General features: G+C 35.0%; 5 protein-coding genes and 1 pseudogene across 7 annotated transcripts; 4 read left to right on the plus strand and 2 right to left on the minus strand.

Moving 5' to 3' along the window:
• The first annotated feature begins 1,097 nt into the window (after positions 1 to 1,097).
• LOC100243437 (nuclear transcription factor Y subunit A-1-like) lies at positions 1,098 to 7,370 on the plus strand (annotated as a pseudogene).
• Positions 7,371 to 10,516: 3,146 nt separating this feature from the next.
• On the minus strand, positions 10,517 to 14,371 carry LOC100241746 (guanylate kinase 2). Of its 2 annotated transcripts, none has more exons than XM_002283577.4 (11): positions 13,920 to 14,371; positions 13,299 to 13,333; positions 13,021 to 13,128; positions 12,860 to 12,930; positions 12,644 to 12,773; positions 12,156 to 12,518; positions 11,736 to 11,857; positions 11,518 to 11,653; positions 11,375 to 11,423; positions 11,143 to 11,248; positions 10,517 to 11,047 (listed from the first exon to the last, which is right to left on the minus strand). In XM_002283577.4, exons 2-11 carry the CDS (start codon positions 13,299 to 13,301, stop codon positions 10,924 to 10,926), a joined length of 1,212 nt encoding a protein of 403 aa, XP_002283613.1. In that variant the 5' UTR covers positions 13,302 to 13,333; positions 13,920 to 14,371; the 3' UTR covers positions 10,517 to 10,923. The 2 variants fall into 2 exon arrangements, with proteins under 2 accessions (XP_002283613.1, XP_003632662.1); XM_003632614.4 differs by having other exon boundaries at positions 13,299 to 13,427.
• Positions 14,372 to 24,221: 9,850 nt separating this feature from the next.
• Positions 24,222 to 29,688, plus strand: LOC100265759 (pentatricopeptide repeat-containing protein At3g14730). The gene has a single exon (XM_002277792.4). It carries the CDS (start codon positions 24,451 to 24,453, stop codon positions 26,818 to 26,820), a length of 2,370 nt encoding a protein of 789 aa, XP_002277828.2. The 5' UTR covers positions 24,222 to 24,450; the 3' UTR covers positions 26,821 to 29,688.
• Positions 27,875 to 29,858, minus strand: LOC104880107 (remorin 4.1). The gene is made up of 2 exons (XM_010655492.3): positions 28,930 to 29,858; positions 27,875 to 28,456 (listed from the first exon to the last, which is right to left on the minus strand). Exons 1-2 carry the CDS (start codon positions 29,551 to 29,553, stop codon positions 28,265 to 28,267), a joined length of 816 nt encoding a protein of 271 aa, XP_010653794.1. The 5' UTR covers positions 29,554 to 29,858; the 3' UTR covers positions 27,875 to 28,264.
• A 1,612-nt stretch (positions 29,859 to 31,470) lies between these two features.
• On the plus strand, positions 31,471 to 43,846 carry LOC100264026 (putative elongation factor TypA-like SVR3, chloroplastic). 2 transcript variants are annotated; one of them, XM_002283516.5, is made up of 14 exons: positions 31,471 to 32,217; positions 32,779 to 32,888; positions 33,106 to 33,309; positions 33,595 to 33,771; positions 34,148 to 34,300; positions 35,097 to 35,186; positions 35,319 to 35,453; positions 35,621 to 35,737; positions 40,585 to 40,736; positions 40,810 to 40,894; positions 41,435 to 41,529; positions 42,431 to 42,596; positions 42,681 to 42,876; positions 43,537 to 43,846. In XM_002283516.5, the coding sequence occupies exons 1-14, from the start codon at positions 32,004 to 32,006 to the stop codon at positions 43,668 to 43,670; spliced, it is 2,028 nt and encodes a 675-aa protein (XP_002283552.1). In that variant the 5' UTR covers positions 31,471 to 32,003; the 3' UTR covers positions 43,671 to 43,846. The 2 variants fall into 2 exon arrangements, with proteins under 2 accessions (XP_002283552.1, XP_059595309.1); XM_059739326.1 differs by lacking the exon at positions 43,537 to 43,846 and having other exon boundaries at positions 42,681 to 43,097.
• Positions 43,847 to 47,432: 3,586 nt separating this feature from the next.
• LOC100258857 (calcium-dependent protein kinase 32) lies at positions 47,433 to 52,971 on the plus strand. The gene is made up of 8 exons (XM_002283513.5): positions 47,433 to 48,474; positions 49,572 to 49,695; positions 49,808 to 49,951; positions 50,810 to 50,962; positions 51,092 to 51,207; positions 51,377 to 51,544; positions 51,840 to 52,070; positions 52,486 to 52,971. Exons 1-8 carry the CDS (start codon positions 47,977 to 47,979, stop codon positions 52,630 to 52,632), a joined length of 1,581 nt encoding a protein of 526 aa, XP_002283549.2. The 5' UTR covers positions 47,433 to 47,976; the 3' UTR covers positions 52,633 to 52,971.
• The last annotated feature ends 227 nt before the right edge of the window (positions 52,972 to 53,198 follow it).

Genomic DNA, 53,198 nt, shown 5'->3' on the forward strand with positions numbered 1-53,198 from the left:
GGAGCCCATAAAAACCGAGGCATGGGGCCAGCCCAAATTACAATCCTCTACTAAAAATGTTATCCGTATGCTTCTCAAAATCAATGAAACTCCATATTAGATAAATTAAAATTTAATCCATGAATAATTTTTTTTAAATTTGATTGAAATTATTTTAAAATTTTCTAGAACTATTAGCCATGCCCATATCCATGGGTGAGTGGTGTGGTTCACGCAGGAGTGAGCTGTCCGTGCCTTCCCGAAGCACCTATGATATTCCACGTGGCGGAAAGTCGGTGGCGGAGTAGGCGGCCGATATGAATGCCTCGGGGAGTGTGACAGGTGACGATCGCCGTCAGGAGATGTCCGCGTGTCCAGGGAGACGGGGATGGGAAGATCGGGGCTGCTACCTAATGCCACGACAAGTTAACGGCGGATAGGCGTGGAGTGGGCGTTAACTCACCAACTGCGAGAGGCGTTGAGACCACGTGGCGTATTGGTGAGAGTGGTGGGGCCCGTGAGTCCTTATTGAATGTGGGTGGTGGACACGTTGTGGTGTCAAATCCAGTGTCAGTGCATGCAAGCTCCGCTTTTAAATATAAATTAAAGAGGAAATAGAAAAGGAAAAAGGATTAGGAGATTATCTTTGCTCGGCTAGTCCCAGTCAATTGCGTCAACATCTTTTTGGACGACTTTGCCCCTCTGAACCGCCCGTCGACATCTTTTTGTACAGTTTTAGGAAGTAAATTTTAGGTATCATTTGGTTATTTTTATAAAATGTTTTTAGTAGTAGTTCAAAACAAGAAAAATATTTTAAAAATAATTACATAATATTTGAGTTTTTAAATAAAATTTTATTTAAACATAAATAAATTACATTATGATATCTAAATTATGGAAATTTGTGGAATAAATTTTAAAAAAACCATTTTTGACGGAAAAAAATTGTGTATCATGAGGCAGGGCATTATCGTCATCACACTAGAAAACAAGGCTGATGATGTAAATTCACGTTGAAGTTTATCTCATCACCAAAATAAATATATATTAAAAAAAAAATGTTTTAGCGGGAGAAAGAAAATGACATCCGCGTGACCCACTATAAAATATCCTAATCTCAATCTTTAATTTAGTTCAAAATCTACTTTCGTCGCTCTAATCATCCACTACAGTTCTCATTTGAAAATCCGTAGACCGAACCATGGACTTCGTATCCATCATTCTTCTCTCTCCATAGCTCCTCAATTCTAGGGTTTCTCTCACTCTTCTTCCTCTCTGAGTAAGTGTTCTGCGCTTCTCCTTCGGAAAATTGAGGTGTTTCTGTGAATTCACGTTTTTTTTTTTTGTGGTTTAATTTTGGAATTTTTTTTTTTTTTGATGCTGTGATTTGTGTTTCTGGTGTTGATTTCGAGTTTTCTAGATTAGTGATTAGGACTTGTGATTTGTTGAGATTTCATTTGCTTTTGGTTTGGATGGCGAGAAAGCAGAGGGAGAGGAGTATTTTGAGTTGGTTAGTGGACTGGAGCGTTTTGTTTTCACGGGAAAAGTTTAGAGATTCGGAATTTGAGTTTGTTTCTCTATTTTCCGGCATTTTCTCGGCAACCAAACACTGGATTGGTTTGATTTTTGTTCATGTCTTTTTTCTTCTTTTTTTTTTGAGTGAATCTTTCTACGGTCTGCGTGATGATGACATCATTGTTTTTGGATTTATGTGCTGAATTTCATTTTTGGTCACAATTATACGAGGTATTGGAGGGCATGAATATTGTAGGTGTATCTTTTTAGTAGTTGCGCTGCTTTGATTTCTGTGTTTCTTTTTTCTTTTTCTTTTTCTTTTTACTTGGAATTACTTTTGTGTATCAGTGATATTGCTAATATCTAGAATTCTTCAATTCTACTGGAAGAGCAACAATATGCATCAAGATATTGCTAATATTATTCCATTAATCTTAAAAATTTGTTGCCATATCCATCATAATGGGAAACAATTCAAGGATGGCATTGTGGATTTCTGGGAAGGATTAGCATCCCTCTTCATATGATTGAATAGACATGTCTGTCAGTTGCTTTGCTTAGCATGGGTGGGGATAATTTCGTTTTATCTATATAGAATGCTTGTATTTTTTTTGAGCGATTCTTTGTTCACCATATGAATTGACTAGGAATAGCTTTGTTGATATATGTAGGCAGTGGCTAGGGGATTATAGATTTCAGAGTAAGGAAGCATGCACAAACAAACTGAAAGAAAAAACCAACCAGAATCTAAAGCAGATAGCAACAATCCATACTCGATCTGCTCTCAACCTTGGTGGCGTGGGCTTGGGAATGATGTCATCTCTCCAGATGTTTTAGGTGAAAGTTCACCAAATTCAGCTTCAGCAGAACACCCAAATGGTGGTGTAGGAACTATAGCCATCAAGTCGCGAGCCAAAGTTGTGACGGATAATGGAAATGATCCTGAAAAAGAAATGAAAATTACTTTAGCCTCGCAATCAGGTACTTAAATTATCTTGCTTGTACAAGATCTGTCATATTGGATGGGTTTTTGTTGCTGGGGCATCATTAGAGATTTAAACATGGTCACGATTACTCACGAGTTATCATGGAAATGAAAAGGAAAAGAGAGAATGGATGGCTCACATAATTATTTTGTTTGTGACGCGTCTATAGAAATATAATGTTGGGAAGCTTTCCTACAGCCTCGTTTGGGATAATTTCCTGTTTTTGGCTTTAGGTGGAAGTTAAAGCCAAAATTTACAAATTTTAAAAGGCAATATAGGTATTGTAAAAGTATTATTAAATATGAAAGAACTTCTTACGTATGTCAAAATAGAGTCCCTACAATAAGCAACATTTTCTTGACTTCCATATCAAGTTCTTTTTTAGAACTTAAGTTCTTTGAACAAAATTAGCCAAATAGGTATGTACGCTCTAATTGGGCTTAATTAAGTCAATCCAAACAAGGCCTACAATTATAATCAGATGGGATTCTAGTAGATGCATCAGATCTAAACTTTATATGAATGTTTGGTATCATCAGCCGAGTATTTGCCTCAGCAGATCCATGCCATACTCATGCATTGGCTATTAATATTCATCCAAGTAGTTGTCATATTTTTTTGTATTCAGGTTGTGCATTCTTATGAAATTCATCCCATGATGTGCATTCTTTTGAAGAGGTATGTTACAAGTCGCTGATTCATTGGCATATTAGATTTGTTTGTAACTTGAGATAAGTGACTGAAACAATAAGGAGGTCATTTTTGTTTTCTGTTTTGGTGTAGAATGGTAGTGACTTCTAAGGCACATAACAGCAAACCCACGTACCAAAGTGGCTAAATGTAATTAGAATTGTTCATTCTATTCTAGCACATGTTTCCTATTTGTCTCAATAATTAATCTTTGTTTTCAGGGGTCCTGTCTTCCTTTCATTATTGATGGTTACTTGTGCTTTCTATGTGAAATTGTTTTGTTCATTAAAGCTTGTGAAATTGCAAAAGAAGTTCTACATGTTTCTTTACACTGCCTCATACTACTTTATTCTTGCTTGAGAAAACATATGATGTTAATGAAGACTTTCATGAGCAGATGGAAGCTGTGGACAAGAACAAAAGCATCCTCAGCAAGCTGTATCAATGATGCCTATGACTATGGCTGAATACCACCTTGCACCACCTTCCCAGCTGGAACTTGTTGGCCACTCAATTGTAAGCTCCTCCCTCTCTCTCTCTCTCTCTCTCACACACACACAAATGCGCACACTGTTTCTTATCCAATTGTGTTGGTAATTTTTGTGTATAATTGCGGATTTATGAAAATATGGTCTCCCTTTATTGTTAACATTTAGAACTTCACATTCTTTTCTTTAGATATTTCTGTTCTTTTTTGCTATAGAGCAACACGGATGGAGTTACAAGTAAAACACTTTTGCAGGCGTGTGCATCATATCCATATTCTGAACCTTATTACACGGGAGTCATTCCTGCTTATGGACCTCAGGGTTTGGTATGTAACCTATAGCAGCTTGTTCATTCCTGCTTGCTTACTTTTTTTATTTGTATTTTATTGACCAATTAATTTTCTAATGGCCATGATAGAGTAGCAAAGAAATTTTATTCATGCAGCAGTTCCTTTTTAGAAAATTTATCTTTTGTGCTGCATTTGTTGTGATTTCTGCTGTCATTTATTTCTTGTTGCATCAATTTTTTAAGCTACATATGCATTATGGTTTTAAATGTAAACTATGGGAGTGTGTTTTTCTTAGCAAAGCATCAATCCACAGTCAAGTTCAATTTTCAAACATTTTATTTTAGTTTTTTCTTACATACTGCTTATTTTTCTTGTATCTCTGATTTTGATTTTGCTAGTTATCAGCTATTCAATAGGTTTGGTTATTTAATTCAATAGAAACATAACCCTGTCAGCTTTTGTCAAATAACATATTTAACAGTCTAAAATGTAAAATCAAAAGCAAATTAATACTCATTTGCAATATTCCCATACTTTTTCGAGTGGAAGTTGTTTCATTTAATTTTTTTGGGTGTCACTTTCTGTGGCTGGTTTTACATATATTTTGCAACACTAGCATGTGCAAGAGGGAAAATGTTTGATATACAGATTCATCAGGACCTGAGATGTGTGTAAAAATGATTGAAATTGTGTTAGGTACAATCTCAATTTCTTGGTGTGAATGTGGCTAGAATGGCTTTGCCTATTGAAATGGCAGAGGAACCTGTTTATGTGAATGCAAAACAGTATCATGGGATTCTGAGGCGAAGACAATCACGGGCGAAGGCCGAGCTGGAAAAAAAACTGATAAAAGTTAGGAAGGTAAACTTTTTGCTAATGTTTGTTTATTTTTCTTGCACGGATGTCTTGGATCTATTCATAATTTCGACATATTTCAGTTGCTCGTTGCTTTGTCTAATTTCTTTTATGCTTATTTGTGATACTGGGTCAGTTTGTAGTTATTAAGCTCTGCTGAAGAGTTTGTATATATGATCTCGATAAATTTTGTTGACAGGACTGTGAGTGGCAGGCTTGCATTTGATAATTTTGCATGGAGGAAATATCTTGTATATTTGGATTTGAACAAGGGAATATAAATTGAAAGAAATTGGCCTAACTGTTTCAATAATGTGGATATAACTAAAGGGGTTCCAAAAACCACACATTAGGGTCTCACCCATGAGGTATGCTCAAGTGGTCAGGAGCTGAGGTGGGATATTAGAGATTCCAGGTTCCATTCCCAGGGGGAAAAACATGTTGCATAACACCCTACCCCTTGTCATTCTTATTCTTTACACAGCTGTGGAATGGCCAGGGCACATTAGAGGTTAGATTTTCCTTATCCTCTTCTTTACGAAGGCATGATACCAATCATGGAATGGTGAGTGGATCTTCCTTCTCCTAAAACAGAACTTAGATGTCCAGATGATGTTTTCAAGCTTGCAAAGGTTTTTTGAAGGCTTTGGTGGTAGTCATGTAAGTTGTCTAATAAAGACTAGCATGAAGCTGAGAAACACCTAAGTTCAGCCTAGAAGCAGATGGCCACCTAATATGGCTAAGATAAGCATGGCTCAAAAAACAGAAATGGTTCTTACATATGGTAAGTTCCATGTTTTCCAAGTTAGAAGCTTGAAATGTTCTATTCACTTGTTGCCAAAGTGCTGTCAGAACTTCATTGTTTGCTACTTGTATGCAATCTACTTTTGATACCTATTGGGGAAGTAATTAGGTGAACTATTGTGATTTTGGAAAAATGTAAATTTGGATTGTAGTTTTTAGCAAAATGTAATGTGAATGGTTATGCATGGCTAGTCTCTGTGAGTGGCAATTTGAGCCAATAATTCCTTGCTGTGAATTCCTAGTCAATTCCTCTTGCATTTGTTTTTTCCTTTTAAGTGGCACAAACAAATCAAATCCCTAGGGTAGATGGGGACCATTCTAGCAGTGATTAGAACAATATGACCTGGAGAGATCATTATTTATTTGATTAAACGGGCTAATGTTGGCATCATAGAATTTTGTGGAAATGGCCGCATCAGGGATTCGTAACTGTTATAGTTAAACTCATGAAGCATTTTTCAATTTGGACTCTGAATTTCAAGAAAGATGGATAAGAATAAATTCAAAATGTGAACACTTAATGAGTAAGTGAGTGGGATTTTGAAGAGTTAATACCTTATGTACATGAACTACTTTTTGTGTGAAACAGAGAATGATATTTAGAGTAGGTTTTCTAAACCTCTTTTAGGCAAAGATTGTGTCCCATGTATTTTGTATTCAAGCTCATTCAAGAGATGCATGATTTCTATTTTCATGTTATACAGCCATATCTTCATGAATCAAGGCACCAGCATGCTATGAGAAGGGCAAGAGGATGTGGAGGCCGTTTTCTCAACACAAAGAAGCTTGATTCTAATGCATCGTATGACATGCCTGACAAGGGCTCTGATCCAGATGTAAACCTTTCAACACGACCCATCAGCTCATCAGTCTCTGAATCTCTGCCCTCCAATTCTTCCCGAAATGAGGATTCCCCCACCAGTCATCTAGATGCAAGAGGTCCCTCTGTGCAGGAATTGCACAATAGGCAAATAGCCTCCCATGGAAATGGCAACAGCTGTTATCCACACAACCAGGGATTTCAGTTGTCGACATACCATTCCCTTAAAGATGATCGCGTGGAAGAAGGAGACCACGCAGGGCGGCAGCATGAGAGAATTCTGGTGAATAGGGCCCCCCACAGGGCCCTAACCATCAAATGAAACCTTCGTTGCTAAGGGATGAAGGGTCTTTCCAGCATTGCTCTGATCTATTGCAGATGGCATCAGCTTCCATGTGGGCTTGAGGGTGTCACAGAAGTGGGCTACTTCAAATACAAAAATAAGTGAGGAGTAAGTATTCTTCTCCTCATTGATTTGCTGTTATGCTCCCCATTTCAACTGCCCTGGGCTTCTCTAATACTTGCATACCGCTCTAGGCATCCTTCTGTGACTTCTACTCAAGTATCTGGTAACGGATCCGGATGGCAGCATTGCAGGGCAAAGCTGGAAGCATTACCCCAACCAATCAGAGGGGGGAGAGACCCCTGGCCTATGTGTTGTATTTTCAGGCAAATCATTCTTGGCTTGTATTTTTCATATTCCTGTGTTTGTTGGACCGGAGGAGAAAGACAGAGAGATAGAGAATCGTCTAATTTCACTCATTTACCTTTTTCTATTGTACAAATTGATGAATGAATTATAGTCCTTGTGTGGGAGGATGGTGACGAGAGAAACCTTCAAAACCTTTTCTCATTTTCAAATATGGAATTTTGGGATTCCACCATGACTAATAACTGTATAATTTCACCGCCCTCGTATGTGAAAACCTCCTTTTTGTTGTCATGATGTTTTGTGGCGTTTTTCTTGTAATGCTGAGTGGTTGGTGAACAGGCATTAGTGTTGCTTGAACAACCTCAATCGATCTTATCAGTCTCGGTGCTGGTCAAATCAAGTTGCATCAGGTAGGTAATCATTCACTTTCCTTTAATTCAATCACATTTAGTTGAAAGAAAATCTTTTGATATCTTATTTGGATAAGTAATGTCTTTTCTTCTGCAATACAAGTTGAATTTTAGGGAAAGGATTTGCTAGTTGGAACACATACAATATCACTAGGTTGAGTACCTTGGTTGGATGTGGACCCTACCAACACTTTTTTTTTTTTTTCTTTTTTGGTGTGGGTATGGCTGCTTATTTTGGACCAGAAACATAATATATGATAGTCTTTGAATATGTGGAAAATACCAAGGAATAATATATGGTATCTGAAATTTGAATCCTAGTCTATTTAAAGTATATAATAAAATTTAAGTGATTGTATGTGGGTATAGATTATTATGATATGAATACATAAATTTAAAAAGACAAGTTACAAAGAAATCAGAAGAATACATAATATGATGTGAGATTATATATAATTTGATAAGCTAAACCCAAATACAAATTTTTTTTTTTTTTAAAAAAAAACACAAAAAAACAAAAACAAAACAAAAGACCGTTCATCACCAGTGGAGAATCTCCGCTGTGATGGTTCAGTGAAGAACATGGGGGGCCCAAGCTTAATTTGTTCATGTCTACCTCTGGACCTAACACGACTAGCTGCTGGGTTGAGGGCAGCTTTCGGAAGATGCCTCTCTCCGACCTTATTCCGAAATATTGGGACTCCCTAGATGGTCTGTTTGGTAAATGGGAAAATTCGAACCTTGCGCAAGGTTGTCAAATTGGCCCAACTCCCAAACAATGGTCTAAATTCGCAGTACCTTGAGTGCAATGCATTCCTTCGAATACGACTTTTTCCCACTTACCAATCTTGAAATGCATTTCTGACATTTTGAAAATAAAAAAATATTTATACAATTACTAATTTCCAAAATTATTCTTTCAAAGAGAAAAGTGAAAACAAACAACATTATCAAATTAGATTTTCTCTATTCCCTATGTCTTCCAGGGTTTTTTCTGTGGTAAAATGGAGGAGGCACTTTGGTTACATTTGAGAAATAACAGGTTGCATGTGATGTTTGAAAGAGTTTCTTTGCCACAAAAGGTTGGTACTTGAGCATGAGAAAAAAGAAATTGCTCTGCTTCCCTTTCATGCTTGCAGAGGAAGATTGTATTTGATAAAAAAGCTAATCAAGGGTCTCACCCCACTTCAAGAAATGTTTGATAACACAAATTTTAAATCAGTTAAAAAAATAAATAAATAAATGATGTATAAAAATCATCAAGTAAAAGATTTAAGGTTTATTTGGATGGGTTTAAGAAGTTAAAAGCCTTTCTGTAATCTCAAATTTAATTTTATTATTTTATTCAAAGAGTTTATGATCTAAAAAAGAGTTAGGCATAAAAATTAAGAAAATGCTACGACTTTAGTTTCTACTAAAGTGTGTAACATTAGAATATCATATGATAATTGCAAGGTTAAAAATGAAGCCTTCAATTGTTTTTATTATCCAATACTTAAATTAAATTTAGCACTTAAAGCAATGTTTTTTGTTTCTATTAAAGTGGTGTTTGTTTTTATACTTAATTCTAAATAGAACCTTAAAACTTAATAGTATTAAATATTAGGTTGTTTATTTTTGTAATATTTTATTTTTATTAAGTATTAAAAAATAAAAAAAATTAATATATTATTTTTTCTATTTTAAAAAAACTATATATTTTGATTTTTTTTATTTAGTAAAAAGTTTATAATAAGTTATAAAAAGTAGGAAAACAAACTATTTAAGTTCTAAAAACAAATTGTTTTTAGCAAAAAACTAAAGAAACAAACACCACCTAATTGTACTAATAATACCTTTCAATAAATGTCCCAACATCATCCCCATTGAGTTGGATGGTGCTTTAGAGTTCTAACCGAAAAAATAACTGAACCTGAGTCATATCTGGTCCAAGGGCTAAAAAATGGAGACAGCCCACCATCTGATTTCTATTCTAGAAAGCCCAGAAAGATGCGGGGGTGGGATTCCAAAGACAAATAGAGCAATGGAGGCTGAAGACTCAGCAACATCTTGAAAGAGACAGGAGCCCACCACCACACACGCCTTCCCCCACCGGGCCCACCCCCCACTTGCAATATCATCACTCAGCTCTCTGGCTTTGGGGTCCCACCACTTTGTGGAAAATCAGGCAGCAGCAGCGGCAGCCCACATTTGAATTGCCAGTGAGGTCTGACTTCTGACTCCTGAGGAATCAGGAATTAGGATCCTCAAATCAAGCTCTCCAACTTGGTCCTTTCACACACACTGACCCTCACGTCTCTTGAAAAACCAGCACTGCAGCAGTGCAGACCTCCCACTTCAGTGCCCTTTTTCAAAAAGGGCTGTGCCAAGTTGTATCCTTTTTGTAACAGAAACCAACAGCAACTTGTCTCATATACCCCACCACCTTGCCAGCCGCTAGGGTTTTCATGTTTAGGTTCGATGCAATTTCCCCCCACTGCCTCTTGGTTCTTGGTAGCAGTCACTTGTGAGAAGAAATTAGGGCTTAGGACTCCCCTAAACCCAACCTCATCCATTAATAAATTCGGTTAGAATATTGTCATAGTTAAACAAGGTGGGTGGATGGGTCTTGAATATATACCTTGGCAACTGAAACCACCATGTTGGCATATCCAATATTCATTTTATATCATATAATTAAAACCAAATCCGGCATTCAAGCTTGCCCAATCACTTGCCCTTTGTTCCTTCGTCTAATTCAATCATTCCGAGGAGAATCTTATCCTAAACTTCCTTATTTTATTACCACCCACCAAGACCACTCCCTCCCATTTGTTTTTAGTGGGTATTTGTTTAACTAGAATTGGTTCAGGTACCCTGTTTTTAGGTCCATCAGCTTCTTTCCTCACTCTAAATAGTATTGGGTTTTTCTGTATTTTTTTCAAGAGGAATCTGTTATCCAAATGCCCAAACAGTGTAATACTCTGCAGATTTAATGAGAAAAAAAATATATAAAAAAATAAAAAATAAAAAGTGCCCATTAAAGAATTCAATGATAAATCCAACCATTCCACTAGAGCTGAATGATTATAAAAATGTGGCATTAACCAATGACAATATCCATACCCTGTTTTGGCCTTTGCTTCTGTTTTCTCTCTTCAAACCAAAAAAATAATAGCAAATGGGGATAACAAATATTCCACACTGGTTTCCTTTTTGCCGCACAATTCTTAAATCTTCTCTCATCGCCCACAAAGGACAAATAATAATAACAACAATAATAATAATCTTCCAACACCATATCTCTTGGGTTCTAAATCAAGCAAAGAATTGTGGAGAAAATCCAAGAATATAATTCCCTGCCTTCCAAGTTAATACTGGAAAAGAAGTAGAAGACTTGAAACTGATAAATGAGTTAGTATTTGATGGGCATGTGGCATGGGGGATTATCGTCCTTAGCTATGTGTTAGCTGATTGATCCCATTCACGACATCTGAAAATGAGTCCATAGCTCTCATTTTTAGCCCTCTTGTCCGTCCTGGTGCCCCTCCTTTGAGTGAAGATACATCCAATACAATCCTGCTCAACCCATGAAAAAAAGCCTACCAAGTTGAGAATCTGAGTACTGGGTTTTTTTCTTATCAAACAGCTAAAAATATGAATAGGGAACTCACAAGTTCTTTGAAGCTTTTTCTAGTTCCTGAGTTCTACAGCTTATCACGACTTTTTCATTGATTTTCAACACTGAATGGCCTATGGGCAGCTCAACTGGTTTTGGTGCTGTAGATGAGATATGAAACTCTTAAATTTCATCTTCAAGGGCATAAAGCAAAAATAAATAAATAAATAAAAAGAAAAAAGAAATGACTAGTGTCATTAAAATGAGGCATTGGAGGAACTTCTTACAAGGTTTGGAGAAAGTATCAGCAACATTTCCGTCTAGGTCCAACAATTTCTACATCAAATGGGGAGTCATATTATCAGATTAAGCATTCCCAAAAACAAATTATTGGGTTGGCAAGAGAAAGGGATGAATGTCAGATGATCACCTTGAGATTCTCATAGCACTTGTCGAGGTCATCGTTGACTAAGATATGATCAAAGAGACCAGATGATTGTCCTTGTTCAAGCTCTGCTTCTGCATTCCGGAGTCGTTTTTGGATCTGTTCCTCTGTTTCTGTTCCCCTGTTGACAAAATTCAAATTGGAACCAGAATGGAAGAATTTGTGAGAATGAGAAAAAACTAGATGGGCAGCTTTTAACTCACCTTGCACGAAGGCGCTTCTCAAGCTCCTCAAATGAGGGTGGACAGATAAAGATGAAAATGGCTTCAAGAGAACTAGCCCTCACGGACCTTGCCCCTTGAACATCAATGTCAAGAATGCATCTCTACATCGAAGCCAAATCAAGCATTTCAAATTTTTCGAAAATCAAAAGAATTTCAATTTCAGTAATGAACATTTTGCTTGGAAAAGCGAGAAGGATTTTTTGGGTGCAACGTTCAATAGACACAATAGTTGCAGTTTGGTTTTTGGGCATGGTATTTTGCAAAAGAAATGGACTCAATCAAGAGGTGATTAAATAGAGTAGCTTGGAACGACTAAAACATGATTCTCGGACATTTAAATTCATTTTTTTTAAAAGAAAATATAGATTAATCATATAGATAAAACGCTGAGATATCCACCTTTCCAGCATCTGCAACCACTTCAACAGCTTCAATACTGGTTCCATAGAGATTCCCATGAACATTAGCAAACTCGAGGAACTTCACATCTTTTATCTCTTTCTCCATAACACTCCGCTCCGTGAAATGGTAATGAACCCCATTGATTTCCTTGTCTCTTGGAGCCCGGGTTGTGTGGCTCACAGAGAACCCAAACATGGATGGAAATTCCTTCATCAGTTTGGATATTAATGTACCCTTACCCACTCCAGAAGGACCACTAATAACAATTGGCTTATTGGCATCACCAATAACTCCCCTACTCCAAGCAACTACCTCAGTACCCAAAGTTTTTTTCTGCTCCCTTACAAATTCGGTATCCACCTACCAAGATTAAACAACAAATCTTAAATATACCAACATAATTGAGTTTATTCCAAAAATACTTCATTCTGCTTATTGCTATGGAGACAAAGGAATCGGTCTGTTTAATCGTTCAAGATACTAACCTCAAGAAACCAAATGCAGTCATCAGGGGTGGAACCCCTCTTGATGATCAATATCCGATCCTCATTTACAAGCACAGCCGAATGGCCCTTACCTGCTTCGGGTTTTGTTCCCAACACGGCAGGGATCACCCTGCAAATACGACCAGAAATCAGTGATCCCAGCTTAAAACCGAACACCCAAATGCAGCAACTCCATATCTAGAGCTTAAAACTCACCATTCGCCTGTAGAATTGTCAAATATCCGAGTCGATAATGCCAACCCCTCATGTGCCTCACCAATCGCATACTGATGAAAAACAGAAACATATGATCACTAAGAACAAAAAGGGGCTCTAGAGGACAAGATCAAATCGGCGTATTGAATGAATGATCATACTATTTTGTCCCCCACAGTGGTTTCCGACTCAGAGACTTTGGGTTTTGGATCAAACCCATTTGAAAAAACCTGCTGCAGATCATCAACAAAGAAAGCTGGAGCTTCTCCCTGATCATCACAACCCAATAAAGATTAGAAAACAACAAAGCAATCATTGCCACCATGTTTTTCCATTTAAACAAGCTGCATTCCTGATCACAGTATCACATATTTTCTGATTCATTACATTCAAAACGGAAACAGAATATATGAACACTGAAAGAGAGACATGAACTCACCATAGAGAAATTGTTACGCCGATTCAAGATTGACCCTGGTCAATACACATGGCAAGCAGAGAGATCAGAACAGAAGTTGCATATATTTTCTGGATCTTGCATCATAAAGCAAAGTTAAAGCTTGAAGGCCTATAAAGAGCACGGATTACATTAAAATAATAAAAAGGCCATGAAATTTACCATAAAAAAATCAAAGGCACAAATCTAAAACTTTGAAAAGCATGAACATCAAATATACCGCAAAAACCAAAACATAAATATCGAATAGCCCCCAAAAAAAATCTTCAAAATCCAAAGAGAGACACTCAATGATAAATTTACATTGCCTTTTCCATAAATCACTCCCAAAACCATGTTTAAAACCCAATATACCACTAAAAAACAAAGAGCAATGAAGAGAGAGACCTCCACAAAAATCCCAGTTCAAGAACAAAACAGAAACAAACCCAACCTCAGCTTATAGCTCAAACTTTTGGATCAAACCATTGATTGAAGCCAAATCAATGAATCAAAATCCAACTATTGAGGCCAACGTCAATACAAAAAATGGCACCAAACAAAAAAGGAAAAAAAAAAATCTAAAACCAAAACAAAAACCTAATCGGATTGAGACCCAGATACCTGAAGCAGAATCAGAGAATTTCCCAGAAAGAAGCTGTCTTCTTCCTTGTTTTCTTTTTTATATGATCCCAGGGGCGGTATTCAAGAAAGAGTCAATAAAATCAGACTTTGAAGAGTTCAAATCAGAACGAAACTGGCATTGAAAATATCATAAAAGAAGAAGAAGAAGTTGTTGCAAGAAAATTTGAGATGCATTCCCATATTTGTAGGAGAGAGAACTAGAGAGAGAAAGTTGAGAGAGATAGAGAGAGGGGGAGGGAGAGGTAGCTTTTTGGTCTCATTCAATTCACGAAACTCGTAAAACCTTTTTTTTTTTCTACAAGAAAATTAAAAAATAAAAAATAAAATTTCTTGTGCGGTGGGCCGTGCGAAGGAAGCTTCTCTCCAGTCTCCACAACTTGGGTCTTCAAGGCCAAGAAATCTAGAGAGAGAAAGCAGCCGAATTTTGGATGGTTGCAATTTAGGGTTTCATTTGAGAGGAAGGCTCTAGTAACCGATGAGAGCACCGAGTTCTGATTCTATTTTGGTGAGAGTGTGACACGTGTATGTGGGTATCTTTTCTTCTAGAGACCGAATATTAAAAGGATTAGGCTTTTTAAGAAAGGTGTTTAAATTGGAAATTTTCCAAAATTAGAAATGAAAACTGAAAACAATAAATTCTATATTTAATATTTTAGAAAAATAAATAAATGGAAATCAAGAAATTTAAATTTTTTAATTAAAATATTCCAATTTATATTCAAATTAAACATAATTATTTTTTCTAATTATCCAACCTTACTATTTTTATAAGTGATAACTATATGTATATTAAAATCTCTAATTGAAAATTTAGAGGCTGAAATTATAATTACTATATTTAATAAACAATTTATTTGACTTGAATAGCTTTGATTTTTTATTATACACTAATGTTGGAATTATGATCACATGAAGTTAATTCTCACATTCTAAGCTTACATTCCGTTCCTAAAAATTTGGAAGGAAAGAAAATAAAATGAAAATAAAAAATATAAGTAAATTTAATAATTTATTTTTTGCTTATTATTTTAATTATATTAAACTTTGTGTATCAAATTTTTTTCACCATAATTTTTTTTTATATGTTTTTTTTCTATTCATAACACTTCTCTAGAACCAAACATAACTTGGCATGAAATAGGATTAAAAAATAAAATATTACATTTTATTTCATGTTTAGATAGTCATATGATAAAATAAGTTGTATTATCAATTATTATATTTTATATTTAACTAAATATTATCTTATCTTATATTTAATCAAACTAGAAGATAAAATAAATGATAGATATATTATTCATATTCCTTTTTTAATTTTTTTCTACATAAAACATATTAATCCTAATCTAAGATATAGAATATATCTAATTTATTTTTTGTATTACTTATTTTATAAAATAATTTTTTTTAAGTATAAAACCTAAAAATATTTATAAAATATATTGTAAAATAATATCAATATATATATATATAAATTATTTATATTTAAATATTATAAATATTATAAACGTTTTCTAAAATTAATATCCAGCAAATTCTTAATATTGTAAACAATCTATCTAAAGTAATTTTAACATAATATCACAAGGTGGGTTTTGTAAATTTATTTTGATTCAGACGAGAATTTATGACATTTATTTATTTGGTTTTCTAACCTTTAATAGGCACAAAAATCGAGAAAATGATGAAAGTAAATCATAATATCTTAATTTAGATAAAAATATATTTTCATTTTAATAAAATTGATTTTTTTTTTCATTTGGGATGTCTATTTTACTTTAGAACTTAATAAAACAATGCAACTTAATTTAAATATTTATAAACTATATAGTTTATACATTTTTTGTTAATAGTGCTTTCATTAAATTTTGTAAAAAGTGATTTTTAAAATCATTTTAAATACTTGAAAAGAAAAGGTTGCCTCTTCAAATTTAAGAGGCTATTTGAAAACGATTTTTAGAAAAGCTAAAAACTTTTTTTGTACATTTTAAAAATGCAAAAAATCATTCAAATAATTACCACATAATTAATCAATAGATGATTTTTTTGTTCAAAAATTATTTTTTAGTGCACGATATTATAAAAAATACCATCAAAATTATTTTAAAATTTTATATTAAAATATTAAGTGTTTTTTTTTTATTTTTTATTTTTATTTAAGTTTCCAACAAAAACACTACTAATAAAAATGAAAAACCGTTGTCTATGTATGATAGGGAGGTGAATGGGAGAAAATAAAAAATTATAATTTCAAAAGTTGAATTTGTTTACCTAATTTAACTCATGACATGAATTTAAATGATTTTAAATCAGTGGAATCATTTATAATAAATAAAATAAAATAAAATAGTCAATGCAAATATAATCACACAAGAGATAAACTAATTTTAGGTAAACAAAAAAATCTTACATTACTCGTGAAGATAAAAAAAACCACAACCTCTAATCTAATAATCAAGTATATAAGATCAATATATATAAATTTATTTAACAATTTTACTTTAAAGACTTAGGCGGTGTTTATTTTTTTGGTTTTTTGTTAAAAATAATTTGTTTTCAGAATTTAAATCATTTGTTTTTTTATTTTTTCATAACTTATTATAAATTTTTTACTAAACAGAAAAAATTAAAATATATAGTTTTTTTTAAATATAAAAAATAACATATTGGTTTTTTTTTTTACTTTTTAATAATTAATATAAATAAAATACTACAAAAACAAACAACCTAATATTTAACACTATAAAACATCAAGTTTCTATCTAGAATTAAATAAAAAAACAAACACTATCTCACACTCTAATACTTATTTCTTGACCGAGGAATATGATACAACACCTCCAATACTCCTTCAATGCTCTATTGAATTCACTCAAATGCTTCGATGAATTCACTGCAACCTTTTCGGGTTTAGGATTACCTTATTAAAAAAATTAACTTTCCATTTGCAGATTTGTATAAGATGGGTGGGCCAAATTACGATAAATAAAAACAAAATTGGGAGTATAATTAAAAAAGAAAATTGTCTTTGTCAATACAATTTTCAATTTTAAACAATGCCCATTAATGCCATGCCGACATGGTGTCGGACCAATTTATCCTTTTTATTATTATTGTTATTTTATAATGGTAGGAGGTTGAATCATTATCCTATAAATCCAATATCCACTACACATTTTGACCAGCCAACCGACTCGATCAATTGGTAATTGTAGTTGGAATCTATATGCACGTGTTACAAAGCTGGACCTATTGCATCAAAATTTCATGCACTTTGGTCTCTCCCCTTCCATTATTTTTCTTCTTTTTTTCAACCCAATTAATTTCTGTTGACTTGGAAGAAATAGAATTTCTAGAAGAAATGAAATTTAATGCTTTCACACCGATTTTCTTTTTCAGTTCATTTTTTTTTAATTAAATTATCCCAGCAAATATATTTTTTTTTTACTAAATTTAAAATACAATTGGTCATTTCTTAGATATCGGTTTGAAAATGAACTTTACTTATAGTTATTTTTAAAAAATTAATGATAATTTTTAATTTTATAAATATACAGGACTGGTTTGGACGTGTTTTTTGAAAATAATATTTAAAAATAATTTTATGATTTTAAAAATAATTTTTTTTTTAAATCACATGATAAAATGAGATTGTATTATTTAAAAAAATATATATTATTATTTAAATATAAACAAAACTAAAATGGGTTTTACAGTAATTTTTTTGTATTAAAATATACAACAAAATATGATTTTGAAAGCATTACCCATCAAATTCAAATATAAAAATTATCCAAGTGGCATTTAAGCTTTTTTTAAAAAACGTTTACGAAAAAAGATGTTATCGATTTTTTAAAATAAAATTTTATTTGAAATTTTGAATATGAGAAATAAATTTTTCAATTTATTTTTTGTAAAAGTTTTAAATCTATTTTCTATACCTTCCATAGTTTCTCAAAGTATTCTATAAAAATAATCCAAGAACACAAATGATATTTACTAAAGAAAAAAACTTATGGAATACAAAAAAGGCCCTCATATAATACATATAAATTCATTTTCAATTTTTGTTTGGTGGAAAAATGTCCAAGTCAATGGGGCCATGTGCCAAACCACATACATTTACGTGACCAAAAAGCAAAAATTTGGGGAACTAGCAATGAGGACTAGACTAAAGTATGATATTAATTTAAAAATGATAGATTCCACGTGGATGTTTAATAAAAAGTATCTTGTGAAACAATTCTATACATTTTTCTTGTACAAAGCATAAAGCCAAAAGATGCGGATCTATATTAAAAATATTAATTTATTTTTATTTTTTTATGTAAAGAGGAAGCTAGTCCTCCATGGCCAATGAGCCTAATTGGCTCCTTGTATTCAAAGTCTTCTATCGAATTCTCGATGGTCTTATGTTGCTATGATGAGTTTGATTAATGAAATAAAATACCGACAACAAGACAACATTTATCAAATCACCGAGCACTACTGCAATTTGTTATTAAAAATTGTTTTATATTTTTTAATTTAAAAGACATTATGATTTTTTTCTCGTTGGTTTGAATAATAATCGAAAATATGAGAAGTATTTTTGGTTGTATTTGATTTTAAAGGAAATTAAAATATATGAAAAAACATCAATACAAATTATTTAATTTTAAATATATTTTTAATCTTAAAATTTATATTTTAATTTTAGTTTCTTAAATAAATATAAATGATTAGTGGTTAAAATAATATAATCCCCACTTCTTATACATGAACCTTATCTTAGACCAATAATACAAATTATATATATATATTTAATGTGATTTACTTATATTTTTATTTAAAAATATTATAATTATCTTTATTTTTTTATTATTTTTTTAAATATGGTCATGAATCACCAATTTTTTTGTTTATTTTAATGGTAGGAGGTTGAATCATCCTCACTAAGTCAGTTGACTAGGTTTAGGTGGAGCTGGAGTCTATCCACGTGTCACATAACTGACTCTTATTGGATAAAAATTTCATGCACTTTTGGTCCATCCCAAATTTCCCCTACCATTATTTGTCCTTCTCTTTCAACCCCAATTAATTTTGGTTTTCGCTTCCAATTAATCATTATATAATTTCCCATATAAAAATAATTTATATAGAATATATATATATATAATTTTAATGAGAGTTTTAGGGCTCTGGCCATAGTCTTCTAAACTTGTTTTTAATTTTTTTTTTCTTGAACAAGAGTTTTATTTCTTAAACTTATTAAAAAATAAATTTCAAAAAAATAATCGAACATATCATATATTTATATAAAATCAATAAAAATAATTATTCATAATTTCACTTTGTTTTGAAAAATTATTTTAATTAAACAATGATTAAATGGTATTAAAAAATTTTAAAAATAATTTTTTAGTTTTAAATCACATAATGAAACAGACTTTTAAGTTTTATTAAAAATAAAAAAAATCACAAAAATTTTTTAAAAGGAATTATACACATTTAATAAAAATTTTACTACACTATATAGTATAAGCTTGGGAATTGTAATTGTAAATTCTAATTTTATTTTTTAATAAAAGTAAAAAAAAAAAAAAACCTATTCTAAATACAATTTGTTGGAATTGACAAAGATAAGTACACTAATTCCATTTTTTTTTTCTTAGTGAACAGGAATAAAGTCTTTCTAAAATTCTTCAAATATTCACGCAAAATGCCAACAAAATGTCCCTAATATTCTACACGCGTGGAAGTCCAATTCCATATTCTCCACGGTTTCCTCCTATTTAGAACATAGGACCACTTTGCAACATGAGTCATGACCAATCCACAATTCAAATCCCCCAAGTTGCGTCTAGTAGGTGCATTTTCGCATCTACTTCACACCTACTCTTTGCATACACTTTATTTAACCAGTTACTTCCTGCAACTTGGAAGAGTCGTGTAGGAGTCATACGCATTTTGGTGTATGCTTCAAAATAATTTTAGTTCTAGAAAACGTTTTATGAGTGACTTTTAACACCTCGTGTTCTTCCTTAAATATTCCACGTATTCATCCATTGATTAACCATTTGAAATTAGTCTTATTTATATAAATAGAATAATTTATGATGCAAATGGTAATTTTAAATTATTTTAATTAATAATATTAATTTGAATTTCCAAAAAAAACTATTTGATTACTATTCATGTTAAAAACTTTTAGTAATAAAATTTTAAAGGTTCATCAAATTTAGAATTTTAAATGGGATTCTAAAAAAAGTTATAGTCTGTTTGACCACATGATTTAAAAATAATTTTTTTTGTTTTTAATTACATAAAATTGTTTTTAAAAATTTATAATATTATTTTATCTTTTTAAATAAGGTGAAATGGAGAATAAGTCAAAAGAGTATCCGAAGTGGAGGTGGAGGTGGAGGACAAATGAATTATGATCGATTACCCAAAAATTTATCGATAGCGTGGGGGCCGGGCGAGTAGGTGGGTGATGTGTTCGTAAGTGGAAAAGTCAAAGAGGCCACATTCCTAACCAATTACATTTACGTGGCCTAAAGACAAAAATGGAGGGAGGGGAGGAAGCACTATTATTAACTTGAAAATAATAGATTCGATGTAGATGTGTACAAAGCCAAAAGACGCGGATCTATATTATTCTGGATATGAAGGAGTTTAGGCTTTAGCTCATGGGCGCATTATTGGTCCATTGTACTCAAATTCTGAATGCCCATTGCCCAATAATCATTATGATGAGTTTGGTTTTGGAAATAAAGTAATCTTGACTAATCACGTATAAGAATCATTTAGGGGAGCTTATTAAATGTTAAGAAAAAGCAATAGAAAGATTTAAAATTCTCATTAAATATAATGACCAAAAAAATCTTTATTTAATTAACAATTTTAAAATACTATGATGATTTTTAAAAAATTTTAAATTGACTTTTAAGGATATTTGGTAAGAATGATGGGTTTATTTAAGAATTACAATATATGTACATAAGAGTTGAATACATTTTTTTTTATTAATAAGTTCTATATAAAATATAGGAACTCTTGCATAAAAAAGGTATGAACTTACCTAGAATTTATTATTAATTTCTATTTCTAAAAAAATATCATAAAAATTATTTTTATTTTCAATTATGATATTTTTTTAACCGTTATTAATTTATTTTCTCAAAGAGCTAAATATGCTGTTAAAATTAACCAAAATTCACATCTCATTGGATTAGTAATTTTGTTCCATTGAATTCAAGTTTAATATCACAATCTACTCAAAATGACCCTCACCATGAAGTTTTCAAAACCCTTTAAGACATCTACATTATGGAAGAGTGTAAAGAATTTTAGAAAGGCTTAGAGAAGCCTATGCATCAAATTCAAGTTTAATGTCACAACTCAAGAGGAGTCTCACTTGAGCCTTTAAAGGAGAGCATAAAGTTTCCAAAACCTCTAGAGACATCTATACTAGTGGAGGACGGTAGAAAATTCTAGAAAGAGTTTAGAGAAATCCATGCATTTCTACACAAGGGAAATCTATGAAGAAATTTTGAGGGTTCTAGAAAACTTTTTATACATAACTTTTATTGGATTAAAATATTGAAATATATAGTTGAAATATTATGTATCGACGAGCTTCAAAACGATATATCCATGGATATATTGATGGGTCAACACGATCAAAGCTAAAAAATGAGCTATTTTTCTAATGTTGTTGAGGGATTCGAAATAACACCATTGGGACAAGTTTGCTCCTTGATAAATTGTGTGCACCAAATATATATATATTAAACGTTATCATAGATTCATATAAACAAAATATTAAAATAACACTTTAAAGAACAAATTAATTATAATTAAATGAAAACATTTCATTTAATTGATTAGCAAAAATATAAAAATTATCATGATAATTTTCTTCATAGTGTTTTTAATATTATTAATATATTAATTAAATATTAAAAAATTATACATTTGTCATTATTTATTTATATCATTTAATACAATTGAATTAAATATATCATAATAATATTTAATGTAATTTAATAATCAATGTATACTTATCAAATTTATATTTTTTATTAACATATGTAATATTATTATCAAATATTATAAATTATATTATATACATACATATATATATATATACATATATATATATATATATATATATATTTACATTTTTATAAATTTTGATCTATTTAGGACTATCGATATTTTGTGTCAAAATATCGATTGATATATCTATGATATGATCAAAGTATCGATATATTCATAATTATCAATATTTTCATCATTGGCTTTTATATGGTTCATTCTAAAAAATTATAGAAATGCTTTTGCATGTAGTATTTTGAAAAATTCTAGTAATGTCAAGTGGCTAAAGACCGACAGCATATCATTTTCAAGTGGCTTGATACTAACTTACAACTCATATGGCTTAAGAGTGACTTAACAATGTCAAGTCGATTAAGTTGTATAAGCATTTCTTGTGAACTTAAGCAGTGCAAGTGTCGCTAAGCCCATAATCATCCATCATTTCACAACTGATAAACTGTTGACCCCCAACAATCTATACATCAGATATCAATGCTCCACAAAATACTTGATCAATATAATAATGACTATTCCGGGACATCACCCAAGGGCAAGTTATACCCTATGTCTTTTGGGACTCATACCCAAGGGTAGGACCAACCCTGTGTCTTTAGGGACTAAAACCTAAGGGTAGGACCAACCTCATACACCCACATTGGAGTGTCTTCCTCGAGGGCTTTAGGGACTTTCATGCAAGGACCCATGGTCCTACATAAACAATATATCGAATGATAATGCTTGTAACATCACATAAACGCTTTCCACCAATCAATTCTCTGAATATCATCTGTGAGAATTCCAATCCTTTTTGCAATGCAACCACACCATGAACCATTTTGACAACACAAAACCATGAATCTTCATACCAATATACGTTCCAATATCATGGTAATATTTCAATGCAAATAAACCGAGATGCAATGACACATTAAAACATTTTATGAAATCATAGAAATAATGTGAAATTCCAACAAATGATTCAAGGAAAGAAATCAGATACAACATATAATAGCATAAAATTCCCTATCTTACACTAGTTTCTTTTTTGTATTTCTTCTACATAGGTGATCTTTGCCTATTATGAGGAACTGAAATGAAACAACATAATTTAGGTTTCCTAATCATGAAAATTTATACAGTTTACTATTGCTAATTTTTAATTCTCATATTCTCTAATCTATATACCTTTAGGTTTTCAAATCAAATTTGAATTGAATTAAACAATATTTACAATGCATATTAATTTCCCTCATTAATTATCAAACACTAACTGTTTTGATTTTCTTAAAGCCTAATCCATTAACAAATCCTACCCGCTACCTCGGATTGATGACTTATTTGACCAGTTATGTGGGGCTTGCTATTTTTCAAAGATTGATTTAAGATCTGGTTATCATCAGTTGAGGATACGAGAATAAGATATTCCAAAGATTGCATTTCGTACAAGGTATGAGCATTATGAATTTGTGGTCATGCCGTTTGGGTTAACTGATGCTCCAATTGCATTCATGGACATGATGAATCGTATTTATCGGTCTTATTTGGATCATTTTGTAGTGGTATTTGTGGATGATATTTTGATATATTCTAAGAGTAGAGAAGAGCACGGTCATCATTTGCATATGGCACTTCAAACACTTAGAGAACACAAGTTATATGCCAAATTGGAGAAATGTGACTTTTGGTTCTAGGAAATTCAATTTTTGGGGCACAAGGTTTCTCAAGAGGGTATCTTAGTGGATCCAACAAAAGTGGAAGCTGTGACAAAGTGGGAAAGACCCAATAATGTTTTTGAAGTACGTAGTTTCCTTGGACTAGCTGGGTACTACAGAAGGTTTTTTGAAAACTTTTCTCGAATTGCTTGCCCAATGACTAGACTGACACGCAAGGGAGGGAACTTTGATTGCTATGATAGGTGTGAAGAATCCTTTCAAGAGCTAAAAAGGAGACTAACAACAACACCAATGCTAATTACTCCTATTAGTGGTGAAAGATATACAATTTATTGTGATGCTTCAAGAAATGGCTTGGGATGTGTTTTGATGCAAAGAGGAAGAGTGGTTGCATATGCTTCTAGGCAATTGAAGAACCATGAGCAGAAATATCTTGCCATAGTCTTTGCTTTAAAGTTATGGAGACATTACTTATATGTGTAAATTTTGAAGTGTTTTCAGATCACAAAAGTTTAAAGTACATTTTCTCTAAAAAAAGATCTGAATGCAAGGCAAAGGAGATGGATGGAAACCTTGAAGGACTAAAGTGCAAAATATAGAAATTGGAGTAAGTGGAATGCCACCTCCTACTTGGGTGGATTGGTGGCAGCCATGTGGGGTGGCGTTCTCATTCCTAAATTGATTCTGAGGTTTATAACTTTCTAACATGAGCCGTGACTGGAGGCCCAATGTTTCAAAATTTTGATTGAAATTCCATGTTTACCCTTGCTCTCACAGCCTCTACACCCGGAACCGGCACCGGCATGGCGACCGGCTCCGTGATTTTGGTTCCACGTGCTTATGCCTTTTCTCCATTTGAAGCGAAGCCACACAGTACTGAAATCTTGAACTCCCCTGCCTTTTCTCCATTGAAAGCAAGGCCAGCCAATACGGGTTTCAACTCCTACCCAGGGCACAATGCTCAAGACCCAAATTCCAAGACCACCCACTCTTCCATGGTTTATTGCAATTCAGATTCTGACCAAAACCCTCTCTTCAATGACTGGCCTCAGCTGCTCCAGATCTCAATTGGGTCTGGAGATCTCATGTTGGGTCAGGCTATTCATGCGTTTTTAGCCAAACTGGGTTATCAGAATGATGCATTTCGAGGCAATAATCTCGTGAACTTGTATGGGAAATTTAATAAATTGGGTGATGCACAAAGTGTGTTTGATGAAATGCTTGTAAGAAACACAATCACATGGACTACTTTAATTAAGGGGCATTTGCAGGTTAATGATGTTGAATCTGTATTTCGGATTGCACGGGAGATGTATTGGGTTGGGGAGGAGTTCAATGAGCATACTTGTTCGGTGATTTTGCAGGCGTGTGATTCATTGGAGAATTTGGTTCGAGGGGAGCAAATCCATGGTTTTGTTATAAAAAGGGGGTTTGATGAGGATGTTTTTGTTGGTACTTCTTTAATATCCATGTATTCGAGATGTGGAGACTTGGGTGCTGCAGAAAAAGTGTATAGTAATCTAGCTTACAAAGATGTTAGGTGTTTGAATTTCATGATTTCAGAATATGGAAAGGCGGGATGTGGAGAGAAAGCAATTGGGGTTTTTCTTCATTTGTTGGGTTCTGGTTTGGAACCAAATGACTATACATTTACTAATGTAATTAGTGCTTGCAATGGTGATATAGATGTGGAGGTTCTTAGAGTATTACATGGAATGTGTATTAAGTGTGGCTGTGGGGATGAGATCTCGGTTGGAAATGCAATAGTTTCAGTCTATGTAAAACATGGAATGCTTGAAGAAGCTGAGAAATCGTTTTGTGGAATGGGTGAGAGGAATTTGGTTTCTTGGACTGCACTTTTATCAGGATATGTGAAAAATGGTAATGGTAAGAAGGCTCTTGAGGGTTTCTCACAAATTCTTGAGCTTGGTGTTGGTTTTGATTCTTGTTGTTTTGCTACTCTGCTTGATGGTTGCTCAGAGTGCAAGAATTTGGGATTGGGTCTTCAAATCCATGGTTTTGTTGTAAAGCTTGGTTACGTCCATGATGTAAGTGTTGGAACTGCTTTGATAGATTTATATGCCAAATGTAGGAAACTTCGGTCTGCAAGACTGGTTTTTCATAGTCTCTTGGATAAAAATATTGTTTCTTTCAATGCAATTCTATCTGGATATATTGGAGCTGATGAAGAAGATGCTATGGCTTTGTTTAGTCAACTGAGATTAGCTGATATAAAACCAGATTCGGTAACTTTTGCACGGCTTCTTAGTTTATCAGCTGATCAAGCTTGCTTGGTTAAAGGGAAATGTCTTCATGCCTACATCATTAAAACAGGATTTGAAGCCAATCCTAGTGTTGGTAATGCTGTCATCACTATGTACGCAAAATGTGGAAGCATTGGAGATGCTTGCCAACTTTTTTATTCTATGAATTACCTTGATTCTATATCCTGGAATGCTGTAATTTCTGCATATGCGCTTCATGGGCAAGGTCGAAAAGCACTTATTCTCTTTGAGGAAATGAAAAAGGAAGAATTTGTTCCTGATGAGATCACAATATTGTCGGTTCTTCAAGCTTGCAGTTATTCTGGTTTATTGGAAGAAGGGTTTTGTTTGTTCAATGATATGGAGTCAAAATATGGGATTAAGCCAGAAATTGAGCACTTTGCGTGCATGGTTGATCTTTTGGGCCGGGCTGGGTATTTGTCAGAAGCCATGAGTTTCATCAACAGAAGCCCATTTTCTGGCTCACCTCTGCTTTGGAGAACTTTGGTCCATGTGTGTAAGCTACATGGGGATTTGAATTTTGGTCAGATAGCTTCAAAACATTTGCTTGATTTGGCTCCCGAAGAGGCTGGCTCTTATATACTTGTTTCAAACTTGTATGCTGGAGGAGGAATGTTAAATGAGGCAGCAAGGGTGAGAACAGTAATGAATGACCTAAAGGTGAGTAAAGAGGCAGGTAGTAGTTGGATTGAGATTGATAATAAGGTTCATCAATTTGTAGCAAGTGACAAGGACCATCCTGAGAGTAAAGAAATTTATGCAAAATTGGATCTATTAAAGTCTGAGATGAAACAGAACATGATTTACAACAGAACTCCAGCTGATATGTCTCCTATGTGAGTAGATGAAAGCAATAGAAAATCAATCTGCCTGCGGGTTTTACTTGTCCAGCAACTTTTTCCCATTTATGTAGCAAGCTTACACTTCACCAGCAACTGGGCATCTATGCTTCCTACACTTATCCAGCTTCAGAAATTAGTTAGTATATTACTTCACTGCATAGTCGAAAGAAATGAAAATTGAAATGATGAAATCAAGAAAAAAAGTCAGTAAGAGATGCAGATTGTATAGCTGGGATAAAGAATGAAAAAAAGAAAAGCAGGTTGGCATCAGTCAAGGAGCCATGGCACCCTGCAAGGAGCCATGGCACCCTGCTGGAACTGAGTGGAAAAGTTGCACATTTCAGTTTTCCACTGTGCAATTGTTCTATGCAAAAGCTCGTCTCTTGGGTTCCCATCCAACCCCATAGGAGGTGGCTTGTCATCATCATATTTAAGGTTTAATGGTGAGATGACGACTTGAGAATTTTTATGAAACAAGAAGTGTCTCAGGCTTAAAGTGAGATGAAGCACTGAGAATTTGTTAGGTTATGGGGGAGGTGTGATGCAGGTGTTTCTTTCTAGACAAGACGCGTTTCCACTACTCTCTCCTTCTCTTCTTCTCGACAAAAGGGATTTTCTGCAGCTTGCAAGCTCCTTCAGGTTCAAGCAGGGCCTTCTCCAACACCATTTTGCCACTGACCTTTTCAATGATGGAAAAGAAGTGGCAAACTTACCCAATTCGAGGTACTCACGTATTCAGTAAAGTATTTCATGTCGGATTCTTGTGGTTTTGTAAGTCAAATTTAATCGTACTTCATATTAAAACACTGCCTAGCAATATTCATGAAAACAATTCCCCTGCCTAGCGTGTCATGCACGTTAACCTTTCAGATGACGTGATTTTCCGAAAATGAAATTTGGGGTGCATGATATGCATTGGCTGGGGGTATGTGACTCAATGGTGACCCAGTCACCATGTGATTTGCATGTAGATTTTGTGAATAGGATGCCTACTTCTACTACCCCTTTGTATCAAAGGATACCGATTACTGGCCATACATATCACACACTAGTAGCTAATAATACAATTCCATTGCAAAATTACAAGCAACTGTACAAGACCAAACCCTTTTCAAAATCATCACACAGTCATCGAAGTTGGTTCACTTTTGCCCTTGGTTTGCGAATCCCGGCTCCGCCTGTGACCAATCACAGTGTGTCTGTGACTGGTCTTGAGAAGCAAGGTCGATGATGATGCATCAAGAGGAAAACTGAACCATTGAAGAAACAAAACACTCAACCTGCAGTTCCCATTGCCCCAATCCCATATACATATATGTAGGGTACCCTTATAGTTCAAAATACGAAGGGACCCTTATATATTAGGGGCAATTATTATGTGTCCTTGTATTGAAGTATTTATAAATGTTGTAGAAATCAAGTATCATATAGCATGGTAGGACTCAAAAGATGGACCGCTTGACTGGAGCCCTTCCAACGGCTCTCATCAAGTTGGCTAGTTCAAGAACCCTAGCCACTTTGGTTCCCCTCTTAGCCTCAGCTGATGCCCTCCTTTCCTCTGCTTTTCTGTGTGCTTTTGCCACGTCATTCTGCATCTTCTCTAAGGCTCTTGCTCTTTTCTCCTCCAGCTTCCTCTACACAAAATCAACTGCCTTATGTTTACTCTTCAAAACTCTCCCTAGAAAATCTAAAGGAAAGAAAATAGAGGGGTAAAAAATAAGGAGAAAATGATGTTTTCTAGTTTGATTCTCTATGGAAAAGTTGAGGGGAAAAAAGAAAAAACTTTCATACCTTTATTTAAGGAAAATCAGAAGAAAATCTTTTACCACCTTTTCTCCTCTTTTCCTCTATATTTATTCTTTTACCTCTTTCCATGACATTCAAAATATGGAAAATTCCTTTAGGTAACATTTTTTTGCCCTCTCCTGGATACTTTCCAAGTAACCAAACATAGTGTAAAGGAAAAAAAAGGAAAGTGTTTGATAATAAACTCAGGGAGTGTAGTAAAAAAAACAAAAACCATTGAAAAAGTTGAATCATGTCTACAAATCTGCAGTGAATTGAACTCTATTATCAAAACAATTGACATGCATAATTGCTATGTTACCTCGACTTTCTTCATCCATGATGTGGTTTTCTGAACCTCTTCACTCTCCCAGCCGTTGATTATGGCGTCCTCCCTCTTAAACCGATTATTAATCTTGGCGATCTTCGCAGTCTGCCATGCTGAAATCTTTGCATCCACCTCCTCCTTCTTCACCCTCTGCACAGACACCTCACTGTGACTACTCGTAGTCGAAAGCCCACCTGCACCTGCAGCCACATGTCTTGGAGACGGGACAGGGTCCAACAAACTAGTGTCCGGCACGATAGCCAACGGGTTCGTCTCCTCCGGCATCTCCTCCTCCCCAATCCTACCCAAGTTGTTTCCGGCACCCCCACCATCATTTTCATTACCATTGTTCCCAATAGCCGACCCTGCCATATTCAGTAGTGCATTGAATTCCCTGCTCATGCTTGTAAAATTCTCACTTGAAGCTCCTTCGCTTGTTGTAGATAAGGAAGAGGACCGATGGCTGCTAGTCTCCCAAGCCTCTCTTCTACGGCCACGGCTAACCTGTGGAGGAGGAGGAGGGGGAGGTGGGGTTAGAGCATGGATGTCTCTGATCTCTTCATCGTCATGGTCCTCGTCTCCATTGCTGGTAGAAGCTCTGTAATCAATACTCAACATAGCAGAAAGACTGGGTATGCGTTGCAATAGTCGTGATGGAGGGAAGGCGAAAGAGTAAAGTGTTTGATCACTAGTCTAATATTTTTGCTCTGTTAGTATGAGCCACATACACACCATGAAGAAGAGAGGAAGAAGAATTCTCCAAGGAAAAGGTGAAGTGAAAATGGACAACGTAAATAGACCTGATGTGAGAGTGAGATGAGACTTTAGTTTTGTTTAAGTGCCCTTCTCCTTTTTTATATCTTGGTTTTGCCCTGGTTTATGTTTCATATTTCATTTCACCTTCTTTATTTTTAAAATATAGAGTTTTACTTAAATCGGGTTGCCCGTGCTTTTAAAAAGTACTTTTATCTTAAGAAGAAAAATTAAGATATTTGGTAAAATTTATTTAACATTTTTAAAAAATTAAAAAATCACTTATAATGAAACTTTGATGGTTGATTCTCTTAAAAATATTTTTACTAAAATCATTTAAAAGATAATTATTCTCAAATACATTCTTAAAGTGGTTTTTGTTTAAAATTTATTTTTTTATGTTTAGCTTTTAGAAAATAGAGATAAAAAATTGTAAGGAATAAAAAATGGATTAAAAATTAATAAATTATTTTTATATAAGAAAATTATGAAGTAATAAAAAAGAAGGAAAATAAAAATTGATTTAAAATTAATTTTTATATATTTTTTAAAGTCATTTAACTTTATTTAATATGATTATTAAGTAACTTGGCAATATATAAAATTTTAATTATATTTTTTATGATAAATCTGTTTAAATTATTTTTCTTTAGCCTTTATAATTCTTTAAAATCATTAATTATTTTTTTTTCAAAATTTATTTGTTTTGCTATATAATACATTATAATATGCGCTCATAAAGTATTTTTTATTTTTTATTTATCTAAATACAAGTTAATCATCTAATTTTTTTTTTAAGAAATTAAATGTAAACGAAATTCTGTTTAAAAAATTAAATATAAAAATATATATTTCAATTTATTATCTATGTAAAGTACTATGAGCTTTTTTAAAATATTCCAAAAAAATATCTCAAAATATTTAATTTTTTTTTTCTAAAATAATATGTTTATTGAACAAATCCTTGAAATTTTTTTTATTAAACATTTATGAAATGTATTTTCTAAATTGGATAATTATTTTTTATTCTAAAAAATATAAAACTATTTTCAATAATAAAACCTTTACTTTTTATTCATATGCCCCATGTATTTCATAATTCTCCTTTTCTAATTTCAGATAAGTACAAATAGGAAGATAAAAAGAAAACCAGAAAAATTTTGGGAGTAAAAAGAAAATATAGGAACGCCAAAGGACTGAGACTCGAATATAGAAAACAGAGAGACACCACCGCAAAATCTCCGCTCCAATTTTTAACTCTACACGGAGAGTGTCGGCCGAAAGATTTTGGAGGGCCCCACCAGGGTTAGGTATTGCGACTGGACCGTGGAACATCCAAACACGTGTCGGGGCAAGACCGTCATTTTTCCTTAAGTAACCAAACGTGGCATAACCTGATAGGCTAGTGTCGCATCATAGGAGCTACGTGGGCACAGCCCATGCAGTCGCTGACGAAATTCCCTCATATGGCGGGCACGTGTAGGGCTGGCGGCAGGTTTCCCAGATGCCCACGTCTCACGTGATAATAAATAGTATAAAATTCTTAATAAAGTATGATTATCTATTCATGAGAAACGATTATTGTAAGTCGTTTGTGGTTCTTAAGGATCCAACGGGGCGTGTACACATGTCCAAAGGGCTTATTCATGATGTAATGGATGTTGGGAAGTGGAATAAGAAATGTGAGTGGATGTTGTTTGTTAGGGGTGTTGGCCAATTACATGGAAATTGATAGGTTAAGCCTTGAGATATGGCAATACGGTCCGCGGGATTTGTTGGAACTTTGATTGGTGTTGATGACTTGTAAAGGGCATAGTCATTGCCTTTTGTCGAATAACTTTTTATAGTAGTGTTGTAACTTTTTTAGAAAATCAAAATAAAGAGAATCGTCACGGGAGGATACTAGATCCAGTTGGGCCAGAACAACCTTGGGCTGTGAGAACAAAGCGTCAAAGCCAGCCCATCATACATCCACAGATAGAACATTACATCTGGATGGGCCATGGCGGAGTTGTATTAGACTGAACTGGGCCCTTTCCCAGCGTTCAACTTCGCAACGAGGCCAGCCCAAAAAAATCGAAGCTACACCGCATATTTGGAGTTCTCTTTTCGCAGTAGCAGTGGGACCAAAGTGATGACGTGGCCAATGTAATGAGTTCAGAGAGAAGACACGTGGCTAAATTTAAACGATAACCAAGCAGCCAAACTTCAAAGTCCTTGTGTCGTGGTTTCAATAACAACCTCATTTCTCAAATCCCTTCCGTTGCTTTAAACTCTCAGAGTTCCCCTCAGAAGTACTGTGAGGCTTGAGAGCAATGGAGATGGCTGTCGCATTTCACAAACCTCTCAATTCTCGTCTCTCCATCAACCCTAACCCTAACTCTAGGAGAGGCCTTTGTTTCTCGTCATCTCTGTTATTCAATTGCAGATTGCCTTCATCTCCAATTGCCACAACACCATTCAAATTCCCCTTCAGAAATTCGGTTCCCGCTCCGATCAAATGCTCTATTTCCACAGAAACTGCCAAAGGTGTTTATTTATTTTATTTTATTTATACGTAAAATTCAGTTCCCTCTTCGGGTACCGAGAAAGCCGAGGACAAGAAAAGAAACTCAAATTTGGAGTCCAAGAAAGAGTGGAGATTGTAACAAAGATAAATTTGAGATTCGATGTTAGTTTTCCCTTTTTAGTGAATCTTCTCCCTAATCGAACGGAACTTGTTATTTCGTTCCTTCTTTGGTTCGCTTCCGATTTTTCTTGAGGTCTGAAATGTTCTTTTTATGATCAATGTCTGACTTAGCTTTGTTATTTTTATGATATCTTCTGCAGAATATTGTTGCGTTTTTTTTCATTAATTCCTCCTTTGTTGCGATTTGGTTTGTGTAGTTTATTAATTTTCAAATTCTTGTTATTTAAAATATCTACTAGCAATCTCATGTGTTACAATCTTATGAATTTTATTTTTTATATTTTGAATCTTATTATGGTGTTAAAATCATAATAGTTTCCTGTGAAATTCAGTTTGGCAATGGTGCATCCAATATCTTGGTGCAATTCGAGACTTCTAACACCAGTTGTATAATTTCTTAGAGAAAAAGAGGCAATTAATGCGAAGAAGAGACATAAGGAACATTGCGATTGTTGCTCATGTAGATCATGGAAAGACTACATTAGTGGATGCAATGCTGAAGCAAGCAAAGGTAACAGCTCAGAATTTCATTTCTAATTGGTTTCTGCATATAATATCTGAAGAAAATGCCACAAGTTGTCTCCTCAGTTAGTTTAAGTTTTTTCCTTACAGAGCCATAAACCTCGAGCTAAGTCATTTTATACGATTTGAGTAAATAATAAATATATCAAACAAATCATTGATGAGGATTGATTGATGAGTATTTCTAAATGCTAATTTGTATGCAGGTATTTCGTGATAACCAATTTGTACAGGAAAGAATAATGGACTCAAATGATCTAGAGCGTGAAAGGGGAATTACAATACTTAGCAAAAACACATCAATCGGCTATAAGGATACAAAAATAAACATTATTGATACTCCTGGCCACTCTGATTTTGGAGGCGAAGTGGAACGCATACTCAATATGGTGGAGGGGGTTCTTCTAGTGGTACTTTCTTATATCTATGTTATTTGGACACTCATCATGTTAGTTTCTACTTTGTCAAAGGTGAAAATAATAAATAAATAAAATTCTCGTGTGAATTAATGCAGTTGCAGCAAAATTGCTTTTTCCTCTAAATTCTGATTTCTCGATGCTGGTTTTATGTTTTTTTTCTTGTGCTTTGTTGTTTCGCTTAGTGAGCTTTCCTTCTGATCCAATATTATAATCTGATTATCCTCATCTTCCTCATGAATATCAATGTTGAAAATACATATGGCCTTTTTTTTGTAGGTAGATTCTGTTGAGGGGCCGATGCCACAAACAAGATTTGTTTTAAAGAAGGCTCTGGAATTTGGGCATGCTGTTGTTGTAGTTGTTAATAAGATCGATAGGCCTTCTGCTCGCCCAGATTATGTCATCAATGCCACTTTTGAACTCTTTATTGAACTGAATGCTACAGATGAACAGGTACTATTATAAGATGTTATTGGAAGTAGCAATATGCCAGTCCATATTGGATTGTGATCTGGAAACCAATTGATTTCTCAATCCTAGACTGGGATTTTGAACTCCAGCTCATCTATGAAAGGATGAATTTAGGCCATTTGGATCGGTCTAGAAGAAATGGTGGCAAAAGATTAGATTCATATTGAACAGTGGCTCAAGGACAATCTTTATAAACTCATTTAGATCCCAGTGAGAGCGGGAAAGTTAAAGAACAGCCACCTCTTGATATTGCTACTTCATTTTTTCTGTCAACTTCTGAAGCTTTACAAATACTTCATTTTCATCAGAAATCAAGATTATATAGTCTAATCTCCAAATGAATTTCATTTTCTTGCAGTGCGATTTCCAAGCGATATATGCAAGTGGTATCAAAGGAAAGGCTGGACTATCTCCTGAAAATTTGGCAGATGATCTTGGACCACTTTTTGAATCTATAATTAGATGTATACCTGGACCACGAATTGACAAAGATGGTGCACTACAGATGCTTGTTAGTAGTTTTTGAAATTCCAGTTTTGACACTTTTCGTCTCCTGTTGTTTATCCCATTGATTCTTCTCCATTTTTTATCTGACATGGTTCCTTGGAATACTTCAAGAGTAATCTCCTGGCAAATTTTTGAAAGAAGGCAGATGCATTAGTATGAGACTTAATAATGGAAAAAAAGAGTTTAGAAAATAGAATCTGATTGTTTTATATTGGATCAGAAGTGGTGTTTTGTTGGATGGGTGTAAGAAAAGTCAGAATTGGATCTTATATGAATCATTTGCCCTGGATCTATCTTACTAAAACCAAAAGTTTGGTGGATTAATTCACTTATTAAATGCAAGAATAAGCAGACTTACAGGATATTTGTTTGCACAAATATTCAATTTTCAGAAAGAAGACTCTTAGTATGGTAAAATAGTTAACATCCTATTAGAAACCAATATATCAAGTACTCCTTCTGTATACCTGAGCCAGATCAAAGATTGCTTGTCAAGTTTTTAGCTTCCACTTTACTGTCAGACAATTCTTGTAGCTTTTTCTTACTTATGAGTTATGAATATAAATTTGAAGAAAAATAAAGTAACTTCCATTGCCACACTTCAACTATTTGATAAAATAACAAAAAATTGATTGAATAATTACTTCAAATAACATGGATTGAAAAGGAAAGATTGGAAATAGTTCCAATTTCCATCTTTTATATATCTTACCGCTCTAAGGCGTTTGCTTGTCTGATATTTAATGTTTTCATTATGTATCCTATTATACTTTTTATTAATTGCTCTTAACCTATCTTAGGCTACAAATATTGAATATGATGAACATAAAGGTCGGATTGCTATTGGACGCGTTCATGCTGGGGTTTTGCAGAAGGGAATGGATGTGAGGGTGAGTTTGCTTTGATTTTTAATTGAAATGAAAACTGTTGTAAAGAAAGCAAATGATTTTGTAGTCTCTGCTAGATTCTCATACACAAAAGTGACATGTTACATTTATTCTTATTAAATTTGAATTTTTTAGGTATGCACCACAGAAGACGCTTGTAGATATGCAAGAGTCAGTGAACTTTTTGTATATGAAAAATTCAGTAGGGTTCCTGCAGAAACTGTGGAAGCTGGTGATATATGTGCTGTTTGTGGTATTGATGACATTCAGGTGAGAATTTCAGTAGGTTTTCATGGTTTGACCATCATTTCTGCATTGATTTGACATCACATTTTTTTTATGAGATTTATTATAAAAAATTATGATATAAATTCTAACTGTGCAAATGGTTTCCTTTTCTTCAAACTTATTGTGATTAATTTGCATTCTTTACCCAGATTGGAGAGACAATTGCCGACAAAAGTTCTGGGAAGCCATTACCTGCCATTAAGGTAGAAGAGCCAACAGTGAAAATGGCTTTTTCTATCAATACTTCACCTTTTGTTGGCCGTGAGGTATGTGTTTTCAGTGGTAATCTTGGCTGTTGTACTCACGAAATACAAGGAAATAGTTTATTTGATTCTTAATGTGCAGTTTGTTTTCATCACGTCTTATACAATACTAACAACTGATAAGAAGGTAGAAGTGCTTTCAGTTATGGTGTGAAGTGCTCAAAATATTATGGATTAGGAAGTTATTAGAGACCAATAAGCTGGGTTGAATGTACCAGATTGTTGTAGTGACAATATGTTAATTCTATACTTACTCTTCTACATTGCATATACCAAATTATTGTAGAAATGTGCTTTATTGGAAGTAAATTTTAATTCTAAAGTTCTTTCAAAGAACTTTTTTACAAATTTGTAATTGATCACAGATTACTCTTTGCATGTAGTGTGCCTGCCATCCGTGTTGATTTCTCTACTTAATAAGTCTGCCTACTTAGTCATGTCTATCATTGTATCTGTTGAATGTAATGTATTTATAGTGTACAATCTTTCTTTCCTTTCTTAATATAGGTCACATATATGGTAGTTAGTTCAACCTAACCTTGTATATATATTTCTCTGTTGTAAGAAGTTAATAATATGAATGAGAATTAAGGTTTTCTCTCTCTCTCTCTTTCAACATGGTATCAGAGCCAAGGGAGAAAACTTTATTCTTTCTGATTTATCCGTGTAATTAATTCCGGGAATCTGTCCAGTGACCGTGTTTCATTCCGGTCATCTTTTCCGTCTGCCAAAACTTTCCGGTCAGCCATATCGTGGTCAGAAAACCCTCATCACCGTCAACACTTTTCCGGCGACCTTTTTTTTCCGCCGATATTTTTCCGACATCGACCACATCATCAGGAGCGCAAAAAGGAGATCTGCAACTTTTCTCAATGCACCGGAGCCAAAAACAGATCCACGCGCCTCCCACGCGCCGTTTTTCTCCGGCGGCCTAAATCCCACGCGCCAGCACATGAGGGCGCATGGCCCACTTTCTGGTGTCGAGCTTCTACCAGCAGGCTCGTTCGGCGTCGTCTTGCATTTCTAAGCCTCCGTCAGTCCTCTCCGAACCTTGCTTTTCCATTTTTTTTTGGCATTTTAGCCTCCACGGGTCTTCTTTCAGCCTCCTCCGGCCTTCGACAGTAGCTCCTTTCCTTGGCCGAGGCCTGTGTGTGCCTTGGAAAGGCCTCTTCTTCATCTCCAGTCACTTTTCTCTTTTATTTGGGTCCTGACATACCAGGTTCTTCTTCCACAGCTGTGATCCGACCTCCCTTTAGGGCTCTCTTCGATCCAAACGTGATTCAATCTCAGGTGAAGTGGATATGGCGACTAAAAATCCTATTTTTACATCCGTTATCTCTGGATCTCCTACTATCACATCGGAAAAATCGATTGGTAGTGATTATGATGCCTATCTCCAATATCAGGCAGCCACATCAGCTTCTATTGCTTCTGTTGCCCAGACCGATGATGTCTCTGTCTGCTTTACTCAGTCTCCTTCTCTTGGCCCATGGATTCTAGATTCTGGAGCATCTGATCATATTTTTGGTAATAAACACATTTTCTCCTCTATTACTACTACCTCCGCCTTACCTACTGTTACTTTAGCTAATGGTTCCCAAACTATGGCTAAAGGTATTGGTTTGGCTCATCCTCTTCCTTCCCTACCTCTCCATTCTGTCCTTTATGCCCCTGAGTGTCCTTTTAATCTTATTTCCATCAGCAAAATAACTCGCACTCTTAACTGTTCTATCACTTTTTCTGATAAATCTGTGATCTTGCAGGACCGGAGTACGGGGAAGATGATTGGCATAAGGCGAGAGTCTCAAGGCCTCTATCACCTCACATCACCTTCATCTCCCGCAGCTTGCATTTCCACCGATGCTCCTCTTCTCATTCACAGTCGTCTGGGTCATCCTAGTCTCCCAAGTTCCAAAAGATGGTCCCTCATTTTTCCACTTTGTCGTCGTTTGCGTGTGAGTCGTGTCAGCTTGGGAAACATACTCGTGTCTCGTTCCCAAAGCGTTTGAATAATTGGGCAAAGTCTCCTTTTGAACTTGTCCACACTGATGTTTGGGGTCCGTGTTGGACTGCGTCTACTTTACGATTTCAGTATTTTGTCACTTTCATTGATGACTATTCAAGATGTGGTTTTTTTTATGAAAAATCGAGCTGAGTTATTCTTTTTTTTTTCTAGAAATTTTATGCTAAAATCTAAACACAATTCAATGTTTCTATTCGAGTGTTACGCAGTGACAATGCTCAGGAATATTTTTCTACACCCTTTACTTCTTTTATGTCCCAACATGGGATCCTCCATCAGTCATCTTGTGCTCATACTCCTCAACAAAATGGGGTTGCTGAACGTAAAAATCGACATCTTGTTGAGACAACTCGTACTTTCCTTCTCCATAGTCATGTTCCTTTTCGTTTTTGGGGAGATGCTGTTCTTACAGCTTGTTACTTGATTAATTGTATGCCCTCATCTATATTACATGACCAAATCCCTCATTCCCTCTTTTTTCCTACCCAACCTCTTTATTTCCTTCCTCCTCGTGTCTTTGGCTATATTTGTTTTGTTCATACTCTCACACCTGGACCGGACAAGCTCTCCGCCAAGGCTACGAAATGCATCTTCTTGGAATACTCTCGACTTCGAAAGGGCTATCGTTGTTATTCCCCTGACACTCATCGTTATTTTCTCTCCGTTGATGTCACCTTATTTGAGGACTCTCAATTCTTCTCATCCTCTAAATCTCTTCCCATTTCTGAAGTATTGCCACTTCCCTATATATCTCCACCTTCAGATGCGCTCTCTCGTCCTCTTCAGGTTTATCATCGTTGACATCATGTTGTTGCTCCTCCTCTCTCTTCAGGTGAGGTACCTGATGACTCACCTCCTGTCCCACCAATTTCTCCTACCCCGGCCCTGTCATCTACTGACCATTTGCCTATTGCTCTTCGGAAAGGTAATCGATCTACTCGTAATCCTCATCATTTTTTTAATTTTTTGAGCTACCATTGATTATCTTCATCCTATTCTGCTTTTGTCTCTACTTTATCCTTTGTTTCTCTTCCTAAGAGCACTAGTGAGGCACTTTCTCATCTTGGGTGGCACCAAGCAATGGTTGATCAAATGGCTGCTCTGCACTCCAATGGCTCATGAGATCTTGTTTCTTTACCTCCTGGTAAATCTATAGTTGGATGTCGTTGAGTCTACACTGTTAAAGTTGGTCCTGATGGTCAGGTTGATCGCCTTAAGGCCCGCTTGGTTGTTAAAGGTTATACTCAGATTTATGGTTGTGACTATGGTGACACCTTTTCTCCTGTTGCCAAGATTGCTTTTGTTCGCTTATTTCTCTCCATGGCAGCTATGTGTCATTGACCTCTTTATCAGTTGGATATTAAGAATGTTTTTTCCTTCATGGTGAACTTCTCGAGGAAGCGTATATGGAGTAATCACCTGGTTTTGTTGCTCAGGGAGAGTCTGGTTTAGTGTGCAAGTTACGCCGCTCTCTATATGGCTTGAAACAGTCTCCTTGGGCATGGTTTGGGCGTTTTAGTTCAGTTGTTCAAGAGTTTGGAATGCTTCGAAGTGAAGCAGATCATTCAGTTTTCTATCATCATAACTCTTCGAGTCAGTGCATTTATTTGGTAGTTTATGTGGATGACATTGTCATTACAGGCAGTGATCGGGAGGGTATCCAAAGACTAAAGCAACACCTTTTCAACCACTTTCAAACCAAAGACTTGGGTAAACTCAAGTACTTTCTGGGACTTGAAATAACTCAATCCAGTTCAAGTGTGGTTATGTCACAAAGGAAGTATGCCTTAGACATCATCTTGGAAGAAACAGGTGTGTTAGAATGTAAACCTGTTGACACTCCTATGGATCCAAATGTCAAACTTGTACCAGGACAGGGGGAGCCTCTAAGAGATCCTGGGAGATATCGACGACTTGTAAGTAAACTGAACTACCTCACCATCACTCGGCCAGACATCTCTTTTCCTATGAGTGTGGTTAGTCAATTTCTACAGTCACCATGTGACAACCATTGGGATGCTGTGATTCGCATTCTTCGATATATTAAAGGAACACCAGGCCAAGGTATGTTGTATGAAGACAGGGGTCATACCCAAATTGTTGGTTACACAGATGTAGACTGGGTTGGTTCACCCTCAGATAGGCGTTCCACCTCAGGGTATTGTGTTTTTATTGGAGGTAACTTAATATCCTGGAAGAGTAAGAAACAAGATGTAGTGGTCAGATCAAGCGCCGAAGCTGAGTATCGAGCTATGGCTTTGGCAACATGTGAACTCATATAGTTGAGGCAACTCCTTCAGGAATTGAGATTTGGAAAAGATGAACAGATAAAGCTAGTCTGTGACAATCAGGCCGCATTACATATTGCATCCAATCCAGTCTTTTATGAAATGACCAAGCATATTGAAGTTGACTGTCACTTCATTAGAGAGAAGATTGCATCAGGGTGTGTTGCTACAAGTTTTGTTAATTCAAATGATCAACTAGCAGACATCTTCACTAAATCTCTCAGAGATCCTAGGATTAAATACATTTGTAACAAACTTGGTGCATATGACATATATGCTCCAGCTTGAGAGGGAGTGTTGAATATAATGTATTTATAGTGCACAATCTTTTTTTCCTTTCTTAATATAGGTCACATATATGGTAGTTAGTTCAACCTAGCCTTGTATATATATTTCTCTATTGTAAGAAGTTAATAATATGAATGAGAATTAAGGTTTTCTCTCTCTCTCTCTTTCAACAGTATCAATATTTTGTGAACATGCACAAACCCTCATTTTGGTGCAACTTTTACAATTGGATGTTTTATATTCCCTTTCAGGGAAAGTATGTTACCAGTAGAAACCTAAGAGACCGGCTCTATCGTGAGATTGAGCGGAATTTGGCTATGAGAGTTGAAGATGGTGAAACTGCAGATACATTCATTGTTAGTGGGCGGGGTACTTTACATATTACCATACTGATAGAAAACATGTAAGTCTAGGCCTTTTTCTTGATCTTGATCTTTTTAATGCATGGATATCTTTATAATGATTTTGCATCTTAGGCGAAGGGAAGGATATGAATTCATGGTGGGGCCCCCAAAAGTTATCAACAAAAGAGTGGATGACAAGTTGCAGGAACCTTTTGAGGTGATTTTTGCAGCAAGACAATTTTCATTGCTATTTTCTTATTAAGGCAAAAAATAGACTGATAAAGATGCTTTATAGTTTATACACACACGGACATGATTTGACTTTTCTTTTACCAGAATGCTTGTTTTTCAGAAGTTTTTTATATTCTTGAAAATTTATACAAGCCTTTCTTTCCTCCTGTGATTGTCATTATTTTGTTGGGGGAAGAAGTGTTTGTGAAAAATTTCATTCTTGACCTGAACTTTGTATGGTATTAGCCCAAGAGTGGATGTTGCATGTATTTTTGTTAATGCCAGTGGGAATATATGTGCTAAAGCACATGGGTAGGAAGAGCAAAGGCGACTTCAGACTTGTAGTGGTATCAGGAAAGGAAAAATATATTAGATTTTATCTTTTATATTTGTCTATTGATGGCTGTGGTACAGAGTGAAATGTGAAATCATTATAAGGATGGTTTCAAATACATAACAATAGGACTCATTTCCTTATTAATCAAAAGATCATCTTATTGTCTCTCATAATATGGTTTCCTTGCAGATTGCCACTGTGGAGGTACCAGAAGAACACATGGGTTCTGTGGTTGAACTTCTTGGCAAAAGGCGTGGGCAGATGTTTGATATGCAAGGAGTTGGGTATGTAAAAAGTGAAAAGGTTTCTTCTTGTGTCTTATTTATAACTATTTGACATTCAATTGAAATTATTTTTAAGTTCTGACATACATTAGCATAAAAGGTAGAGAACATGTGCATGATATATATTTGTTGCTTGATTGTCATTTTTGACATCCCTTGACCTGTTGAACTGTGACCTGTGGAAAATTTATGTTAGTTTTTATGCAAACATTTTTTTTGAAGATGCATGTAAAAGTTTGTCTTTCTCTCTGGATTAGTTCTAGTAATTAGATTTGGCTTTTATTCCTGCTACTGTTTTTATCCAAAATGAACATCAAGCTGAAGGAGATGAAAAACACTTGGGTCTTGTTTGACCACAAACTGAAAAATCAGGTGATTATTTCATCGATATATACTGGGGAATTTATCTTATAATCTCTCTCTGTGGTTATATTGAAAATGGAAGATCTTCACTCCCCAACAGATGTGTAGTGGCTTGTTTGATTCCTAAGCCCCCACTTCTGAAAGAGGATATTTTTATCATTTATTTGTATGGATCATATTCCTAGGAGCATACAATGGGAAATTTTGTGTTATGTGAATGACTGCTGCAAACAGCTTGTGTGGTACCGTATGCTTCAACTTTTATATCATTAGAGGAATGGATTCATCAATGGAGGCAGACACTTTCTGAAACAGTGACATCCCATGTTTGTTTCCAAGTTTATTTGATTTTTTTATTTTTGGTAAATCATCATCATCATCATCATATATATATATATGCTCGTGTCAGTGTATAGTTCTATTAATTTGCTCCTCTTCTTTGTTCATGTCACTGGCCTGACTATTGTTAGTTTTCCATTCCTTTAGCTCCTAGTTTCTGTGACATTGATCTTGTAATTTGAACTTCATTGTCTACTAGGTCTGAGGGAACTACACTACTTAAATACAAGATACCAACCCGTGGCCTTCTTGGATTGCGAAATGCAATTTTAACAGCTTCTCGAGGCACTGCAATTCTCAATACCATATTTGATAGCTATGGACCTTGGGCTGGTGATATTACTACCAGGGATCAGGGTTCATTGGTAAATTTTTAACGTCACAAATTTATTTCAACTTACCTGTGATGTGCAAATAACATTCCTAAGGTAATATTACTACCTTTTCAGGTTGCATTCGAGGAGGGAAGCACAACATCTTATGCCCTTTGTAGTTCACAGGAGAGAGGGCAGATGTTCGTTGGACCTGGAGTTGACGTTTATAAAGGGCAAATTGTAGGCATTCATCAGCGTCCTGGTGACTTATCCCTAAATGTGTGCAAGAAGAAGGCTGCAACAAATGTGCGGTCCAACAAGGAACAAACTGGTGAGAAAAAGCCCAGATACATCACTTATTTTTTGCTTTTTCCTTTCAAAGTAACTCTGAGAAAATTCACTTACCTGAGAAAAAGCCCAGAGGAAGGCTGCTTTTTCCTTTATGTATGTTTAAGTTGTATAAAATGCAATATCATGATTTTGTCGTGTTCAATTGAAAATGGTGAATTTGGACAGAAATAAAATGTTGAATCATATTCATTTGTTCTTTTTTACTATTTTCTAAGAAATCAAATGTCGTCTTTGTCATGGTCTAGTATCCTTCCATTTGTTAATGTGCGGCTGCCAAGAGTAGGCAAAGATATTTGTATGAAGCAGACCAACTGAGGAATTGGTCTGGTGCATCTCAACCGAATGTCACTTCTCCTAGTTCTTGTAATTAGCATTCACCTTATTGTATTTAGAACAGATCTACGACACAACTCAAGAGAGAAAACTGAAGCTTAATTATGTTGTGTAGTGTGATTGATAGCTGTGATAAATGGGGGAAAAAAAGTCCTCTTGTTTCAGAGGAATATCTGTACTGATACCTGTACTGATTGCTTTTCTGTAGTTCTCATTTTGTCCTTGTTAGCAGTTAATAAATTAACAGCTGTATAGCTTGGTTCTCTGCAATTAGTTATTGACATTCCCCTTTCTTTTGTGTGTGCAGTGGTTCTTGACACACCTTTGGATTACAGTCTAGATGACTGCATAGAGTACATTCAAGAAGATGAGATGGTGGAAGTCACTCCTTTAAGCATCCGAATGTGCAAGAATCCAAAACTTGCAAAGAAGACAAGGTAAGGACTCATTGCGTGCCCTGCAGGTCCGCTAACCGCTTATCCCTCAACTCCCTATAGCATTTCCAAACTTTGAATTTATAGGAGACATAGAGTTATGCCAAGTTTTGCTGCAATATTGGATAATTGTATCATGTATTCATTCATGTTGGTATAAAATGTCAAAGTTTAATCACTAAAGCATATTTTCAAAATTAATAGAAAGAAAAACCTAGTTCTCATTAGCTTTATTTGTCACCACTCTTTCTCTACGCCAAATGGCTACAGACGATAAGATCTTTTGTCAGCCCCACAACTTCATTGGTTCAAGAACTCTTGCTACCATTGTGTGGAGGAGAAAGATAGCTATGTCAGTGCATATGCAAGTTGGTCGCGTTGATTTTGACCCAATTCAAAACTCCGTGTCTCAAAGTCACTGACCAAGGCATGGGAAGAAGCCGTCCTTTTGACCTCTACAAATTGGGCATCTAGATGGTAAGTGAGACCCACTAATCATATTGGCTCCATATAAGACATTATACAATAGTTGGACCAAGTCAATCCTATCTGATGATAAAGAATCGTCCTATCCAACTCGTAGACTTTTTCTCCTATGTTTCTTCTTTGGACCTTCTGGTATAAACAGAAAAATATATAATAAGCAGAAGCACATAAATGGTGCTGACTTTATCATAATGAAGTTTGATCTCGTAATGGGTCCCAAACGCCTAATTTCATGCCATGCGTGCAGTGCACTACTGGGATGACGAATTCCACCAATACCATTCTTGACTTTCCACCAATGCAAGCGTCTAAGAGACATGTGAGAAATCTAAACCTCGGTTGGAATTGAAATCGATTTTCTAATTCAAAAAACACGTTCCATACACAATTTTGATGAAAAAAAAATATATATTTTTTTTTTTGAGATTTGTTAAAAACACAAACTGTTTTTTAGAATAAATTTTTGGTGTTTTTAGTTTTTTTTTTTTTTTTTTTTTGTGTATGGTACTCAAGAGCAATAATTAAAAATAAAAGAATATTTTGAAAATTTTGACATTATATATAAATGCATAATATTTTCGTAAAGAACAAGTCACGAAAATTGTATTTCATATTTAAATTGTTGAATAAAATTTTATTTTTGAAAACAAATGAAAACGTTTGTAAAAAGGGTTTATATCCAATAGGGTAAAGGTTTTCTTTGTTTGTTTTTTTCCTTAATAAATTGTTAACTCTTCTTAAGATTTGAGAATGAAGGCATCTACGGATCTTTCGTCTTTATTTTCTGATCCAGAATACGTAATACTTCAGAAGTGTCCTCTCCAATCAGAAACCGGTAGCCAAACATGTCCTTTGCCCTTTTATCTTTGACTGTCATTATTTCCCTTAACCCCCCAATTCCTCACAAACTCAATCTAAACACAAATTCTCTCATACTCATTAATAACTCAGTGAAAGTGTAGTTGGAGATGATCAAAGACGTTATCTACAAGTCAAGTAACAGCAAAATGATGGCCATGGAACATGGAGGATGCAACAATGAGTTCACATGAAAGACGCAAATGGCACTGCCTTCGGCACCGTCCCAACAACGTAATCATTCCTCCTGTTGCCATGTTGGTGGCTTCGGGTGACACAACCCTAGATCTCGTGACTGCCTTTTTTTCAATGTTTCACATGCAGGAAACCTAGCCCCAGAAAAGCTACCACCTCTCTCAATTCCTCTTTTATCTATTATCTAGTGTATACTCAAATCTGTTGCCCTCACCATCATTTCATCCTTTCTTTCCATGCTAAATCAAAGATAAAAGGCCGATTTTATATCGTCTCTTTTCTATTCCATTCAACTCGTGACCCCGACCTCTTATGATTAAATCCGAAATAAATTGAATTTAAGTTCGGTAAATTATTTTTATCTGTTTTACTTTTAATTAATCAATTTATCTGATAAAAGGGAATTGGTCAGTGTAACTTGAGTGGTTGCTAAACAAACGCGGTGGCATCTCCAGATCCATTGGACTACTTGTTGTCGACATTCCAGGCGAAAAGTATTAACAAAAGGAGGGTCTAGAGGGTCTGGAGTTCGAATGCATCTCAGAAGCGTGTGAGTCGAAAACACCGTAAGCGATTGTAAAATTCCGGATCGTAGACGTTATATTCGAACCCAAAATCGTCGAGTTTGACCGGCCAGCTGAAAGGAGGCGGTGCTTTTTATGCGTTTGAATTCTACAGTTACTATAATACCCTTGTCCCTGAAATTTTGGAAACCGACACCTCAGCGCTTTTTCTTCTTTTCTTCCCTATTTTGGACGGAAAAGCCCATGGAAATAAGGCGATGATTAAAAATCCAACGGCTAGTGGTCAACACACGTTATTCCAGGCTTATAACAAAGCGTACTTTTTGGCCATACCCAAGAAAAGCTCCTCTGTAAGACAAAAATAGCCCTAGGAAGTTTCCTTTCAACTCTCCTGTCCAATTGGGAGATGTTGGGGTTATTTATGTAAATGAACATCCATGGTGGCCTGGTTACTACTCCTAACAAGAGTTCTTTTTGTGGCTTCTAGAAAGTCTCAAGTTGGATATGGCCTAGCCAATAGGTGGTCTCCACGTGTAAGGTATCTATCCGCTTTGGTGAACATACAAAGTATGTACGTGTAGGCAAAAATGTTGACTATGACCTGGTTTTAAACGAAATTACGATATTACCCTAACGCAGGTAAGATGTCTACTTTATAGAACATTCTCCCTGGTTGACAAAAGCACCCTACGCTTTGAAACTAAGTACAAATTGAAAATGGGTACCAATTATTTATTTGATATTTATTAAAATATTTCCACATGCCTTGCCCATACTTAAAAAAATCTATTTAAATAAATGGGTAGTGGGTATTGTTTCTAAATACCCACTCCTCCCCCAAAGGAACATACTTGAAAAATATAGGTTAACAAATATGTTTCTAAATATTATCTTCTTTAATATTAAAATAAGATATTAATAACTAATAAATAATAAATATAATTATATTTTAAATGAAAAACAAATCTATGGCTATAATTTTAATAATGTGATAAGAAACTATTTATATTAATATAGTGAAACGCGATCCTCGTTTGTTGGTTGGTGACAACCCCTTTTTCACACTAGTATTAATTGTTTCCTTTTATTGGTAATCAAGGAACATGTGATCGAAAGGGAAAAAAAATTCATTTTTTTTTAAGTTTTATTAGTACCTAAAATGGATTACCAATTTAATTCTTATTTATATCAAAAGCCTTACTTAAAAATCAAATATTAATTTAAAAAATGTTTTGATACATTTTTTCATGGTTGTATGATTATTTAAATTATTTGAAATTGAGCTTTTTGAGATTATCGTAATATTATTCTTTTTAAGTTCAAAGATGGATCATCAAAGATTTATTTTATTTTTGTTAAATATCAATTAATTTGTAGATGATATAATTAAAGTTTAAGCCAATGATTATGAGTTTTGACTCTTGAAAATTGAAAGAATGATTGTGATTTAGGTTGTAATTAGTTAAAAACTAGAAAAAATACCAACCATGAGTTGGTGAAACATTTCTTCATGTCTCTTTTCCTTAGAAATTAAATGTGACCAAACATTACAACTGTCTCTAGGCCAATTTATAGAATTAAAGCTAACTAATGATTTAACACAAGAGATGGGTGAGGGTATTTCAGTAAATAAACAGCTAACAATTTAATAAAAAGATAAGGGCATTTTGGAGAACAAATTGTGATATTGAAATATTTTTAGGATATTTGGGGAGATAAAAATATTGAAAAAGAAGATGAAAAATCACTCTCTCTCTCTCTCTCTCTCTATCTTTTCTTCTCTCTCTAAAAGAGAGAAAAAAAGAATTAAGAGAGAGGACGTGTAGGAGGGAAGTCTCTGCGAAAGAGGTTTGACCCTCTCTTTCTCTCTTCTTCTCTCCTTGGTTTCACACGCTATATTCCTCCTTCCAAACTCTTTCTCTTTCTCATCTTCTCCATTAAATCACCCCTCCTACCTTCAATCATTTCTAGGTGTTTTTTTTTTTTTTTTCTCTTTCGTTTCCCTTTCGCCTAAAACTTTTCTGTTTTCTCTTGGGTTGTGTTTCCGGAGAGCTTGATTTTCCAGGAAAACGGGATTTTCTTTTATCCTGCAAGAGTTTGGGTTTTGTCTGTTGCTGGGGAATTTCGTGGATGAATTGAGCTCCAGGGACGTGAGATTTAAGGGTGGATCTCGAATTCCTCGGTTATTTCAGCGCCAGATTTGGTCCATCTGGTGTCCGGAATTAGTGGGATTTTTTTAGGGTTTGATTCATGGGTAATTGCTGCGTGACCCCGGTTCCGTCTGAGAAGAAAAAGGGGAAAAAGAAGCAGAACCCGTTTTCTCTCGATTATGCGGCGAATCAGGGAAATGGTGGGAGCAAGCTCTCCGTGCTGAAAGACCCGACGGGTCGCGAAATCGAGCTCAGATATGAACTGGGTCGCGAGCTCGGTCGCGGAGAATTTGGAATTACGCATCTGTGCACTGATAAATCGACCGGCGATGTGTATGCTTGTAAATCGATATCAAAGAAAAAGCTTAGGACGGCTGTAGATATCGATGACGTGCGAAGAGAAGTTGAGATCATGAAGCATTTGCCTAAGCACCCCAATATTGTGACCTTAAAGGACACTTATGAGGACGACAATGCGGTTCATTTGGTGATGGAGTTGTGTGAGGGCGGTGAATTGTTCGATCGGATTGTTGCGCGTGGCCACTACACCGAAAGGGCCGCAGCTGCGGTCACCAAGACCATTGTCGAAGTCGTCCAGGTCTGATTTGATTTCTTATTGTTGCTTAGATCCAAAATTTTTCATTTTCTGATATTTAATTCTCATGGGTATTGTTGGGATATTGTTTTTATTTATTACTGGTACTAATCTATGATTTTGCCCAAAAGGATATCATAACAAAAATCATAATTGCTTTAGCCCTCGATGCTGATGACTTTTGCAGCATGTTCTCGATGAGTATGTTGTGTATTAAATAACTAGCTTTTATGGTACTATTGTTGGAGTCTGGAAATTGAAATATGGATGGGTTTGGAGTTTTGCCTTTTCGTGTAGATTCCTCTTTTCAGGATTTCCCTTTTAAGTAGTTCACTTTTGTATTTTTGGATGATTTTGAGTAGCCTCCAAAATTTTATTGTGGATTGATTCCTATTCCAGATTCCTGATCACTATCAACCTTGATCGTTAGTTGAACAATAGTTTTCAGCTGATTTTTGCAAACTCGATGACCGCAGTGTTCCTGTGACTAGGTTGTGACTAGCTTTCGATGGTCAATATGGGTCACCATCATCGTCTATTATGGGTTTATGATTCCAAGTCTTAAGTTTGGTCTTACTAGGGGCCGTTCCTTTTTTATTCCTTATTGTTCTTCTTACAAGAGTTCTTGAAGTCTTTTGTTTGCTATCTGGTTAAAGTTGATCTCAGAAATGGTGGATGTATAAAGGAAGGGCATAGTTTAAATTATTCTACTGCGAGATGCCATTTGTTTGGGTTCTCCATGTCTTGCTTCTTTCATATTGCGCAATGGAAATGCATGACATTTATAGAATGCCGACTTTACAATCATTGCTGTTTATCTTATTCTTTGGCATTCTTACATTTTCTTTTTCCCTGAATTTCATGCCCTTTAAAATGTAAGAAGCCAAAGTAGTCGTCATTTGTCATTTTCCTTTGATGTCTTTTAAAAACAAAATAGTAGGTTTCTACTACAATGAATGGTTCTCAAACTTGGTGTTTTGGAAAAAAACCAACAAAACTTTTTCAACACTTGACTTTATTCATTTATGTGTTTGTGTTTTTTCCAATCCTTTTTCACTGTCATGGTTCACACTAATTAAATGTATTGTGTTCTGTTGCAGATGTGCCACAAGCATGGGGTTATGCATCGGGATCTCAAGCCAGAGAACTTTCTGTTTGCCAACAAGAAGGAAACAGCACCCTTAAAGGCAATTGATTTTGGACTATCTGTGTTCTTTAAACCTGGTAAGGCAATTTGATACATAATTGCATTTGAACATTCTGTTTTTTGGGTTTCTCCAATGGGTAGTATACATTCTTTAATATACTTCACCTGAAGTCAAGTTGATTTCTACAGGCGAGAGATTTACTGAGATAGTTGGAAGTCCTTACTACATGGCTCCCGAGGTCCTAAAACGGAATTATGGCCCAGAAGTTGATGTGTGGAGTGCTGGAGTTATCCTCTACATCTTACTTTGTGGTGTTCCACCTTTTTGGGCAGGTTAGTTTCCCTTTTCTGGGTAAATAGGATCACTCTTCACTTTGATGAGAATTACATCGCCAGGTAACCATTCATCTGGTTCATGTAGAATCGTGCTTTGGATTGGTGTCAAGTGTTGATAGTGTGCATTTTCATACATATACCTACAAAAATTCCTCAGTTCTAATGAGTTAGAAATATTTAAGTGAGAGCAATTTCATCATTTCTCATTGGTGCTCTTCTCCAAGCCCTGACTCATTAGTGATCTCTAAGCAACCAGAAAAGCATCATCTACTTGGGAATCTGACCAGACAAGGAAGAGATGGAGAACATTATGCAAAAATAGGCAATGACCTGATAGCTTTATTAGACCTATAAAAGAATATGCTCATCATGGACTAGCCAAAGTCTCGAGGACCAGTGATCCAAAAAAAGTAATGTCTTGCTTTATTTGGATGGTCAAATAGAATTATGCATGGTGAGTTAATAATGCAATAATGAGCTTTTTCAAAAGATGAATATATCATTAAGTGCAGAACTTTCCTCTGTGACCACTAATACATCAATTGAATCATGGACATCAGTTACCATCGAACTACCATTTTATGTCACCATATATATGATGGTGGCAGTGCCATATTTTAGACAACATGTGTTAAATAAAAACTTAATCATGCACTCATGATGGAACCAGTGCTCCTTTTAGATTTATCCAAACATTCATAGCACATATCCATGATTGTAGCACTGGAAACATTCACAGAGTAGTTATACCATCAAGTTAATACTCTCAATTTTACAATTCTATATTTTCCATCCTTCTTTGTTTGCTCTTCTTAAATATTTTCTTCTCTTAAACTATGTTCTGTTTTTATGCAGAAACTGAACAAGGAGTTGCACAAGCAATTATCCGGTCTGTTTTAGATTTCAAGAGGGACCCCTGGCCTAAAGTTTCTGAAAATGCAAAAGACCTTGTGAAGAAGATGCTTGATCCTGATCCAAAGAGGCGACTTTCAGCTCAGGAAGTACTAGGTAATTTGCTGTTCTTTAAAATGGTAACATTCTTTGCATCCATTGCTCTTCAAAATGAGAGTATCTTGAAATTTTCTGGATTGATATATTTGATGCAAAGCCTGTATTTTGCATACTCATTAATTGCAGATCATCCTTGGTTACAAAACGCCAAGAAAGCTCCAAATGTTTCTTTAGGAGAAACTGTGAGGGCAAGGCTCAAGCAATTCTCAATGATGAACAAGCTCAAGAAAAGAGCTCTAAGGGTAATGCTTTGAAACTTTATCCAATAAGCAATATAAAAAATGCATTTCGTTATCCTGTTGATGAACTTTTTCATAATCCTGTTGATGTTTGATTGGATGATGCTCTGTGCAGTTGTTAGTGATTCTTTGATTACTGAGTTTTTTTTTTCTGGGAACTTCAAATAAACAGGTGATTGCAGAGCACTTGTCAGTGGAGGAAGTGGCTGGGATAAAGGAGGGATTCCAACTGATGGATACTGGCAACAAAGGCAAGATCAACATGGATGAGCTAAGGGTCGGATTGCAAAAGCTTGGCCATCAAATTCCTGAGCAAGATCTTCAAATTTTAATGGAAGCTGTAAGTGCTACCATGCATTTGAAACATCTGAAACTTTGCATCTTTCTTAGTCTTGTATCTCAGTTGGAGGGCTATAACTAAATGGCATGAATACATGCTTGATTTGGGGTGCTATTTTCTTCAATTTGTATAAGAAAGTAACAACCAGACACCCTTTAAATGTGGTTTTTTCTACAAATCCTTGAGGGCCTCCGAGTTAAAACTTTTGCACTATATTGAGAATCTAACATGGTTTTTCAAGTTGATACAATTCTTCTAATTTGCTCATTGAAGTAACCCATGGTTGTTTTCACAGGGTGATGTAGATGGGGATGGACATTTGGACTATGGAGAGTTTGTAGCAATTTCTGTTCACTTAAGAAAGATGGGAAATGACGACCACCTTCTCAAAGCCTTTGAGTTCTTTGATCAAAACAACAGTGGGTATATAGAGATTGAAGAGCTAAGGGATGCCTTAGCTGGTGAACTTGAGTCAAACAGTGAAGAAGTTATTAATGCTATCATTCATGATGTGGACACAGACAAGGTCAGTCATTTTAATTTTCCCATTTTCCGCTTCCTTTTTCTTTGGTTGGGGGATGCAGAGTAGGGAAGTATGATCACACGTATTTGTGGGGAATAGGATTGACTTCTGTAGAAATTGACTTAAGCTCGTAGGTGGTGACATTATATGACAGGGAGTTCAGTGAAAATTTCTTAAACCTCAAGGTAGTTATAAGATGGTTGTGTACAATCAGGGAGTTTTTAAAACAATTATGCAATCGAACTTTTCTGGAATTTTTGTGGGGTTCAGGGTTTTCTCATTCTTTTTTGTAAATCGCTCGGTTCAAATTCTACATACGCTGCAAGAGTGAAAAAGGGTGGTTTACTTGTAAAATTCTGAAGTGTATATTCTTGTGCACACTTGGATGCATTCTTAATCCCATTTGACAAATGTGCAGGATGGACGGATAAGTTATGATGAATTTGCTGCAATGATGAAGGCTGGCACTGATTGGAGGAAAGCATCAAGGCAGTATTCACGAGAGCGGTTCAATAATCTGAGCTTGAAACTAATAAGGGATGGATCATTGGAAGTTAGGCCATGAGAATAGATGATTCAAGGAATGTCAAAATTTTACTTCAAGGAGAAATGAAAACTTAAAAACAAGAACAAATATTCTATTTTTGTGGGAGTTTCAAAATTCTTTTCTTTTTTTAATTTTTTCTATCATGAGAACCTCTGGGAGAGGGTTTAATTAGGACAGAAGGTGTTCAATGCCCACCTTCTGAACTGCACTGTGTTGGTTTTCGGGTTTGTTTTGAAGGTTGGAGAAGGAAAAAGCAAAAAAACAACAAAAGCAAGAATAGTAGGTGAAGGTTGGAGGAGTTATATGTGGGTTGTATATACATGTTAAATTTGAAACTCTTTTTATCCATTTGTTTCATCATTTGCCTTTTTATTTGGTCAAATTTTACTTAATGTATAAAAACAACAGCTGGACAATTCCATTTGTTGATCACACCAAAAAACAGGCTTATCCACATGGGACTAGTGATAAACAGCAGATCCAACCCTCCATTTCCAATATGAGATTTGGATTGACCTCGGTTGTGTGCATTAAGGATACAAATGTCTATAATCTAGCCGTCCTGAAAGGTGGGTGGGTGTTGA

This window comes from Vitis vinifera, chromosome 8 (assembly GCF_030704535.1).
Source record: "Vitis vinifera cultivar Pinot Noir 40024 chromosome 8, ASM3070453v1".
Lineage (NCBI taxonomy): Eukaryota > Viridiplantae > Streptophyta > Magnoliopsida > Vitales > Vitaceae > Vitis > Vitis vinifera.

Excerpts from the sequence above, each read along its gene's own strand:
- LOC100241746 (XM_002283577.4), bottom strand. Across the intron at positions 12,519-12,643 it reads ACTGCATTTGGTTTCTTGAG|GTGGATACCGAATTTGTAAG; the intron begins GTTAGTATCTTG and ends TAATCTTGGTAG. Across the intron at positions 11,858-12,155 it reads TGGTTGCAGATGCTGGAAAG|AGATGCATTCTTGACATTGA; the intron begins GTGGATATCTCA and ends GCTTCGATGTAG.
- LOC100265759 (XM_002277792.4), top strand. The coding sequence starts at position 24,451 with ATGTTTACCCTTGCTCTCACAGCCTCTACACCCGGAACCGGCACCGGC.
- LOC104880107 (XM_010655492.3), bottom strand. The coding sequence starts at position 29,553 with ATGTTGAGTATTGATTACAGAGCTTCTACCAGCAATGGAGACGAGGAC. Across the intron at positions 28,457-28,929 it reads CATGGATGAAGAAAGTCGAG|AGGAAGCTGGAGGAGAAAAG; the intron begins GTAACATAGCAA and ends GATTTTGTGTAG.
- LOC100264026 (XM_059739326.1), top strand. The coding sequence starts at position 32,004 with ATGGAGATGGCTGTCGCATTTCACAAACCTCTCAATTCTCGTCTCTCC. Across the intron at positions 32,889-33,105 it reads CAATGCTGAAGCAAGCAAAG|GTATTTCGTGATAACCAATT; the intron begins GTAACAGCTCAG and ends ATTTGTATGCAG. Across the intron at positions 40,895-41,434 it reads AGTTGCAGGAACCTTTTGAG|ATTGCCACTGTGGAGGTACC; the intron begins GTGATTTTTGCA and ends GTTTCCTTGCAG.
- LOC100258857 (XM_002283513.5), top strand. The coding sequence starts at position 47,977 with ATGGGTAATTGCTGCGTGACCCCGGTTCCGTCTGAGAAGAAAAAGGGG. Across the intron at positions 49,696-49,807 it reads ATCTGTGTTCTTTAAACCTG|GCGAGAGATTTACTGAGATA; the intron begins GTAAGGCAATTT and ends TGATTTCTACAG. Across the intron at positions 52,071-52,485 it reads ATGATGTGGACACAGACAAG|GATGGACGGATAAGTTATGA; the intron begins GTCAGTCATTTT and ends ACAAATGTGCAG.